The sequence below is a fragment of the Coffea arabica genome, chromosome 9c (genome assembly GCF_036785885.1).
Source record: "Coffea arabica cultivar ET-39 chromosome 9c, Coffea Arabica ET-39 HiFi, whole genome shotgun sequence".
Classification (NCBI taxonomy): Eukaryota; Viridiplantae; Streptophyta; class Magnoliopsida; order Gentianales; family Rubiaceae; genus Coffea; species Coffea arabica.
The window spans coordinates 2764584-2828754 of record NC_092326.1 but is presented as its reverse complement, the minus strand read 5'-3'; the positions used below and the strand labels follow the sequence as shown (position 1 = coordinate 2828754).

General features: G+C 35.8%; 3 protein-coding genes and 1 pseudogene across 4 annotated transcripts; 2 read left to right on the top strand and 2 right to left on the bottom strand.

The window, feature by feature from the left end:
* The first annotated feature begins 12173 nt into the window (after positions 1-12173).
* LOC113709125 (oxoglutarate-dependent flavonoid 7-O-demethylase 1-like) lies at positions 12174-23674 on the top strand. Its single transcript, XM_027231882.2, has 4 exons — positions 12174-12522; positions 12970-13217; positions 14943-15267; positions 23275-23674. The coding sequence occupies exons 1-4, from the start codon at positions 12265-12267 to the stop codon at positions 23515-23517; spliced, it is 1074 nt and encodes a 357-aa protein (XP_027087683.1). The 5' UTR covers positions 12174-12264; the 3' UTR covers positions 23518-23674.
* A 2475-nt stretch (positions 23675-26149) lies between these two features.
* Positions 26150-41583, top strand: LOC113708430 (oxoglutarate-dependent flavonoid 7-O-demethylase 1-like; annotated as a pseudogene).
* A 7887-nt stretch (positions 41584-49470) lies between these two features.
* On the bottom strand, positions 49471-59212 carry LOC113709130 (uncharacterized). The gene is made up of 5 exons (XM_072065296.1): positions 59085-59212; positions 58713-58784; positions 57718-57893; positions 55149-55466; positions 49471-49848 (listed from the first exon to the last, which is right to left on the bottom strand). Exons 2-4 carry the CDS (start codon positions 58714-58716, stop codon positions 55167-55169), a joined length of 480 nt encoding a protein of 159 aa, XP_071921397.1. The 5' UTR covers positions 58717-58784; positions 59085-59212; the 3' UTR covers positions 49471-49848; positions 55149-55166.
* A 923-nt stretch (positions 59213-60135) lies between these two features.
* LOC113709129 (ABC transporter B family member 9-like) lies at positions 60136-63737 on the bottom strand. 2 transcript variants are annotated; one of them, XM_072065295.1, is made up of 3 exons: positions 63400-63737; positions 61129-61183; positions 60136-60996 (listed from the first exon to the last, which is right to left on the bottom strand). In XM_072065295.1, exons 1-3 carry the CDS (start codon positions 63649-63651, stop codon positions 60986-60988), a joined length of 318 nt encoding a protein of 105 aa, XP_071921396.1. In that variant the 5' UTR covers positions 63652-63737; the 3' UTR covers positions 60136-60985. The 2 variants fall into 2 exon arrangements, with proteins under 2 accessions (XP_071921396.1, XP_027087687.1); XM_027231886.2 differs by having other exon boundaries at positions 60136-60992; positions 63400-63734.
* Between the last annotated feature and the right edge of the window lie 434 nt (positions 63738-64171).

Sequence of the window (64171 nt, the reverse complement as noted above, 5' to 3'; positions counted from 1 at the left end):
TGCTGGAATCTCTGGTTGTGCCTCTTTGATGGCCTGTCGAGAGTCCTTGGAAGACTTATATTTTGTGACAATGTATTTCGAGGAACTGCTAATAATTTTGTTCTTCTGCAAGGTGTATGAGGTAAGACCCGTCACAATCTTTATAGCCCCATCATGATGCACTGACTCATTGGCTGAGGTAACCTTCCCCTTCTTCGATGATTGTTGAGGGATCTTAACGGTGAATTTAAAGGGAGTTGAAGAGATACTATTTGACCGAGTCGACCACTAGGCGTCATAGTCTTTTATGATCAATGGATGCTTCCTGTGTGTGGGTATAGTTATCTGAGATCGCGTCTGCATGTAAACTGAAGAATCCCATAGTTGAATAGCCTCACCCAAAGTATAAGTATGAGTGATATCTTTCAAGTTGTTGGGAATATCCTGACAGAAACCAGATTGTCTGTTAAACCTGCAAGGATTATATTTCTCAATGATAAAAGTATTGTCCTTACGTAGAGTTAAATGGCAAGAGTGTTGACTAATGAAGTAGCTCGTAAGTCTTGATGATAAGGATCCATCGTCGATCAACACCTTTTCTTCGTTCTCAGTCCAGCACAACTTAGGAAGCATCAAAGGATTCATCTCTTTGAAAATTTCCTTAGCTTCTGATCGACCATAAAATATTGTCATTTTCTCACCGCTAAATCTCGTCATGCGCGCATGGTGACCACTCACTTGATTATTCTCGTGATATACGTCAAAGTATTGGCCAATCCAACCATAGACATTGAAAAGGTTACCCCGCATTCTCCAAGATTAGGGGCGTACACGATCTCCCTCAACCCGTGATATATGCTCGTAAGAACGGAAATTGCAAGGCAAAATTTTTTTCCTGTGGCCATTAAGCATGCAATCTTGAAGACACTTGGGCGAATACGATCGACCTTTTTGCTTGGCAAAAGGAACTTGCAAATCCAACACGCTATGAATGCTGCAATATAGGTTTTCTTTCTTAAAGACCCTGGGATACCTAGTGTGTCGAAAGGGACGTCGAAGTCCTTCGTATTAGCAAGGCCGTGAGGCTCTACGCTTCCAGAAGGGTTGTAAGTCATTTTCGATTTAGATGCGGTCTTTCTTCTATTTGCTCTGTTCGGTGGGGCCCTATACCTAGCATCTCCTTTGAACCAGAAACGGATCCAGTCTTTCATTCATACACATTGGTCATTCGTCCAAAGGTGGTAGTAAGCGGAAAAGAGGTGCCTGTAGCTCTCAGGGAGAAATGGCTTCCCTTCTTTGCCACGAGTGAGGAGCTCCTGCGCCGAAGGAACAACTTTATCAAAGAACGAGCCATCAATCGAAAGGCCACCAAGTCGATAAAGGTTCCAAAGTGTGATGAACAACTCCCCAACGGGCGTATGGAGTGTGTTCGTTGAGGGACACCAATATTTGAAGAAGGCTCGCAAGATATTTTCACAGCGGTCGTAGGAGTATCTTGACGCGTAGACAGCTTCAAATATGCCAGTGCGTGTGAGTACCTCTTTATACCTTCCAAGAATATCCTCGACCCACTCCCAATAATGGGAGGTGAAGCACGCCTCACAAAAAAAGGACGAAGGGATCTTCCATGTAGTTTTGCCAATATTGAATCCCACGAACGGAAGCGTGAATTTGGCTATTTTTGGGACTCCATTGTGGAGTGACGAGTTTAATACGACCACCTCCTCTTCCCTCGACATAGTGGAGAAAGTCAACGGTGCCACCACTTCCTTAGTCCACTTGCTAGTCCAATTTTCGAGATGAAAGTATCCTTCGAGGGGTATGAAGGATTCAGCGAGCGGGCCGATTGCTGGTTTGTAAACATATAGTGACAAGCTCTTTGATTGAGCTCCTCCCCGTTCATCCGTCAGTGAAATATGCGGCAGTGGCACGACATAGTCCTTAATTTGCATGATTGCTGGAATTTTGAAAAAGAAACTATTAGACGATGAAGGGAATTTCTTACAAAATTTTGATAATTAAATTACCTAATCGGTGGCTTTCTTCAAATCTCTGAAATTGTTTCAAGCTCCTTTTCGGGCACGAGGTGGGCTATCTACAGGAGAACAAGTTAGTAAAGTTGAAATATTGACATGGACTGGAGCAAAAAAAAAAATTAAAGTCGAAGTTCTAGCAAAAGGAAGGGAAAAAATTTTCTTTGCTCAATATCATAGTTGGTATTGTCCCAATAGATGAGCAAAAAAAAAACCAAAAAATAAAACAAAAAAAAATGGTACGAAAATTGAGATTAAATTTTCAACCATAAGGAGTAGCTCAGAGATAATATTTTGAGCCAACCTTCATTCTCAAGTAACATTTAAAAGGCATACATGATTTCGAATAATATTTAAAGGGCATCTCAAATAATATTTTGGGTCAATCGTCATTCGGTCAATTTTAGTCTTTCAGTCGAGACCCGAGCTTCATTCTCAAATAATATTTTGAGAAATTATTTGGTAAAATCGTGGGGGCTCTAAGCGTCTCAAGTTTCGTGTAGTAATTAAATATTGCAAGTAAAAAGGGTGAAGCCTCAAGTACCTGGTGAGCAAGAAGAAAAAAATTATTGGGGCGCAGCCGATGAATGATGATTGATGCTTGTGGCTTGGCAAAGTTCCCCCGAGGTTAATCTTCCCTTGGGAGAATTGCTGTTGAAAACTGGTGTCGGAAACAGACATGACAAAAGGGGCTATTAATGGGCAATTTAACGAAGGTACGAGCATTCGAAGAACAATCATGGATGAAGAGTAGCTGTGAATAATGCATGCAAATATAAAAGTATTAATCATGGTGATGTTGGCCAAAAGTGTCATCGCACTAGACACACAACGTCAAGGACGCGTCGAAACAAGCACACAAAGTCTGTTGCCGAAAGTTTCTTTTAATGATTAAGCGCTGGGAAAAAGCCTTGAGGCACCTAAATATCAAATAATCACATTAAGAGACGACAGGCTCAGCATGCAAATTTGAAGTATTAGTCACACTAGATGCAACAAAGTGCATACAAACTTCAAATATTAGTCATACTCAAAGTAGCAGAGTGAATTAAAATAAACACGCGAGTCATTAGTGTAGGAATGTGTGAATACCCGTGGACAATGGTTTGGGATAGTTGCTTTCAAATTGCAGTGGTGGCAGCGGCCAAATCTTGCAATAGCTTACGTCCGACAGCGTAGCAAGTTGAAGATGGCACGATAGGAGTAGTTTGCAAAGAATAGGTAGCAGCAGCTCGATGGTACCAGCGCGAAGAAAAAAAGAGAGAGTTGGCTCTTGTTTCGATTGTGAGTAAACTGATGCATCAATCCTGGTTATTTATAATTGATGTGCGCTGCACGTTCAAGAAGAATCGAGATTGAAGAAGGTTCTAATCTGAATCCGAATGGGTCTCTGCTCCTGTGGAAATTCGATAAACAAGCTTGGGATTGGTTCGTCCAGATGTAGTTCCCTTTTTAAAGTTGATCTCTTATCTATTGAGTAACCATCGAGATATTTCCCAAGTTCGCAGAGATCGAAGTTGGTAGAGTTCACAAAGGGAAAGAATTCTTATGCATAAGGTAGACTAACAGAAGGAAAGCTACTTGGAATCCGACTTACGGGACTTGCGAGACTTTCCTAATCATCTTGGAATTCATATGTTATTTGGAATCTAGCCTCGGGACCTACGGGATTTGCAGGACTTTCCTAATCATCATCAATATCAGATGCTACTTGAATTAATATGCTACTTGGAATCTAACTCACGGGATTTGCGAGACTTTCCATATTTGGACTATTAAAGCACTCATAATGTTTGCCATCCGGAACCGAAATCGAAGGAACTAAGAGGTCTTCGGAATTGCGTTGGTAACAGCAGAATTTGTAAGGGCAAAGAGTTTTAATTCAATGTGGAGTTATGTTTCAACAAAGTGATAGTATAATCTCTATGGGACTTCTATTGGAGTTGTTGGATTTAATTCAGTAATTTACCAAGGATGCAATTCCTAGCTTTAAGAGGTTATCCGAATCTTACAAAGGAAAGAATTCTTATACACATGATGTTTGAATTCCCATATGTAAAATAGAATGAAAAGAAAAAATCTATAGCTGAGGCCGTGAGCTTGAGGCGATGGCATGATATGGTGTTTAGCTAGAGAAAGTCTCGGATTCAACTTTGAAGTATCACATGAGCATGACACTGGCGTCCTAAGGAGCAAAGGAAAGCTTGGAAATTTGGACATATGAATATGAAGTCATTCGGTCTTGGAATTTGAAGTCACCAAAATTTGTCTGATGATGCACGTAGCGGTGGACTTGAAGCTTTAACATAATATGTTTTGACCTTGGGGTTGATAGCACTAAATGTTGCATGAATTGGTGGACCCCACATGACCACCTTATGAGCAAAGTTCACGAATTGATATACAAAGTGTAAAACTTTGAATAAAGCTACGGAATTGCAAAACTTTAAAACCATCCACGGGCTTTATTATAAGACCTCAATATGAGGTAATCCGGCCTCGGGAAATTGGGAGCGCTAGTGGTCTCAGAAATTGAGCTCAATAGGGGATGCTTTGGTGGTATTCCACGTAACTACCATATGTGATACAAGTAATTGATATGAAGTTTGCAAAGTTTGAAGTTTAGCCCGTTTATGGGTTTCACTTGAAAACTAATATGTCAATGGTGTTCAAATTGAAGCAAAAAAATATGTCGAAACTTGTCCGTTCAAAATTTGCTCTGATATCCAGCATTCACGCACAAGTTTCGAGGGGGCATTTGTAGACAATGGAATTTTAATTAAATTCTAAAATTACCATTGGTCTATAAAATATTTTTGTCCAATCAGATATTGCCATATGGCATGTACACTTGGAAAAATTGGTTATTAAATGGCCAATTATATTTTGCCATGTATCAAGGCGAGGTGTTCCAGATCAATTCAAATTATAGGGATATCTCCACCAACCAAATCATATCATGTCATATGTCTATTGGATAAATATCTAAATATTTATTTCTTATTAAAGGGATAATATTTAGAGTTATTTAATCCAAGTATATCTCTTATATACTGTAATAGTTTGGCCAGTCAAACGGCGCCACGTCACGCGTCCTCACGGGTTTGGGCAATTGAGGAATTGTTTATCTCTTTATTAATAAAAAATAAAATGAAAAGATAATATTTGATTGGTATAGTCCTAATATGACTGCACGTCTTGCAAGACAAGTAAAGTAGTACACAGGTTCTCAACCTTTACCTCTTGCTACAACTATAAATAGAGGTCTCTCAACCAAATTAAAGACACACAGAGAAATCCAGAGGTATCTCATATGCTCAAACATTGAAGCTCTAAGCCACGAGAGGTCCGGGTCTTCAAACTCTTCAAGTCTCCCATATATCAAGACTTGAGTTTCAAATATCTTCCAAACCCTTCAAGTCTTCCATATCAAGATTTGAAGGAACCGGTGGTGGATCCAAGAACAAGCTGCGAAGCCCTTGGATTGGTGTTTGAGGAGGAGAATCAAGGGAAACTCTCCACAAGTTCGAGAAAACCCTGGAGATTGTACTCACATATTTTCTTAAATTTATATCACATATTTGTTGTGTATTTTTCTTGTCGTTTTGCAGACTTGAAATTTTATCGCGTACACTCTAGTACTTATTTTAGGCACAATTATAAATCTTTGAATATATTGCTATTCCATAAGTTTGATTTTCGTTTATTTCATATTGTATTCACTGACATAACTTCGCTCCTTCGAATCTTACCCCATCAACATTGTGGAAATTTAGCCAGGTGAAACAGATTGGGAATGTTTTAAAAGACGAAAGTGTTAGGCTGATGGCCCCAATTCTAACTTCTAAGCGAACATCTCACTATTCCTTTTATTTTTTTCCCCTTAAAAGTTAAAACGTCAACTTCCAAGTGCATGGGATAAGAAACCTTAATCAATAGAAGAATTACAGAGTCAATGCCATGTCCACTTCTATCAACAGTTTGTCAAATTAGTTTCATTAACTCTAACATTTATCAAATAAATATCAATCTTATGTGGCAACATGGAAAAATCAAAAGGAAAACTATGTGTTGATATGGTATTAAATTCAAATTTTGGGTTTTTCTATTATGTCCTTAAAAGTATAGCACAGAATAAGCATATAAAATAGAAAGGGTGGACTCGTTATAAATTTCAATTATTATTATTTATATTTTGAATTATAAAATCTTGTACAAATAATTGAAAAGTAGATTCATCTTTTATCGTGTGTCCTGAATGGAACAATTCTAAAAGTTTTAAACCTTGTTACTTGACTATATCTCAATCATTAATGATGTTGCAAAGATTTGCTAATTAGACAATCATATACCAAGTATCACTCCGTTGCGTGATCTATCATCGAGGTGATTGACTGAGGCACGACAATTCGTCCTTGAGACTTCATCTTCATGGTTTCATTATTCAAAGCTAGAAATGAAACCATTCGATGCTATGGGTCACCTAACCATACGGCAGCATAGATGCCAACTTCACTTTCATTCTAAATTGGCCCTTCTAATGGCACGGGAATTAAGAGATGGAGAGGGGTCACGATTGGTAAGGATGCCCGCCCCGTAGGGATAGAAATGGGGCGGAGAGAAATGCGGAGTGGGAGTAAGGGTTGTGGGAATTTGTCTCAGTACTATCCCCACCTATAAATTAAATAAATTAATTAATACGTAACTATATTTGTCAACATCTCTGTACATATTATATATAGTAGAGGTGGTGGGGATTTGTATCGGTACTATCCCCACCTATATATATAGAGAGAGAGACACACACACATACACATTCAGACATATACATTATAATTTGAAAACTCATGATATCATGATTTGTGTGGTAAAATGATGATTTTGTTATTTTTAGTTTACTAAACTTTTTTTGTGTATTGCATGTTTGCAATAAGATAATAATAGTAGCATATATTACTTTAGTTATGCTAATAAATACAGAGAAATATTTTTAAAAGATTAAAGCATATTTTAAACTTAATTTCATGTTGAATATTAGTTAAAAGTTCAAAAGATTGATTTATACAATTATTTGTTGATATTATATATGAAAAATTATGAAAAATAGAAGTTTATTTTGAACCACCCATTGGGGCACCCTGGTTGGGTAGTGGGGCGGGGGAATAGCTTAGGGTAAGGGGAAGTTTTTAAAGCACAGGAGAGGAGACGGGAGAGGGTTCTCTAATTTCAAATCCATCTCGTTGTCATTCCTAATCACCAACACTTTAAAATCTAGAAATTTTAGTTTTCCCTCACATAAGGTTTGAAGTAAATGTTAACTTTTACCTCCAAAAAAATTCTACAAAATATTATTATAAAATTAAATGTTATTTGTATTTACTATTTTTCGATCAAAGTAATTGTTATGCTTCCTTCTACATAGGTAACATAGCAAGGCCAGTAAAATTTCAATAAAAAATTTAAGGATAATCTAAAATTTGGATAAACATCATGAAGTGAAGGTGATGAACCATTTTCAAAGACAATAGCTAATGGACTCTTAAAAGTCAATTTTGAAGTTTGGAACGATAAAACTTGCTTTCTTCATGTGCCCAAGATGAGTTTTTTCAGATTCTGATTATCAGATTTGGAATTTTTTCGATTTATTCGATAGATCTCACCATATTATCCTATTCTTTGATATCTGTGTATGTTTGATGATGTAATATCTATCATTAATGCAAATTTTAATGATATTATGATATTTTATATAAAAACGATGGAAGTAATTATACAGGGGTTTACCAAGTCAACATAATTTGTGGGCCCAAGGGATTTGACAAGATTTAATTTATATTGTATAGTATAGGTATTTTATAGGTATTTTAATAGGTACGGCTTGATTTGGATCCCTTTGAACTACATTCAAACTTATTAAATTTAGTTAGACCCAAATCTATACCCATAGGGGCCGTGTGATTTTTGGTATGACAATTGGCTGGGCAATGGGGTGCTGTACTTAAAGGCAACCGTACGGTCGACCTTATCGTTTGAGGATATTTGTGTGCAAGGACAGTGGGATGCCCCAAGGTTAGGTCAGGTGCTATCCCCAGAACTCATCTCCTCCATTGTTAAGCAGGTGGTTCCCAGTGGGGAACGAGAGGCAGAGGCGGTCTGGATGCCGACAACATCTGGGCAGTTCACACTATCTTCAGCATATCAAGAAGTTCGGCAAGTTCAGCAGAGGTCCTTTGTTTTCTCTCATCTTTGGCGCCCAAGTCTTCCTGTTAAAGTCTCATTTTTTATGTTGCGTTTGGTGAGGGGAAGATTGCCCCTGGACGAGGTGTTATGTAACTTAGGTTTTCAGTTGGCATCCAAGTGCTGTTGTTGTGACCCAGCAACGGTGGAGGCTGTTGAGCATGTTTTTTCTCTGGTGGTCTGGCGTTGGAGGTCTGGGGTTTTTTTTAATGGCATTTGTGGTATTGCTCCCCAGCCACCAAATCTAAGAGCATGTTTGCTGGGCTGGTGGCAAATTGCAACAACATCATCTAAGCGGCGATTTCTGTATGATGCATTACTCAGTTGGATCTATTGGCATATTTGAAAGGCGAGAAATAAAGCCGTGTTTGAGGGAGTTCGAGTGCAAGGCCGCGAGGTTTGCCAGGCGATATTTAAAGGATGTAAAGGCATCATTTGAGAATCAGTTCCACTAGCTGAGGGATGTGCGATCATTTCCTCAGTTGTATGACGCCATTGTCACATCTGCTCCGCCGAGCTATGGTTTCTTCATTGTGGGATGGAAGCCTAGTGTACCTGGACAACTGACGCTGAACACGGATGGGTGTTCCAAAGGGAATCCGGGGATGAGTGGTGGAGGCGGCGTGGTCAGAAACTCCAACAGTGAACTAGTGGTAGCATTCTCCGCTTTTCTAGGCAAGCAGTCGAGTCTACGGGCAGAGGTTCTGGCGTTGTTGGCAGGTCTTCGCCTGTGCGAAGCAAGGGGATTGGCTATCCCCTTGGTTTAGTTGGATTCAGCAGTTCTTGTGGGCATCCTTCGACGCCGGTTCCATTGCCCTTGGAATGTGCGGTTGGAGGTTGAGGAGATCTGGCAAAGGGTGGTGGGAGAGATTGGGGATTCACATTGTGTTCGAGAGGTGAACAAAGTCGCAGACGCCCCGGCCAATGTAGGGGTTACGCACAACCAGGACTCGCTTCGAGTCTATGAAAATCTTCAGGCACTTCCTATGTTAGCAAGAGGGCAACTTTGGCTGGATAAATGGGGAGTACCAGCTATTAGGAGAGTGAAGAAACACATGCGCGAGCTTACTTTGTCAAATGCTTAGAAAATTGTGGTTCATGATCCTTTGTATTTGGTTTGTTTATTATGAATAAAAAATAATATTTTTGCAAAAACAAAAAAAAAACAAAAAAAACCCCGTTATGGGTCTGAAAAAGTAAACTCAAACTCGAACCCTCATAGGTTTAGGTATTCAACGGGTATTCGTGAATACTTTTTTGAACATACATTGAAGAACCAAAGTACAAATATTTTGAAAATATATAGAGTTAAAAAATAACATAAATATCATCCAATTTTTATTTTCAAATAATAAAATCAACATTCATGATGTTGAACACAATATTATGAACTCAAAGAAAGAATTATTATCAACTAAAACTATTTGTTTTCAAAGTTTCATCCGTGTCTATATTCAATCTTTTATTTATTTGCTTTCATTTTTTCTCTTTTTCTTGAAAATGTTTGTATTAATTATAATGACATAGAATATTAGGTTATTTTCCGAATTTACTTGTACATACACACACATAGAATATTACATGGGTATTGGTAGGGTCTAATTTGGATTTGAATTTGGATCTAAATCATAGAAAACCATACTCCACCTAAATTCATGATTCTCTTACAGGATCTAGATTTGGTTAGGGTCTGGGTTTAATAAATTAAACCTAAACCCTATTCAGATATACTGGGTTTGGATTTGATTTAGATAAAATCTGATCCATTGACATACCTAATTCAGTTCCATAGGCTACCCTTAAAATAGTGCATTTAGGTGAAATATGGATGAAATTAATTGGAATAGCACCTTTTTAATTAGATAAGACATGTTTGTCAGCCTATAATCTAGTTCCGTAACTTCTTTTATAATCCAAAGCTAGAACGTTGCATTCGATTAATAATAAACAATAATGTTGATTAATGAAACATATGGTGGCATGAATAATTGAAGAGTGCACCTATCTTTTATTATGTTCCGTGAATAGAAGAATCTGAAAAGTTTTAAACCTCTTGTTACTTGACTTTCATCTCAACCATCAATGATGTTTTCAAAATTTGCTAATTGGACAATAACATACCAAGAATCATGTCGTTGCATGACCCATCTTCGAGTTCATTGATTGAGACACGACAATTTGTCCCAGAATTTTCATCTTCCTGGTTTCATCCAATGTTTTAAAACCCGGACCGTCAATTGAACCGGTGAGGTGAAAGGGTCGAGGTTCAACCGGTTGGACCGGTTCAACCTCGGTTCAATGAATTTTTTTAAAAATAATTTATATAAATATATATATGCACAAAATAAGACATGCAATGGACTAATTTAAAACTTTATATGATGAAAAGTTCACTATTTTTGAATAATTTGGATTTTCAAAAATAAAAATTTTAAATTATAAGTTAAAACAAATAAATTTCATCTCAATTTCAATTATATCTACAAAAAAAAAATCTTAAATCCAACCCAAAAATATCACAATATTTTGAAATTATACAAAATTCACATCTATGAGAATTTGACATTGTGAACTTAAATTTTAATTTACGTCTTTGAGATTTAAAGATTGTAATTTAAAAAAGAAAGTTTGGAGTTCGAAAGAAGTTAAGAGAATTGAAAATAGAAATGCAAACTTGATAAGAAACAAAAAATGAGATAAAAGTGAGTGGTTGTGGCATTAAATAATTTGGGTTAAAGAAAAATAATTCTTTTTTAACTTTTTTCAATTTAATGGGCAAAAACAAAATTAAAAGATAGAAGAAAACATCAATAAATTAAAACTAATGAGGTTTGATTAAAAATGGAGTGACAAAAGAAAAGATGAGAGAGAAAGAAAGAGTTGAAGATTAAAAAGAAAGAGTCATGAGAGGATGAGGTTTTGTAAGAAAAATGGAAAAATAAAATATAGATGTTTGTTTTATATAAATAAGTTATCAAAAAAAGCAAATTAAATGTGATGGTGCAATGGTTACTACATTGGTCTTCTATTGCAAAGGTTTTGAGTTCGAATCTTGATAGAAGCATTTTGCAAAAAGTTAAAAAAAAAAAAAAAGAGGAAAGCTCAAAAACCGGTTCAATCCGATTCAACACGGTTCACCGGTTTTCACGGTTTTGACCGGTTCTTTGGCAAAGTCAACCAAAGCATAGAATCGGACCGGTGCCATGGCCGGTTCGCGATTCAACCGGTCGAACCCGGCCGGTCTGGTCCGGTTTTCAAAACATTGGTTTCATCACTCAAAGCTGGAAATGGCATGAGAATTAAGAGGTCACCTCCTTTCGTAACGACTAAAACCATACGGCAGATAGATGTCAACTTTATTCACTTCTTTATTCGCTTTCCCCCTAAATTGGCCCATCCAGTGGCATGAGAATTAAGCGGTGGGTATATATATAGATGTCAACAGTATATATAGATGTCAACTATATATACAGTTTTTTTTTTTTAATCAAAGTAATTGTTATGCTTCCGTCTACGTAGCCAGGCTAGTATAATTTCAATAAATATTTGAGCATAATCTAAAATTTGGATAACATCATGTAGTGCAGGTGATGAACCATTTTCGAAGACAGTAGCTGATAGACCCTTAATCATAAGTCAATTTTAAAATTTCAATGCGATAAAACTTGTTTTTTTTTTCAATGTGACCAAGGAGGAGGTAATTATCAATGGGTCTACCAAATCAACGTAATTTGTAGGACCAAGAGATTTGACAAGGTTTAATTTGTACTATATGGTTCCATGGGTTACCTTTGAAACACGGCATTTAGCTGAGACATCATTGTCAAGCCTAGAACTAGTTCCGTATAGAACTTCTTATATTATCCAAACCTAGCACCTTGCGTTTCGACTGACTAATAATAAACAATGTTGGATTAATGAAACATCTGGTGCGAAAAAATATATATATTCTGAACTAGAGATTCAGTGGATAGATACAAGAATTAGAACTTTGAAGTTGAAAAGAACCACAATCATGGATCCCAAGACAAGAAAGCTTGGGGGATCTCTGAAAGTTCCTTTTGTCCAAGACTTGACTAAGGAAAATCCCTCTTCTGTTCCAACTCGTTACATACGGCCCGACAATGACCAATATCCAACCATCTCTAACGGTGGTTCTTTCCACCAAATACCAGTTGTGGATATGCAAAACTTGTTTAGTTCTGCTGAGGAGGTAAGTGATTTGGAGCTTCAGAAGCTGCATTCTGCTTGCAAGGAGTGGGGTTTTTTCCAGGTATATATACAAGGATTGAATGTCTGACAAACATATATTTGTGTGACAAGCTATTGTATATTTGAAATAACTTGATTATACAACTTTTTTACAAAAATAAATTACCAAGTATTGATGTTTGGATGTTTGAACCATCGATTTGATGTGAGATTTGAACTGTAACCAACATCGGAGAGGAACTTTAAATTCTTTTTGGTGGCCACTAGACCAAAACTCTATGGTTACCTTTTTCAAGGTTTGAGACTATCCCACTTTCTTTTTTTTTTTTGTTCTGAAAAAAAAAAAAACCATCTTCAAATGAAAGCAAAGTCCTATGAAAAATGAATCCGTTGAATGACTTAATCATCTTTGACCTGAATTTTACGAGTGCAAATCAGTTGAAAGTATACATTTGCTTATGTGCTGTTCCATCCAGACGCTATTACTTATGAGAAAAACTGTCAGCAGCGGATTAATCATGGAGTTAGCTCTTCATTGGTTGAGAAATTGAAATCAGAAGTTCAAGATTTTTTCAATCTGCCGATGGCTGAAAAGAGCAAATATGGTCAAGAACCAGGAGATGTAGAAGGATATGGGCAGGCCTTTGTCAAATCAGAGGAGCAAAAGCTTGACTGGGCTGACATGTTATACATGATCACTCAACCAGAAGATTTAAGGAAACCTCATTTATTCCCCAAGCTGCCTCTTCCTCTAAGGTATATATATTTGACCAACCATGCACAACACACACAAAACGGGGAATTTAAATCAAGTGTCATATCTTTAGTCTTGTAATTCTTTAACCATGCAGTTTTAGGATGAAAACTGTTTATGACATGAAACTAACATACGTAGTGTGCTAAAATTTTAGGCAAACTGTACTACTAGTTACTGAACTTTCTTGAATGAAAAAAAATTTAATGAAAATTTAATGGCTATTGATGCACTTTCCCATATGGTTTTGATTGAAGCAATTCAATGATGCCATTTAATTTAACGTTTTCATGTCTATCTAAATTTGAATGCTAATGCATCAGACAGGTGAGATTTTTTAGCAGGTAAAGTTGATTTTTCTGTAAAATTATCTACTGAGAAAGATAGTATAAAAGAATATGTTGATGTGATAATTTTTAAAGTTAACATTTCAGATTTATGTTTAGGGAAATATAAAGATCCAGGAACGGCTGAATACATGATGACGAAGGGTCAAGCAAAAAAATTAGCTGAAATGCCAATGAGAAATTAACCACCTTGCCGCCCTCCATCCACTATCTTCCAATCCAAATAAAAAGAGAAAAATATATTTAGAACAACAATATGAATAATTCAAAACATTAACCTATTGTCCATATGCTAGTAAGTCCACTAAGACTTAAGAAGCTTTCTTTTTCAATTTTTGTGAGATTGAGAAAAATAATGACCTGCCAACAATTTCCGTTTGTGTTTTGATCAAAGATTGATTTTTTTTTATAAAACATCATATTTTCATTAAATTTGCACTAATGGCAGAAATTATATTATCAAACATATACAAATATCAAATAACAGATCTGAAGAACAATAAAAATTACATTATAAATCTCCAAATTTAAAAATTGAGATAAAATAATTGTAACTCCACGGATATTTGTACATGCGTGTAATCATCAAATCTACTGATTAACTGCTTCAAGTCCATATATTATAGTGAGATCTACCAAATAGATCCAAGAAATTGTAGATCTGATAATCAAAACCTAAAAAACTCAAATGTAATAAAAGAAAAATGAAAAAATTATAAAAATCTCTCACTAGGAATCCTTAGAAGAGAATAAAACTCCACTAAAAAATTTAGGAGAGAAAAAAACTTTCACTAGACAACCCTAAGGAGAGAAGAAACTCTTACTAGAAAATTTTAAGAGATATGTTATTCACAAAAATGAAAAGAAACTATAGAGAGAGCCCCTCCCATGGGGAAAGATTAAAAAAATCTGATCTCTCTCTCACGGAAGAGTTGGAGAGTTTTAGTTAGAGAGTTTTTTTCAAAGAGAAGGAAGAGAGAAGGAGGATGGCCTAAGATATTTTAGGTCAAAATATTACTGATATTATAAAAGATGAAGTTGAACAATAAAAAATCACCAATTCACTGTGAAAATGGTTACAATGAGCTCAAATTTATTGAAATATCTTGATTCACTGTGTAATTTGAAAATAAAACAAATCAGTTACGATTTTAAGTTCATTATAATATACATCTAAATTTATACTTAAGACTTAGGTATGCTAAGTTCTCCTTGTAGCTTATTTGTATGTTAATCAATCCAATAACACTACAATACATGAAACTAACAATGAAGTTTGTGCGCAAAATTTACTTTTCTTTTCTTTTGTTATGATACTAAACGGATATTTATGGTAGTTACCCTTATATTCCTTCAAATGTTCTTGGTTCTGCTACATAGGGAAAGTCTTCATGAGTACTCTATAGAGCTCAAAAGTCTTGCCTCGAAGATTCTCAACCTAATAGCAAAAGCATTGGGAATGAAACATGAAGAAATTGAAGTGCTTTTTGAAGAAGGGTTGCAATCCATGAGGCTGACTTACTATCCTCCATGTCCTCAACCTGAGCTGGTCACAGGCCTCTGCCATCACTCTGATCCTGTTGGCCTCACCATTTTACTTCAAATCAACGATGTACAAGGTCTCCAAATCAAGGAAAATGAAGCTTGGGTTCCTGTTCTTCCACTTCCTAATGCTTTTATAGTCAACGTTGGTGATATCCTAGAGGTAAGGATTCGCATAAATATAAGGCTTTATTGTGAATTGCCCCATTAACAAGTACATGCTTTTCAATTTGCTCCATCGTTGTTTGTTCTAAGGGTCAGTCACACTCTGCTCTGCTAAGCTTTGGGGGTAGGCACACTTTTGACTTTACTATTACGAGCCTTAAAATTGTATAGTTGGCCCCTTGAAAACTAGTCAAAGATATGACTATTAACGTCATAAGAAAAAAAGTGAGTGTAAGGATGTTAATGCCCTTTCATTTCTGAAATGATTAATAATTTATTATTATTACCATTTTGTTGCTAAAAAATTTATATCTTCTCTATAGTATCTAATATACAAAAAATCAAATTAATAAAACAAAAAAAAAAGCTTTTTCAATTTAATATCCTTAAAGTCTTTTCAAATTCATATTGAATTAATGTTCTTTTATCTTATACATTGTTTTCAATTTATTGGACTTTAAATCTAATAGTAATAATAAATAATCTAGTAATAAAAAAAATAAAGCTTGTTACAATAAAAAATAATATAGTAATAACAATAAATAAAGTTGGCAAAATTTTGAAATCATACTATAATATTAAGCTTGTTACTACTTAACAGAGTAATATTTTATTCTTTTAGTTTAGGGATAATTTCATATACCTCCCCTGAGGTTTCTAACAGTCTCACTCCCCTCCCCTGTGGTTTCAAAAATACCACTAACCTGCCCTAAAACTAAATAGGCAGTCTCAAAGTAGATCCAATTCAAAAATACAAATAATAAAAAAAATGGGCAGCTGGAGAGAGGAACAACTATATACCACAAATGCCTTTATTATCTTGCATTAATGAGCTAATCTCATATGAAGAAAGTGGGTTGAGAAGAGGTTCAAGAAACTGGAAGAAAAAGAAAAATTGATGCTAGAGCTTTTGCAATAGGTAGAATTGGCACAAAACAAATTTGTTACTATTCGAAATTTTGTTAGTGAAAAACTTGAAAATATTGCTTTACAAGGGTAGTGTTCTGAGTCATATTAAATAACTTAATTTGATTCTGAATCAAATGGAGGTACGAGTAGATGGGGTTAATTTGACAGGGTAAAAGCTGGAATAAGTGCAGAAACTTGGGACTTTAAGAGAAGAATTTTAGAATTGGCAATCCAAAAGAAAGAGTTTGATTCTGTTCAAAACATCCTAGGCAGACTTGTCTCTGAAAGTTGATTAGGAAACTCAACTCTGCCAATGTGAGAAAGAAAATTAGGAAAAATGGTCTAAAAATTCAGCTGCTGTAGGGTTGTTCTTGTGAGGTACCTCCTCACTGGAGAAAATTGCAGAAATCCCGGACAAACGAGTTGCAATGCTGAAGGTGCTTTTAACAGCATTCATGATGATTATCCTGAACGAAATATTAGCAAACTTGCGAGGGTATTTAAGTCTCTTTGACCATGATAATATAAGAAATGAGACCTAAAATTCTGAAGGGAAGGTTAGCGGTATTTTTGAAACCACAGGGGAGGGGTGTGAGACTGTCAGAAACCTCAGGGGAGGTATCTGAAATTATCCCTTTAGTTTATGTAAATTGTTAGAAGAATATTTTTGTTATATTTTGTTTGTCAGATTAGTCAACTATGAATTACTTAACTAAATTTTTAATAACGACTAATATATATTATCTAAACTTAGAGGAGAATAAATAGAGATTAAATAAAAAAAATCACTTTCTTCACCAGTAAAAGGGCATTAATAGTAAACTATATATAATTTCATCAACAAAAGAGCAATATTGTCATAACACTCAATTTTCTTGACAAAGTTAAGATTTCAAACATTGACAAAGGTAAGATTTCAAACATTCACTAGATTTCTGGTGGTGTGAGGTGCATATTTTTAAGGTTTAAGGTGGTAAAGTATGAGTACCTCCAAATCCAAAGCTCAGGGGAACAAAGTGGTGAACAAGCTTTGTTTTGATTGGATCTGTCCTCTCCCTAGACTTCCAATATTTACATTTTTTTCCAACATTTACCTAATGTGCCACAACAATCCTATAAAAGCCCAAATTGTCATGCGGAATGCACTTACTCTCCGACTACAATTAGCTTATGTACCAAATTTTTAGTAACTTAGTCATCAGAATCTTTTGCTAAGCTGTGACTGATAAAGCTATCAGAACTTCCAGTGTCCATCAATACGTTCACTACTACACTTCTCATAACCTGTTGTAGAGTAATGGTCTTTCTTTTGAGCCCAGAAGACAAAGTATGAAATGACATGTCTACCACAACCCCAATATTACTAGTAACCTCATCTTGCTTCCCTTGGACATCTGCAAACTCAATTTCCTCCTCTTCGTCTTCTGCCATCAGATGCAGCTGCTTTACGTTGATGTCCTGCTCCAAATTTGTTTGCACACTTGAAACAAAAACTATCATTCCTCTGGTGTTGGATGGTGAAATTTTCCATATGATGTTAGGACTAGAATCCTGATTAGCAGATGCTCCTTTTTCAACTCGATAATGGGGGAGCCTATAGCTATTAGTTCCAATACCATGGCCAATTTTGATTTTATATACTTCAAATCTGGAGTCCACATTCTGCCTACCCCTAGTCTAATCTGGCTACGTCAAATGCTACTATTAAAATCTCAGGTTTGAACATCTTGACTGTGCCTAATTTCTTCTGTAGGCCCGCTAATGAAACTGGAGACAGAATATCGTTCACTAAGTCTTAGGGCAAATTACATTTTACCCCCCTGTAATTTAGCATTGTTTACATAACCCCCCTATAATTTTAAAACTATAAATAACCCCTTCATGGTTTAGATTAAAGTGTCAAAGTGACGGAAATTGTCATTCGTAACGAAACTTCTAAAATATCGAAATTACCCTTATAAATACATGACACGCTAACTCCCTTATAGTTTAATATTTTACCATATAACCCCCTTATGATTTTCAAAATATATACATAACCCCCCTTGGTTAATAAATAATTTTCAACTTTGCATAAGGGTATTTTTGATATTTTAGGTGACTCCGTTATGAATGATCATTCCTGTCACTTTGACACTTTAATCCAAACTATGAGGGGTTATATATAGTTTTTGAAACTATAGGGGGTTATGTAAAAATGCTAAAAGTGGAATTTGCCCTAAGTCTTATAACTCCTGAGGAGCATCAAAGTTTTCAACTGTTCAAACTTCTCTTGGTATTCTTCTAAATTACCAATCTATTGTGACTTATTGAAATGTTCCAAATTTCCTCTGTCAACAAATGTGTGCACGATAGTTCTTTAATTCCTTCCAAGACACACTAGCTAGGTTTTTCAATCTTGACCCCCAGGAAATAGTTATCTGTTATTCCCTCATGATACATTTCAATCACATTCATTCTATTTTCATCAAAAAAATTTGTAAAACAAGAATAATTTATGGCATTTTCTGACTCATTCCCTGAGATTATCCCCAAAGAACATAGGTAATTCAACCTTAAGAGTAACTGGGAAAAGGAATCCTATTCCAATTCTCCTTAGTAGTCGCTCCAGGCTCATTTGTGGACAGCAACTTCTGTTGCTTCTAGGAGGTGGGAATCCCGCAATTTTCTTCTTCGCAGATCACTTTCTGATTGTCTTTACAAGACATCACCTTCATCGAGGAGCTGAATTTCTGATACACATTATGAATCATGGACTCCATCTTCTTGCCATTACTTTCCCACTCATCTTTAAACTGTTGCTGGAAATTATTCATGGAGTCTAACTGCTGCTAAAAATTTCCTATGGAAGCCAGAGCCTTGTTCAACCTTGCTTCTATTTCTTGACCTGCTCCTTCAAAGACTTAAAACAAGTAGTTTCAGCCATGATCAGGGGGTATTCAAGCAGCTAGAGTCAACCGCTTCATACCAACAACTATCAGGGACTCAAACATTGGAGTACGAATTAAGTATTCATTTGGGAGAAAAATTAACTAGAGAAGGAAAGAATTAGTTCAGAATGAGGAATGATCAGAACGAGAGAAGAAGAAAGAGATGCAGAAGGAAATATTGACTATAAGAAAGGAATGACCACCAAATCCCTTTCCTAACTAGCTTCACTAACTGAAGGAAATTAAACCAAGCTATCTTAGTATTTAGTTTCCTAATTCTTCTAATTTTGGTTTCTTGTTTGTTTAGTTTTCATATTAGTTTAGGAATTAGTTTCCTTCATTTCTTTCTTGAGCCTGTTCTGTTTGTTTGTTTATTAATATTTCGCTGCCATGCTATTTCTTCAAGTGTGTGATTTGTTTTGATTATTTATCCTATGAGTTATTTTCCTACAAAGTATTAGAGGTCTGGACTTTGATTCTAGGGCTTGTTCATGAAATTGAAGTATGGATCAATGTTATTCATCACGTTATGATGTTTTGATGGTAAAAATGATTTTGAGATTTGGAGTTGGATGATGAAAAAAAATTTCAAGCTATTGGAATTTGGGATTTTGTCTAAAAGGGGTTCACGGAACCTGTAGAAGGTACGAATTATCAAGCAGTTAAAGAGTTAGAGAAGAATAAATAGTTGGATTGCAAGACATTCCACTATCTCAACACCCCAATCCAATAGCATGTAGCCAAAAAATTTATAGATGCAAATACAGCAACGGAGGCTTGGAAAAATTTTGATGAATTTCTATGGTCATGGTGGAGAAGAATTTTGTGATGAGGTAGGAGAAAATTTTTTTTGATGAGTCAAAGAAAGAAGAAATTGCAGAAATTATGGGTACACATGAAGATGAAAAATTTGTGGCCGAAAAAGAAACTGCACATGTGGTTGAGAAAGGAAGTGAAGTGGTTGGTGATATGGAAAATGTAACTAAAGATTGTGATAAGATAGAAATCTTTTATTTCATTGTGGTTGATGAATTTTTTTAAGCAAAAGATGCAATTGTTAGTGTGAAAAAATTAAAGGAAAAATATGGTGATGTTAAAAACATTGGAGGTGGCAACTATGATTTTCTGGTGTTGGGAAATTTTGTTGGTGACATGGAGTAATCAATGGAGTTTGGATGAGCATGTTTAACTTTTTTGACATTAGTGATCAAGGCAAGAAATTCTTCGAAAAGTCTAAGTTTTGACCACTATTACGTGTAAAGATGAAACCAAAAATCAATCATAAGTTGGAGTTAAATGTTGTGTCTACTGCAACTGAGTTTTTCATGTAAATTCAAGTCCGAAATGACATTGGAGGTGACCACAATAATGAGTTTGGTTTAAGGAAGGCAATAAAGAAAATTAAACCAAACTATCTTAGTATTTAGTTTTCTAATTATTCTAGTTTCTTGTTTCGGTGTCTTGTTTGTTTAGTTCCCATACTAGTTTAGGAGATTTCAATCAGTTCCAAATAAGTTTCGGTTTAAAATTGTATTTGTTTACGAAGTTTAGCAATGCATAAAAACTACTAGAGTAGTAGATTATTACTTGAAAAATTGAGTCGAGTTTTGAGAGTAAATTTGAGGGAAAGTCTCATAGTTTAGATTCGTAAGCAAAAAGTTACAATTTGATATTGCTATGATTGAGTTTTGAGTTAAATAAATAATTGAATATTTGTTTGTATAATTATGCTCCTTCTCTTCCCACATACTTTTATATGTGTTAAAATTGCTTTTGTTTCTTATTTGTGCCCTATTATCAAAAAAAAAAAAAAGTCTTCCTTACTTATCTAAATGGGGCCAATGGGTAGAAAAGGCCCATGGCCTAGGTTGGACACCTCTAGGGGTGTCAATGTGTCGGGTTTGGATCCGGACTCGACTCGGACCCGATAATTTTTTCCGAATATGGGTTGAGAAATAATTCCGATACCCGAATCTGTTTACTCTAACAAAAAATAGGTCGGATACGGAATATATGATTCCGACCCGGACTCGAACAATATATTACTAATTATAAAATATAAATATTTCTAAATACATTCTTTTACCAAATTAACAATTTAGTAACGACTTTGTAGATTGATTTATGGTTAGTTTTGGATTGACTATTGAGTTATTTGTGATTTAGTTTTGTAATTTGATTTGTTTATGTTTGGAGATTAGATTTGTAATTGGTTTTGGATTTAATTTTGAAATGTTTAAATTGGGCTTTTTTTTCCTAAGTAGACCTGGATCGGACCCACAACCCGTCAAATCCGATTCCGAAACTCTAAGATCAAGATCTGTCAAGTATATGAGTCGGATCCGAATTTACTACATAAAAACAGGTTGGATTCGAAATTTTCAATTTCAGTCAGAACCCGACCCGTTAACAGACCTAGCCACCTCCATTGCACTTGGGAGGGGTAGCTGCCTAAGGTCTGTCTAAGTGGCAGGGTCTATGTAATAATTTGTGATAGCGAGGGTTTCCATTCGCAAACAAAAAAAATAGAAGAGATAAAAAAAGAAACTCTTGCCAAGTCAGCATATTACATGTCTTTGGACTTAAGTCATTATTAAAATCACGAAATGATATCCAATGATTCATTCAACTTTTTTTTTTTTGGTTGAGGGTAACGACATTCAACTTGAATATCCGATCTATGTGGCAATTCGAAAAAGACAATTTCAGTTCCCAATCTTAGTTTAATATAGCCCAAAATGCAACGAACCCCTATTATGATATATTCCTGCTATAGTTGTCCAACCTCATCGAGTCCATGGACCAAATGAGCTAGGCCTTTGAAGTATCACTTCTAAGAGCATTTTCTCTTCGTGTGTTTTTCATCTGTGTTTTTAAACTCGGACCGGACCGGTTAATCTAACTGATCAAACCAGGAATCAACCAAGTGTTTGATCTGAGTTATCCTAAAAAATTGAATGGGTAGAAATTTGGTCAAATCAGGTCAAAAATCGGATTTGACCGAGTTTGGCTGGAAAAACTGGAAGAACCGGTTGGTGTCAATTTTTTTTTTTTTTGAAAAGATCAAAGTATTTTCAGTATTATGTTTTGACCCCTAAGTTGTTAAAAATTATTAATATACCTCAAATATTTCATATTTTATAATTGTTGTCCTATAGTTTGGTGCTATTTTTCAATCAAGTTCATAATTTTAATTCTAAACTTGTTAATGTTCATTAAATAATGTAAATTGCTACTTGATCATTCTAATTTCTTTGTATTTTCTTGTTAAATATATATGAATATATCTTTATTAATATTAACATGCGCTTAACTATTACATACAATATTTAAATTTTTAAATAATTTTTATTTATGACGTTATCCGGTTCAACCCCGATTGAACCCATTGACCCCTGATCCCTGAGTTCGACGTCCAAGTCTGAAAACATAGTTTTTCATGTGTTGACGTCCACATGATGGCATCTATTTGTGGGATTACATGGCGTTAAAAACAATTGAAGGCTTCCTATACTTATTGATCCAATTGAATTAGTGAGGAGAAAATATATTATTTGGTCTTGTGTGGACTGTGGAGCAAAATATTGAATTTTACCCTTTTATGCTTGCTCGCATGCGCATTCACACATACACACACACATATATATAAACACACTAGCCTCTCTCTTTTACCCTTTTATACCTGCTGGCAGGTATACATGCACATACACATGTTCGCATGTGTATGGAGTACGCAGAGAGAGAGATTGGTATATACTATTGCTTTGTATAAGGCATGAGAGTGGGAAGGGACAACTTTTAGCAAACGCAAAAGAATTGTTATGTTTCTAAAGATTGTAGCCTTTGTGTGTAGAATTAGTACTTGTGATTGCAGGGGATCGATCCCGTGACTTAAACTATTGAAGCCAGTTAAGTAACTATCCATTCGCTATTGTCACTCGGAAATTAGTTTACAATTATCCCTTTTTCCTCAAAACAAAATATTCCTGCATGAAAATCTTTTGAAAGGTACAAACAAGTGCATTATGTCATATACGAAGTATGGATACTAAACTATTGAACAACAGGTAATCCGTCTAGCTTATTTACAATAATAGTTAGACTTACAAACCTTTTGCTTTGGTATGAAAGCAATTCTTGATTATTTTGTGTCGTCAACTTGGCAGATTATAACCAATGGAGCTTACAAGAGTGTAGAGCATCGAGCAATTGTAAACTCACAAAAGGAAAGACTTTCAATTGGTACGTTTACTTTCCCAAAATTGAATGGTGATCTAGGTCCAGTACCAAGTCTCATCACTCCTGAAAATCCAGCAAAGTTTAGCAAAGTCCTCATGGTGGACTATTTGAAAAGACTATATTCCCGTGAATTAGATGGGAAATCATATATCGATACGATGCGAATTTAAGCGAAGATAATGTCTATTATGTTGCAGGTTGAAATGAAGGATGTGGTTATGTATATGCTCCTTAAAAAATTGTTGTTTGGTGGTTATCTGATCTTTGTTGGATAAAAAACAATTGTCAATTTGTTCGAGTCTCTCTAAGCAAGATCTTGTTTGCCTATTCGTTTTTTCTCTTTTAGATTCTTTTTCCTCTGTTAATTATCCAAAGACATATTAGTTCAATTTTCCAGTCCAATGGCTTCATTTCTTTGCACACAATAAAATACTTGTTGGTTTCCTCTTAGTCATTTTCCCGAGAAATGAGAGCCCTTTCCAATCTGATGCTATCTAACGGCCAATCAATTTTTTTTGAGCAAATAATGAGGATTTTATTTGATTACTGGGTTCAAACTTGTACGTGCAACGTGGTCGTATCTAGAGATACCTATGTAAACAAAGAAACTAGAAAAATAAAAATAAAAAGCTGCCAATTAAATTATAGAAATCGTGTTTGGGACAAGGGGTGGACATTTTCAAAGTCAACAGTCTATAGGTTGGTGACAAAATTCTGAAATTACGATTTAGATCAAGCCACAAATTTTTGGACCAGGGGCATGCACGGTATCACTAGCAACCGTTCGGAACAGTGTAAGAATTTTTGGATTGTAATTCAAAATAAACAGCTCATACATTCTTACAACAAACACGCAATTATTATGTATAGGATTCACATGAGCGGTAACAAAATATTACACTTCCATCGTGAAGATTTACAGTCTGTTCAATCTAAATTACAATCAATTTAAAAATCTTTACACCATTTCAGACAGTTGTCACTAACAACCTCCCGTCCTCCTGGTCCCAAAATTTTGATAGAGTAGTACCTAAATATTCGCGGTTGCACTGGCAACAAATCCTATGGTCCTGCCTGTCCCTCGCCGCCCCCCCCCCCCCCAACCCCCACACAAACAACAGCCGCCCATGCTTTGGACTCTAGCTTTGTTTCAGTAGTGACACTGACATGTCCTAGCACAATCTTCATCTGCTTGAGCGGATTCTGCCTCACCCAAATTTAATCTATAATGTGTGTGGGGTTCTTTGTAGCTTTAGCTGCGTATGCTGACTACGTTGGCCTTAGCTGCCTAGAGGTTTTAGAATATGGAAATATTGTCTGCATTCGAGAATTTCACGGTAGGAGAAAAATACTTCTTGATAAAGTAACTCAGAAAGGAAAAGTAAAAGATTCATTGGAATTCTCCAGTGCCATACATTTGCTTTGTAAGATGCAGTTTCATATGAGCGAAAAATATAGGATGATTTTGGTCCAAGAAAAAAAAGAGAAAACCAAAAAAGAAGCTCCTACGATTAAGTTATTAACCAAATTAACAGGTTCCAAATCAGGAAATTTAGCTATGTGCAGTTCACTTGCATCTGAACAGTTTGTTTCTAAATCTAATCCTTAACTAATCATTTGAGTTTTGCTGTTAAAATAGCCAGAAAAGAACTGAGCATACAAAAAATAAAATATAGCATTTACGATTGGAGCATTGGTAACATGCATGGACATACAATTCTACCGACACGAGATTCTAAGCAACCAAGTATAAAGTTGCACGTTATTTCTATTAGAACCCAATTTTCAATTTAAGTTAATCTTTCAATTTGGCAATCATCCCTCGTCGTACTACTATAGCTACAGTATTCAAACAACTAATCTATCAAACCTTTTCTTACATAGCAGCAATAAAATAAATGCAGACCTTGGCACAAATCCTTCCCCAAACTAGTTTTGCCCAAGTCATCTTCTTTCTTGAGCCACTAAGAAGCTTCATGGCAGTTTTTGTATGGAATACACCAGATAAACATTTCTCCCACACAATTTGATCCTCAAACCCCACCAAAGGTTCAAAACACGCAGGTATAGCTTCCTTTAGCCTCCTCAGTTCAGCTGTTTCTTTCCTGCCTACAGGCCATCTCCACTTACCATCCACTTTAATTTCTGATACAGAAGCATTTGGTTTGCATCCAAAACTGTAAAGTAAGTTGCCTATTAATTGTTTATATAATGGCCCAAGGGGATGCCATGTATCAAACCAGAAATTGGTGTTAGTCCCATTCCCCATAATATGTCTAATAAAAGGTTGAGCCAAATCTCTAATCTGCAAAATTTTCCTCCAAACCTAGGATGCTTCATTTGAAACCTTCACAGACCATAAAAATTTGTTCCTTAACGCCCAAACAGTTATATGTGCATGGAAGTATTTTGTTATTTTCCAAGACAATAAATGAACTGACTTTATATTTAAAACCTTCAACAACTTTTTCCCTATCTACCACAAGACTTGACCATAATTTTATCTAAATCGACACACATAAGATTAACTTAAAGTAATGACTAGGAATTAATGAAAATAAATATCGATAACTGTGGATGTACCATTGCCTATAGGTTCGATGATATACAACCACCTAACAAAACAAAGGGTTAAATAATCAAAGCCCCTAACTTTTAGTGTAATTTGCACTTTTTCCTTAACATCATCTTAATTTTTTGCACTTTGGCACTCCTGGTAATGGAATTACTAATTTTACCAGTGGTTCCATCTTTATTCAAAGGGGCTATATATATATATATATATATATATATATATATAGGTAGAGATTTACACAAACCACAAACATGGAATCTGGTATGATAAATTTGGGAAGCTCTCTAAAAGTACCCTATGTTCAGGAGTTGGCTAAGGAGAAATTTGCATCAGTTCCACCCTGATACATACGACCTGATCCAACCAAACTTCATGGGGTCTCCACAGAGGAAATCCCAGTAATTGACATGCAAAGGTTGCTTTCTGATGAATCAGTGAATCCAGAGCTTGAAAAGTTGCATTTTGCCTGCAAAGAATGGGGCTTCTTCCAGGTTTGTCATTTCGTATTTGTATATGTATATATTAGGTACTGTTGTTGACCTAATAATGGAGTCTGATTGTAATAGTATTTCCTCAAAATCTACTAGTCATTTCAATTTGGTTTTTACCACAACTTTAACTTACTTTCAAGGGAATAAAATAATTCTGAAATATTTATTATGTTAATAAATATGACTTTTCAGGACTGTAGGTAAATGATACATCTTGCCACAAGTTTTTTTTTTTCATATTGAAATGTTTCTTTTCTTGTAATTATCCAGAAATTTTATGTCAAAAGCAAGCATGCCTACCTTAATATATGAACTCATTTGGTTATCTCTAGCAGTAGTACATAATGCATGACTAGAATGTAATAGGAGTGATCTCCTTTTCTTTCCTGCTTTTCCTAGGATCTTCTTTGAATTGTTATACAAGGACAATCATCTAATTTAAATTGATATACATGCCTGCTGTTAAAATGGAGAAGTGTTATAATAGTCAGCACCAAATAATTAGTGACTGTACAATTTGTCACCAGGTGATTAATCATGGAGTGAGCTCTTCATTAGTGGACAAACTGAAACTAGAGATGCAAAAGTTTTTCAATTTGACGATTGAAGAGAAGAAGAGATTTGCCCAAGAACCGGGCAATGTAGAAGGATATGGACAGGCCTTTGTTGTATCTGAGGAACAAAAACTTGACTAGGCTGACATGTTTTACATGGTCACTTTGCCAACTCACTTGAGAAAACCTCATTTACTTCCCAACCTTCCTCTTCCATTCAGGTACAAGAAAATTTGCACACACACATTCATATCATTGTATTTAGGATGCATTTGATAAAATTGAAGTTTGAAAACTGAAATCTGAAATCTGAATCCATTAAGTTATTGAATTATTAAGTATTAAACCAAATACATTTGAGTGTATATCACATTCGGTGATAAGTGAAAAGTTTATCACTTATTTTTTATAGCAAGTTTTGCCTAAAAAATTTAATGACACTTAATTAATTCAGATATTCAATTTTTGGTTATCAAATGTATTCGAATATATTAAGATCTAAATACATTAAGTTTAAATGATGAATGTTGTCAAACACATGAGGACTATAGTAACATCACACACAGTATAACTTTTGAAAGTCATAAGCGTCTAAAATTCTCTACACTTGTCTAAAATTTTAAAATTTTGTAAAATTTTGTGGGTGAAAATACTTAAAAGCTAGGGATAAGATGATCATAGACTAGTAATAGGTTAAGAAAATAAGTGGTTAGTAGCAGTCTGTAACTTTGCAAATCACCGTACCTGTAATCTTTCTATTTTCTTTTACATAAATTGTCAACATCTTGATATATATAAAGAAACTGAAAGTCTAGAATCGAAATTGTAAAGAGATATAATGATGATTTTTATGATTTATAAACTGGATTTACAATAAGAGACATTATTTAAGTGTGGCGGTTTGATTCTTTCATGTATTTTAATTGATGGAAATATGAACATTTTGGTCCTTTATTATAGCAATGGTGGTTAATTTGGTTCTTTATATACTACCACTTGCTAATTTATTCCTTATGTCCTCTGCTCCTTTATTTCTACAGTGGCAATGTCGATTATCTTTGTAATACCAACATTACATGGAAGTTTATGAATTAAGGGTTGTAATTAGAGATTTGGAAAAATTAGGAGAGGGGAAATCAATAGATTACAAATACTACATTGATTTTATTTTATGAAAATCAGGGATTAATTGGTAGACAGAAGTACGCAATAAATCTTCATCACTGAAATAAAGGACTTGAACTATATAATTCCCTTCTTGTAAGGATCGAAGACAACCTAAGAGGGAGGGGTGAATTAGGTTATCTAAAAACAAGCCAAGATATGAGTTACCCCCTTTTTTTTTCGACCTAGTTTTCTTTTTCAAGAGGACCTCACTGAAAAGCAGTTGAAGGATTAGCACAAGTAATTTTTGAGTAAAACAGATAAGCAATATATATATATATATATATATATATATATATAGCAGGACAGTAAATGAAGGGATGGAATTGCAAACCAAACTTCAAACTTGACTAAGTTTGAATATCACTTTATATATATCAAGCTTCTTCAATATGATCAACTTTCAACCAATCTCTTGTGTACAAATGAAGGATCACTTCCTCCTTGCCTCAAGTCTCACCCGATCAAGCAAGGAAGTTTTACAATCGCACGGATAACCCTCACAAAGCTACACTATTGAAAAAATTGAATCACACTTGAAAAGCTAAATGGAGATTACACAACTAAGAGTACAAATCTTCTTTTTGGAGTATTCACACACTTGAATCACTCAAGATCTGATGCAGACTTAATGTGTAAAAGTTGTTTTGAGGAGTTGACTAATCCCAATTTATAGGAGACCAAAAAATTCTTCAATTAATGCTGTCAACGGATAGAAGGTAGCTGGAAGGTCAACTAGCCGTTGGTAGTGTCGGACGTCCGGTGCTCTGAATTTCTGCGTCCGAACGAAGACAGTGAGTTCAAGATGATTTCTTGCAATTCTTAGGACGTCCGGTCCCTCCACAGTATACGTCCGAAAGTAAACTTGTAAATCCTTCTTTATTTCTTTCGGACGTCCGATGCTCCAGTGTTTTGCGTCCGAAGAGCAGCAACGTTTGTCGGACGTCCGGTGCTCTGATTTTGTGTGTCCGAACAAGGTCAGTGATCATAGATGTTTTGACACATTGCCTTCGGACGTCCGAGTGTGAGTTCTTCATGCGTCCGAAGTTACTCAATGGTTGTCGGCGGTCCGATATGGTCCTTTTGTGTGTCCGACAGCAATTTTAGTAATTTGTCAAATCTTGATCCAGTTTTAGCTTTAAGTTTTTGGTCTGGTTTTTGTTCCAAATCCTGAAATAAACTCTTCAAAGTATGTTAGTAGCATCCAATTGTTTTGTAATCATCAAAAGTTATGAACTGAGATATACAATCTCCCCCTTTTTGATGATGACAAAACATTGGATGGATAAAAAAGAATTCAACTCCTCCTCAACTCGACTCCCCCTTCCTTATAGATTTCATGACCAGAGTATACGCAACTCCTCCTCACTTATATGATCCATATCCATTTTACAACTCCCCCTCACTTATACGATCCATATTCATTTTCTCCCCCTTTTTGTCATCATAAAGCAGCCATACCAATCAAATTTGTCAGCATTCAATAGACATTATCAATTTGACAAACCAGATCAATATATCAACATTATCAGCAAAGGATAAAGGCATTCATCCACAGCAAATGATAAAAGCATCCATTTATAAAAAAGAAACATTAGTTAACAGAATAATATCAGTTTTACAGACCAAAAGAGGATTATGATCCTCAATACATAGCATAGCAAAAGTTTTTCAATGCAAAAGATGAACTATTGTCCTAATGATGAAATGCAAAATCCTAGTAGCGCTTAAATGGTGATTTTCAATGATCCAGGCCTTCTCCTAGTTAGACGAAACTGCTCAAGATCCACTTCATCCTCAGTTTCATCATCATCATCTTCAGTTGTCTCCACAGTTACAGGAGCCTTGCCTTTATCTTTGGGCTGAGAGCTGGAAGCATGTGCCTCTGGAGTGGATTCAGTACCAGGAGTATGCTCTGTGGGCTGAGGTCTAGGCTCTTTTTGATGAGCACTTTCATTGAATTCAGGGATTGGAGGCACGAGGAGATTCCTTTTTTCAACAAAGGTGGACTGCTGGACAGGAGACATGGTCATCATGAGACCATCTTCAATGAGCAGAATATGTTGTTTGAGGTTCTCGAGCAAGGAGATGACCTCAGAATTGGAAGAGAATGACTTGCTAGCTGATTTTCTAGGGTGGATGGTGAATGGAGAGACATACATGGACTGATCACAAGGAGTTCTAGGAGTGACAGAGGTTTCGTGAAGATTTTTTCTTCTAGTTTCTGCAACAGTCTCCTTATAACACCAATGGCCCTAAAAAAATTTCAGATTCTTTCTTTCAAAATACGCTTGTGAGAAAACTGTTGAGGCACTGTCTTTGGGTGATTTTTCAGTAAAAGGAATTTTAAAATAGGCAAAGATAGGAGTCAGAAATTTTCCATAAGAGAGCTTCCTACGACTATCACTGCTAATCTTGAACAGAAATTTGCACATCACAAAACTAAAGTCAATTTTGACTTTTTCAACAAAACAGTAAAAGAGATAAAGTTCCATTTTGTTCGCATAAGTTCTGTGGCCATCAGTGGGCACCAACAGATTTGAAATGATGGTAAAAATTATCAAGTTCTAAGGGCTAAGATCTTCTAATCTTGCCTCAGCAGGAGTGTTGAAATGTGATTGAAAATAGGTCATGAGTTTAGCAATGTGAAAATGATGATAAGCGGAGGGATATTCTTCATATGAAAAGAAATTTGCAACTTTTCCTTTAAAACCAGATTCAATGCTTGTTTTCAGAATGGAATTCACAATGTCAGGAGTTAACGTGATGTCTACAGAGTTGACCTTAGAGATGAGTTCAGTGTGTGAGTTACCCTTTCTGAAATTTGCAAAGAACTGATAAAGCATATCAGGGTAAAAAGTATTGGGAATGGACAGAAGATGAATCCATTTTTGGAACTCAAAGAGCTTAATGATGGGTTCGAGGTCAAGCTTACGAAATTTAGGAGGGGAAATGGTCCTTTGAGTGATGAACCCTTTTTGTGAGACCAACTCAAATCTGTCTCTGGCCTCATCATCAATGAATTTTGGCAGAGGAGAAGGTTCCTTAGTAGGCTGAGTTACTGGTTCCTTTCCAGACCGTTTCCTTTTTGCAGTTTGCTTGGCAGATAACTCAGTACTCTGGACCTCAGGTCTTGTCCGTGGAGATTTTTTGGTGGATGGTTTAGGGGTGTGCTGAACTTCAACATTTTTCTCTACATTTGATTTATCAGTACTTCCCTTTTGGGCAGACCTTTTTCTTTTCCCAGGTGATTTCGAGACAATCACTTCAGCATTGGTGGGTTCCTTCATTTCTTCAGAGTGTTGCTCTTCCATCTTCTCATCAGATGGCTCAACAGTTGGAGCATCTTGCTTCTTTTGAGCAGTTTGCTTCACTTTTCCACCTCTATTTGCAGTTTTCTTTTTGGAAACTTTGGCAGATGGTTCCACAATTTCAATGTCCTCATCCCTAAGTCTAAAAGAGCGTCCGACCCCGTAGAACCACCTCTAATCCTAACCATGATGTAATGTAGTTGGATGTTGATGTAGGGAGTGGTACAAAGTGTATAATATAGATGAAGAGTGCAATGGTGATGCACGAACTAACCACAAGGAGTCAGATTTGAATGCTTAGGGTTTCTGATATAAATTAGGGAAATATGAGGCAGTTGGAAGTTGGAAGAGGTTATTATGTTCAGACAACGGGCAATAGGGGTGTAATGGTGTCGATTGGATCAATTTCTTGGAACTTCATTAGAGGAGAGAGTAATTTGAATTTTGAATTTTGAGAGAGAACTGAAGGGTTGCGTCCGAGACAAAGAAAGTAAATGAACTTAATGAGTTAGGTGGCTTCCTTATATGAAGCAATTTTTGAGTGTCGGACGGCCGAACGAAGTGACGCGTCTGACGCTATCGTCCGAACCAGAATTTTTCCAGAAAAGAATGAAGAACACTGTCGGACGTCCGTTTTAATCTATCGGACGTCCGATAGAAGTGACCAAAGAGGAACTTAGAGATTTTTTTTGAGATGCCCAGTTTTGTTCTCAGATACACAAATTGATCCAGTAGAAGGATTTTTGTGAGGATATCAGCAATTTGATCTTTAGAACAAACTTATTGAATACAAATTTCATCCTTGTGGACAAGATCGCGAATGAAGTGATACTTAATGTCTATATGCTTTGTTCTAGAATGTTAAATGGAATTTTTTATCAAATTAATGGCACTGGTGTTGTCACAAAACATAGGTACAGAATTATATATTAAACCAAAATCATTCAATGTATTTTTCATCCACAACAATTGAGCACAGCAAGCACCAGCAGCAACATATTTTGCTTCGGTTGTAGACAATGAAATGGCATTCTGTTTCTTGCTGAACCAGGACACTAAACAATTTCCAAGAAAATTACATATACCAGTTGTACTTTTTCTATCTACTTTACATCTACCAAAATCCACACAAGGGAAGTTCATGACACTTAGGATACCAAAAGCCAAAATTTACAGTTCCTTTTAAGTATCTAAAGATTATTTTTACTGCAGTTAAATGTGATTCCTTTGGACAAGATTGAAAACGAGCACACAAGCACACAACAAACATGATGTCAGGTCGACTAGCTGTTAAATAAAGCAATCTACCAATCATACCTCTATACTTCTTTTCATCAACTTTTGTACCTTCTTCATCTTTGTCAAGCTTGGCAGATGTGCACATGGGTGTTCCAATTTGCTTTGAGTCCTCCATTCCAAATCTTTTCAGCAGTTCCTTGGTGTATTTGGTTTGATTGATGAATGTTCCATCTTGGGTTTGTGTCACTTGGAGTCCAAGGAAGAAATTCGGTTCTCCCATCATGCTCATTTCAAACTCTTTTTGCATGATTTTGGAAAAGTCCTTGCACAGTCTCTCATTAGTAATACTAAATATAATATCATTCACATAAATTTGTACAATTGAAAGATCATGCAAACTTTGTTTAGTGAAAAGGGTAGTATCCACTATACCTCTTTTGAAACCATTTTCAATCAAAAAAATCACTCAAACGTTCATACCATACTCTTGAAGCTTGTTTTAAACGATATAGAGCTTTTGAGAGTTTAAAAACATGATTTGGATAATTTTTATTTTCAAAACTAGGAGGTTGATCAACATAAACTTCTTGATCTATAAAACCATTTAAGAAAGCACTTTTAACATCCATTTGAAATAACTTAAAGTTCTTGAAACATGCAAAAGTTAAAAACATTCTAATGGATTCTAGCCTAGCTACGAGTGCAAATGATTCATCAAAATCTATTCCTTCTTCTTAAGTGTATCCCTTAACTACCAATTTGGCCTTATTTCTAACTACCTCACTTTTATCATTCATTTTGTTTCTAAATACCCACTTAGTGCCAATGATAGGGTGATCTTGTGGTCTAGCTACTAATGTCCAAATTTTGTTTCTTTCAAATTGATTTAACTCCTCTTCCATGACTAAAATCCAGTTCTCATCTTTCAATGCATCAACAACATTTTTGGGCTCAAAATGTGAGACCAATGCAAAATTATCTATTAATTGTCTAGAGGAAGAACGTGTTCTGACCTTTTCAGATGGATCCCCAATGATAAGTTCCTTGGGATGATTTTGGACGAATTTCCAGGCTCTTGGAAGATCATTAGAAATTCCAGTGTCACTGTCATTGTTTTCTCTAGTAGGACTGTCTTGATTTTCATCTTCCTTTGAATTATTTTCTGATGGAGTTGTGCCTTGATTGCTGATTGTTAGCTTCTTTAATTCTTCTCAAACACCTGTATCATCATCTTCACTGCAACTCATGGAAGTGTCATCATTAGATTCATCAAAAGTGATATATATAACTTCTTCTATAATCAGAGTTTTACGATTATAAACTCTAAAGCCTCTCTTGTTTTCACAATATCTCAAGAAGATCCCCTCATCAAATTTTTTATCAAACTTACCAAGATGCTCCTTGATGTTTAGAATGAAACATTTGCAACCAAAAACTTTAAAATAACCAACTACAGGTTTTTTTATCAAACAACAGCTCATATGAAGTCTTGTTCAAGATTGGTCTTAAGAGAACTCTGTTCATGGTATAGCATGCAGTGTTTATAGTTTCAGACCAAAAGTACTTTGGTAAATTGCATTCACTGAGCATGGTTCTAGCAGCTTCTTGAAGAGTTCTATTTTTCCTCTCAACCACTCCATTTTGTTGAGGTACTCTAGCAATAGAAAACTCATGTGTAATGCCATTGCTGTCACAAAATTCTGAAAATCCACAAAAATGAAATTCTGTGCCATTGTCACTTCTTATTTTTATGATTTTCAAACCAATCAGATTTTGAACCTTGGCAAATAAGGAAGTAAAGTTTTTGAAAGCATCATCTTTATGTGCAAGAAATATCACCCAAGTGTATCTAAAATAGTCATCAACAACAACAAAACAGAATCTCTTGCCACCAAGGCTTGTGGTTTGAGTTGGACCAAAAAAATCAAGATGTAGGAGTTCTAAGGGTTTTGAGGTAGAAACATATTTTTTTGGTTTAAAAAATGTCTTGACTTGTTTTCCAAATTGGCAAGCATCACAGATGAGATCTTTACAAAAATTGAGTTTTGGAAGTCCTCTAACCAGGTGCTTTTTGGAAATTTCTTTTAGCAAATCCATATTGAAATGACAAAACTTTCTGTGCCACAACCAGGGATCCTTATTTGCTACTTTGAGACAAGTAAGGCTGGAAGCATCAACTTTTTCAAGAATCACCACATAAATGTTATTAACTCTTTTTCCTTTGAAAACAATATTAAATTTTGAGTCAAGAACAAGGCATTCATGTTTCTTAAATAACACGAGTAGGTTCCTATCACATAGTTGACTAATACTCAGCAAATTGTAACTCAGGTTGTCGACTAAAAAAACATTATGAACAAAAGTCTGACCATTCTTACTAACATCACCAATGCCAACAGTTTTGGCTTTATTATCGTCTCCAAAAGTAACCTTTCCACTTGTTTTTGGCTTGAGTTTGATGAACTGTGATGCATCGCCAGTCATATGTCTTGAGCGTCCACTATTTATGAACCATTTTGATTCTTTAACAGTGTTCACCAGGTTCACCTACGTAGTAGTCCACAATATAATGTTTGGTACCCATTACTTTTTGGGTCCATCATGGTTAGCATTATGTCTAATAATCCACATGCATCTCATTCCATTTCTCATATTTTTCTTAACATAACAGTTGCTATTCATGTGACCAAATTGACAACAAAAGTTGCATACTGTCATTGGATCAATCAAATGGACAGGTTTAATGAATCTGACTTGCCTTCTCCTGTGGATAGCAAACTCATTTCTATTTTGATTCAATCTTATCTGATGAATGTTAAAGTGAGGTTCAATGTCATTCTTTTGAAGGCGGTTATGTTTTATATGATGTAACAATTGACATAAATCATCCATCCTTCTTTTTAGGCTGCATTGTTCACTTCTGAGCATGTCACAGAAATTTTTCTTTTTGTTAAGTTTAGCAAGCACATCAGTTTCAATCCTTTTCAGATTCTCATTTTCATGCTTAAGACACTTGTTTTTTCGAAAAAGATTTGCATTATCTTGTATCAGAAAGCTAATTTTCTGCTTTAGTTCCTTGTTTCTAGCATAGGATTCTTTTAAGCTGTTATGCATTTTTTCTAGGAAAGAATTAATATCAACATCAGACTCACTATCACTATTAGTTTGAGAGTTACATTGGGTTACCTCTTCATCTCCAATGGTCATGAAAGCCACTTGGGCAGATTCCTCTTCTTCTTCTATTTCTCCTTTTAAATTGCAGTCATTCCAGGGAATCTGAAAATTGTTGAATTTTAGTTTTCATTCACTCTTCTCCTTTTTTTTCTTCATTGGACATTCATTTGCATAGTGATCAGGTTGGTCGCATTCAAAGCACTTATCAGTTTGCTTTTTATTGAATTCCAACTTTCCTTTATTTCTGAAGTTGTTGGACTGATTTGGAAAGGAATTGCTATGTCCTCATTTCCTGAATTTTCTCGTGTTGAGTATTCTTTTGAAACCTCGTGTGATGAGTGCAATGTCACTATCATCACCTTCCATGTCATTTTCATCCAGAAAGATTGTATCATCTTCTTCTTGTGAAGTCTTCAGAGCAATGCTCTTTCTAACTTTTGTGTCTTCTTCTTCCTGCACCTTAGACTTGAGTTTTAGCTTGTAAGAGGTTAGTGAATTTATAAGGGATTCAATAGATAAAGTGTTCAGATCTTTGGCTTCCTCAATGACAGTTACTTTGCTCTCCCAATCCTTTAATAGAGCATTCAGAATTTTTCTATTTTTCTCACCAAGAGAGTAATTTTTATCAAGAATTTCTAGATCCTTAATAAGATCATTGAATCTACAATACATCTTGTCGATGTTTTCGTGAAGTTCCATCTTAAAGGATTCATACTTTGTGACCAAAATGGATTTCTTCTGTTCTCTCACATTTTCACTACCTTCGTGTATTTCTCAAAGTTTGTCCCAAATTTCTTTTACAGATTTGCAGCCCTTGACTCTAACAGATTCGTTTGAGTCTAAAGCACTGTACAGTACATTTATCGCCTTGGCATTCAAAGTGAGATGAGTTCGATTTTCAGCAATTAGTTCCCTTCTTGTTTTTGGTCTCGGCCAGTTTGTCTCTGCATCAATAGTAGAAGCATCAAACGGACCTTCATTCACAATAAACCATAACTCAATATCGATAGATTGTAAGAAAATGATCATCCTCTCCTTCCAACTCACATAATTTGACCCATTGAACATAGAAGGTCTGGTGACAGGTTGTCCCTCAAAGAACATGGCATTGTTGGTTGTCATTTTTACTCTCAAACCGATTGAGTTTAATCTCAAGGAGACCAAGTTATGATACCAATTGTAAGGATCGAAGACAACCTAAGAGGGGGTGAATTAGGTTATCTAAAAACAAGCCAAGATATAAGTTATCCCTTTTTTTTTCGACCTAGTTTTCTTTTTCAAGAGGACCTCACTGAAAAGCAGTTGAAGGATTAGCACAAGTAATTTTTGAGTAAAACAGGTAAGCAATATATATATATAGCAAGACAGTAAATGAAGGGATGGAATTGCAAACCAAACTTCAAACTTGACTAAGTTTGAATATCACTTTATATATATCAAGCTTCTTCAATATGACCAACTTTCAACCAATCTCTTGTGTACAAATGAAAGATCACTTCCTCCTTGCCTCAAGTTTCACCCGATCAAGCAAGGAAGTTTTACAATCACACGGATAACCCTCACAAAACTACACTATTGAAAAAATTGAATCACACTTGAAAAGCTAAATGGAAACTACACAACTAAGAGTACAAATCTTCTTTTTGGAGTATTCACACACTTGAATCACTCAAGATCTGATGTAGACTTAATGTGTAAAAGTTGTTTTGAGGAGTTGACTAATCCCAATTTATAGGAGACCAAAAAATTCTTCAATTAATGCTGTCAACGGATAGAAGGTAGCTGGAAGGTCAACTAGCCGTTGGTAGTGTCGGACGTCCGGTGCTCTGAATTTCTGCGTCCGAACGAGGTCAGTGATCATAGATGTTTTGACACGTTGCCTTCGGACGTCCGAGTGTGAGTTCTTCATGCGTCCGAAGTTACTCAATGGTTGTCGGCGGTCCTATATGGTTCTTTTGTGCGTCCGACAGCAATTTCAGTAATTTGTCAAACCTTGATCCAGTTTTAGCTTCAAGTCTTTGGTCTGGTTTTTGTTCCAAATCCTGAAATAAACTCTTCAAAGTATGTTAGTAGCATCCAATTATTTTGTAATCATCAAAAGTTATGAACTGAGATATACACTTCTAATAAGCAAAGTAATAAAGGACTTGATGAGGTAATTAAGTACTTTGTCTTAAATCTTAAAGAACAGTAAATAAAGAAAGATGTAGACAATGGTTATGCAGCATCTTACTCACTGTTTGTGAATTTTGTTTTGTCGAAAAAAATAATGATATATGTCTCATTCAGTTGTTGAGGGGTAAAAAAGACAATAACCACTCAATTATTCTTTATTCTAGGTCACAATTTGTTTATAAAAAGTATTCCATTGATGACTAAAATGCTTTATTCAGAAAAAAAAATTGATAATGCTGGTAGGTAGCCCGCCAGAACTAAACATATAATTGAAACCGAGGAGGCAATAATAAAGCCAAATGTTGTTACATGAAAAATTGTAGCAGAGAATATCCGAGTGTACGTAATATATATATTTTTTATTATGTAGATGCATTTATTTGGAAGTCGTAGTGTCTTAGGGGCCGACGTACGACATGAAACATCAAATACTATCCTTTCAATAAAATTCCATGTGTAATGATCAAGACAGCTTATCAGCCACTCCTTCAAAGAAAGAAAGAAAAAAAAAAGACAGCTTATCAGCCACAAAGTGTCTTCTAATTTTTTACCTTGGAGTCATTCTTAATTGTTTTCCAACATTTCTCTTCTTTTAATCATATGGCTATTGGCCACCCAATGACTTAAAGTCTTGGTGGAGTGGGAGGTTAAAGGTTCAAATCTTACCCAACATCACTTTGCTACTATATGTGGTTTTCTCAAATCCATATGAGTGCGTACGTTTGATTCAATGGTGATTCAATTCCCATCGGTTTTTCAATGGATTCAATTGAGCCTTCCCCTAAAATAGATTAGAGAGAAATAGTTTGATTCGATGGTGATTCAATCCCCGTTGGTTCCCCAATAGATTCGTTGGGTCTCCCCTAGAATAGGTTAGAGTATGGATAGAGTAGATCATGACGATTGATAAAAAATAAATTATATCATCTCTCTCTCTCTCTCTCATACAGAAAAATATATCCTCTCTTGCTTTTCTTAAAGGGACAATTTCAGAAACCTCTCCTCAGGTTTCTGATAATTTCATTGAGCTCCTTCGAGGTTATAAAAATAACATTTACCTCCTTTGCCCACATAAAATGATAATATTAGTTTTAACATTTTAATAAAACTCTCTTGTTAGATATACTTTTACAAAGAATGGTATTAATAATTATTTTTCTTTTCTTTTTCTATTCTTATTTCCCCATTTTTATATTTTTGCCAATAAAACCATAAAATATAAACATTGATAGCATAAATGTTTTACTAGTGACATTTTTTATGACTTTGAATGTGATCTAATTTTTACTTGCTGATTGTTTTTGGTACCAAAAGCAACATTAACTCAAAAAAAAAGCCCAAAATTGCTACAAAGCTATGATAGTTCCACCGATCCAAAATTCTACAAACTCTGAAAGAATTATGACGGTATTTTCTTTTTCAAATTAAAAAATACATACCCTGGTAAATCACCATTAAAAGTAGTTTATCATAGTGATAGAACTATTGTCATCTTTGCTTATCAAATAATAACTATGGTGTTAAAAACTTCACACTCTTTTTGTATATTTGTGTTAAATATATTATGATTGTTCTGGAAAGTAATTCAAACGTTATAAGTTGAGGGTATTTTAGGATATTCATTAAAAATTTTGACCAAGTCTAAGGTTTGGTTACCAAAAGTGTCAAATTAGGGGAGGTAGGTGTAATTTTTTAAACCTTAAGAGAGCTCAATAAAATTGTTAAAAATCTTAGGGAAGGTTTATGAAATTATCCCTTTCTTAAATCTTACCTTCTTAATTGTCTTTATGCGGAAAATTAATAAGCCATGTCATCGTGAGATGATGATAAAACATCCATCCTTGCATGAATCAAAAATTAGTTAACATCTAAAGCATTGTGCATTGTTATTATATATTGGATATTCTTTACTTTTTATTTACATTTTTTTTTAACATTGTAGAGAAACTCTAGACCAGTACTCAAGGGAATTGAAAATCCTTGCCATCAAGGTCCTTGAGCAAATGGCAAAAGCATTAGGAATGAAGCTTGAAGATATGACAATGCTTTTTCAAGAAGGGCTGCAATCAATGAGGATGAACAATTATCCACCGTGTCCCCAACCTGAGCTAGTGATGGGCTTTTGCCCCCACTCTGATGCTGCTGGGCTTACCATAGTGCTTCAAGTCAATGAAGTGGAAGGCCTCCAAATCAAAAAGGCTGGAGCTTGGGTTCCTGTTGTACCACTTCCTAATGCATTCATGGTCAATGTTGGAGACATTTTAGAGGTAATCATGCTCAAAATCCTTTCTCCCAAGATGCAATGTGAATATGAACAATCTCTTCAAATTGCTTTTCTGTTTATACAATTACAACATCTATCTAGTTTTTGGCCTCCCTTATGAGATATTTTCAAATTGGTTTCTACAATTATGAACATATATGGAAATTAGAATGTCCTTCCCATATTTTAATAGGATTCAAGAGATAATCTTTCCGATTATGATTAGTATGCCTACACTAGGTTGATGTGTAAGACTAATTATCAACTTGCACCGCCCAGAAAATGAGGCAAGGTCAAAGTGTAGCTTTCATCCCAAAATTTAACTTTTGACAAATTTGTGCCTAAACTTCTAACTTTGGCTACTTTGTCAGAGTTAAACGAATGTTGTTTATTGGAAGAATATTGACTACTTTAATAGAACACGTATCTTTATAAAGTCAAAAAAAGCATAAAATATATGAATGAAAAGGTCATATATTGAAAAAACTCGAGCATAATAACTTCAAAATTAGTATTGTACATGCCCTTACACCCCCACCCTCCAAATTATTGCTTACCTGTGATGTACGAGTGGTAAAATTCAAGCTACTTTCCTTTCATCGTTTTGAAAAAAGTACTTGCTCACTCTTTTCCCTGACAAATTTGTTTTGATTTTCAGAAAGGAATTTACTTTTTGTCTTGATTTCAATGCTAATTACATGAGTTACTTACAAATCATGTCCTGGATCTATCAGGGTATTGCTTCTGAATTCTATCTCCAATGTTTTTGGGGCATAACAGTAGTTATAGGTGGACTCACAAGATTACCCTGTTAACCATATCCTATTATTGAGCCTAATTGAACTTTTATGAGAATGTATGCTACATAGTACACAGTTGGGAATAATGTGACGTTTTTAACTGAGATGTTGATTGTGACAAATGGGATTTACAAGAGTGTTGAGCATCGGGCAACTGTGAATTTGCACAACAAAAGGCTTTCCATTGCAACGTTCTTTTCCCCAAAACTGGATGGTGACATGGGTGCAGCGCCAAGTCTTATCACCCCTGAAAATCCGGCAATTTTCAGAAGAATTAGTATGATTGACTATTTAAAAGCGTTTTTTCCCGTGAACTAGATGGGAAATCATTCATTGACGCAATGAGGACCCAAATCGATGACTTTTAGGCTCTTAGTCCCTCTATGATTTTTCTCTTTGAAACTTATGTACACTGTTGATATGGTGTCCCCTCTTCATCGCCTCCCCCAACTTTCATTCACCACAATATGTATAATTGTTTAAGAATTAATCTTGTATACACTGTATATGCTATTAGATTCGAATGCATGACAACTAATATTAATTAAAATTTAAAATTCAAAATTTGAAACAAATAGTATCCATTCAGATTTAATACTGTATACATTATTAATGTATAGAAAATTAATCTATTTTTAAATATGAAAGAGAATGATGAGTGATTGTTTGTGCTATCAACGACGTATTAGAAGTCACTCTTTATGCCAGATCTTGATAAGGGGAACCAAAAAAAAACTCTTTGCTATTTTACCTTTTCCTCTAGTACTTATTTTAGGCACAATTATAAATCTTTGAATATATTGCTATTCCATAAGTACTCTTTGTATTAAATTCAAATTTGGGTTTTTCTATTATGTCCTTAAAAGTATAGCACAGAATAAGCATATAAAATAGAAAGGATGGACTCGCTATAAGCCTCCCACATGTGGAGCAATTGTCTCAAGAAGGTCCCCCTTTTTAGTACTTTTCAGTTCCACTTCTTGTAGATAGGTCCAAAGACCAAATATAAGTATATGTTAACAATTATAACAATATTTGGTAAGGACAAAAAGGAAAATTAACAATAAAATTACTAACAATTCACACCCTATTAATTCACCCCACACCCAAATCATGCTTGCCCTCAAGCATGAGAACAACTAGACCCAACAATGGTCAACTCTCACGTCATCTATTGCCAAGCTGTGTTTATACTAAAATCAAGATTCAGTGACCAAGTGTCACGACATAATCCTCCTGGTTAGCTCATGAAATCATAGACTCGTCCAATTCATGGCTAACTCATCAAGGAAATCAAAATATCAAGCTAGCAATAGTCAGCAATTGGTCCAATTGGCCACCAAAATCTCAACATTGAAGAACAAGGATCGGTTGGCCAACATGATCATAAGTTTACATATTTTTCACATCTGTTCTTTTTCTTTTCTTCCTTTCTTTTTTTTTTGTTTTCTTTGTTTTTCTTCTTTTTTGAACGAATAAATGCTTAGTCCCAAACCATTCAAGTCTTTTGACGTGAACTCTGATATTTTTAGATGAAAGAGCTCAGTTAGTCAACTTTCACCGTTTCAGGACCACCTACTCATAGATATCGCCACTGTTTTGATGCGAGAGTCAATACTTGTGGTGAAGACTCCCGGTTATTGGGTGACAATACTAGCGGAGTATAGCCATATGTTATTCACAACAAAACACCAAAATATTGGACAATTAAAGATCATAGCCTACTTCATTTCCGAAACATGGAGAACTAAGGTCAACAGGGGACCAATCCACACAACAGTTGCCAGCAAAATGTTTATATTGCCTAAACAAGTTAGCCACCATTCGCACAAAGTCATTGAACTCACAGTGTTCACCAAGACAATATGCTCTTACTTGCCACCGAAGCTAAATTTATAGAATAAAACACATCTAGCAATAAAAGAATGAGTTTGCCAGGCAATTGTTGATCACTAAGATAAGCAGTACCAAAAGCAGAAAACTAAAGAGACACCAGTCGAATCCCCCCTACACCTAAATCGCACATTGCCCTCAATGTAGCAAATAAACAGAAAAAGCAAGAAGAAGAGCAACGGAACTTCCCTGAAATCATGGGACCGTGTTGGGGTCACAGCGGTGGGTGAGGTGGAAATTGAGGTGTAAGACCCGTGTGGTGTATAAACGCTACCAAATTCTGCATAAACGCTGACAAAACTTGCCCACCACAAAATCTCAACAAATGTCTCCAATTGGACAGTCAATTACACAACTCAGCCAACTGAAATTAGCAAATGTCCCAAGAAACCAACAATTCTAGTAACAGCAGTTGAAAATTTGGACAACAACTTAATCACAAGGTTTTTAGCTTTCAATCAGGCAGCCAATGAAATAGAATCAACAAATGTAGTCAAAATACCCCAACTACTACCACTGGTGCACCTCACAGATAATGAAGCAACTCAAACGGCCAACTCAATCAACAAATAAAGCCACATTAGGCACCCAAGGTCTAGACAAATGTCCCAACAATGCAGCAATTTCAAAGCACCCGCAGGTTGCTCTCAGCCAGCGAGTCACAATCAACTTAAAAATCAACTAAATCTATGGCGACAATCAACGTAATAAAAGCCAGTGAGTCACAAGCAAGCAATCAGAGGCACACTGGAGCCAACCAAATCTCAACACAGACCCACAGAAGGCAATGATCGAATTAATTAGGCAAAAATGCAGCAGAGGAATCGCAAGTGAATTCAACACACAAATTCCAAAAGTGATGCTCTAAATACAAAGGGAAGATTTGAGAGGAGTAAAAACTGAATGTCTCTGAAGTACGAGGATGGCATGGATGGGTGGCAGTCACGCGTCAGAGGTGCGGGTGCCACCAAGGATGGTCCTATGGCCCAAGCGAGAAAGAGAAAGTGACGGTGGCGGCTCGCGGGTGGTGGGCATCCGTGGGTGGAGGAGATGCGGCACTAGGAGGGGAGAGGGGAGAAGGGAGATTCGAGCAATGAAGATGGAGGTTTGTGGTGTGGCTTGGGAAGGGGCGGCGGACAAAGGAAAGGGAAAAGGGAAATGGAGAAGAACAAAGAAAGAAAAGGGGAAGAAAGAAAAAAAAAGAAAGAAAGAAAAAGAAAAAAAATAGTTTTTTTTAACTAAAATTTTAAAATTTGAATTTTTTAAAAAAAAACAATACTGAAGGTTTAAAAAGAAAATAATTTTATTTTTCTAAATTTTTTTTTTCAGTTTTGGGTCGTCAAACACCGCATGGGCACGCCGAGATTGGTAAACGTCCACTGACCTTGGGAGTCACTTTTGCGTGCCCTCCTCGTGTGGGCACGCAAAGATTCCCTGTCCCGGTCACAATGAAGGAAAATATCAAGATTAATCAGTACCCAAGTGAGAAACGATATATTTAAAGAATTGAACAACAAAAACAACAATACCAATATTTGGGTTGTCTCCTAAAAAGCACCTCTCTTTAACGTCTTTGACTAGACGTTGAACACCACTCTTCAATCTGGATGTAATTCAATTTTCCTTGTAATTTGTGGTCTTTCTCCAGAATCCAAATAGTCATTGAGTGCAGCCTTCTTTCTTAATTTCCTACTCCTTTTCACCTCATAAATTACTTTCATCCCCTGATACTTGTTCGCAAAAATATTGAATTTACTCCTACAACCAAACTCAGAAAATTCTTGCACAGAGGGATTAGTAACATGAATAGCGAACACAGAGTGAGAGTTAGTAGGATGTTTCATTGTATTAAAAATATTAAAGTGGACTATTTCTCCCTCAAATTCCATTGTGAGAGTACCCTTACTAACATCAATCTTAGTTTGGGCAGTACTCAAGAATGGCCTTCTTAATATAATAGGTGATGGATTTGGGGCGCTTTCATCATCCATGTAAAGCACATAAAAATCAACAGAAAAAATTAATCCATCTACTTGCACTAAAACGCCCTCAACTACTCCATCCGGATAAGCAAATGTATGATCAGCCAATTAAATTATTATCCCTATTTCTTTTAAAGGTCCTAAATTTAGGGAATCATAGATTGATTTAGGCATCACATTAATTGAATCCCCTAAATCTAGCATGGCATTTTTAATCTTAGAATGTCCAATCTTACAAGAGAAAGTAAATATACCTGGATCTCCACATTTAGGTGGCAGTTTCCTTTGTAAAATCGCTGAAACATTCTCACCTACCACAATATGCTCATCCCCCCTCAACTTCTTCTTGTTGACGCACAAGTTTTTCAAGCATTTAGCGTATTTTGACACTTGTTTGATCACGTCCAACAAAGGAATATTGATTGTTACCTTTCAAAACACCTCTAGAATTTTCTCTTCCTTATCTTGCTTCTTCGGTTTCTCCAACCTACTAGGAAAAGGCGATGGGTTAGTCTTAATTGTAATGAATGGGTCCGAAAGTACCTTTGAATCATTGTTGCTTCTGCCCTCCACTTCAAGCTCTGTCTCAATTCGTTCCTCATTTTTATCCTTCGGAATCACGAGTTCAAGTCCCTGAATTTCCTTCCCGCTCCTTAAGGTCATTGCACTTACATTCTTCATATTCAATTCAGGTTGAGACGGCAATTTTTCATAAACTTGGGATTCCATACGGTTGATTGCTATTACCATCTGACTCTGCATCGCTTGCACCTGTCCTAGTTGATTCCTCATAATTTGTAGGTCAGAATCTGTCTTTTGTTGATTAGCAATTAATTGTTTCATCATCTCTTCCATAGACGGGCTTGAGTTTGAAGGGGATGGTGGCGGGCGAGATTGATACTGTTGTTGGTACCCTTGCTGTCTATTTGGCGCAAAATTCGACTGCCTATTTCCTCCATAACTGAAGTTAGAATGATCTCTCCAACTCGGATTGTACGTATTCGAGTATAGGTCGTATGACTGTCTTGGCGCGAGCACGTGACCAGCCATGTTCACTTGCTCCGCACTTTCTTCTTGAACTAGCGGACACATCTCCATAGAGTGACACAAAGCAGTGCATACTCCACATACTTTGGCTTGTGAGGCACTTCCCACAGTTAGTTGTCGCATGAAAGACGTCAATTCAGAGAGTTGCTGTTGGATAGAGGATATTTCTACCTCATTCACCTTACGTTTCGGGATGTCCTCTCTTGAACCAAACTGCTATGAATTCTCAGTCATCTCTTCAATCAACTCCCATGATTCTCGAGGAGTCTTGTTCATCAATGCCCCTCCACTTGCAGCATCAATTATATTTCTGTCTCTGAAAAGTAGCCCCTCATAGAAATATTGGATGAGCAGTTGCTAACTTATCTGATGCTGAGGGCATTTGATGCACAGCTTTTTAAACCTCTCCCAGTACTCATAGAGGGACCCGCCTGGGTGTTGTTTGATACCGCATATCTCCTTCCTTAGACTTGCAGCTTGAGACGCCGGAAAGTACTTGTTCAAAAAATTTTTCTTCAGTTGGTCCCACATGGTGATACTACCTGGTGGTAAGTAGTACAACCAGTCTTTCGCGGGTCCTTCAAAGAGAAGGGGAAGACCCTCATTTTTATCTGCTCTTCTGTAATTTCCGGGGGTTTCATACTGTTGCAAACGATATCAAACTTTTGCAAGTGCTTGTATGGCTCCTCACCTGGTAAGCTATGAAAATATGGTAAAATATGAATTAGGTCAAATTTTAACTCAAAAGATGTGTTATTATTTAAATACGGAAAAGTAATGCATAAGGGTTGCTGATTTAAATCTGGGGCAGCCAACTCCCTTAGTGTTTAGGCATTCGCCATGGTGACTTCCTCTTGGTCTGAATCACTCGAATAATCACCACGCAAATTTTTTGATTCAACCTCTGGATCAAGTCCCTGAGGCGCAATACTGGACTACTCCTCCCTGAGCTATCTAATCTTTTTCCTCATTCTACATGTGGTCTTCTGTACTTCAGGGTCGAAAATTAATTCGCTTGTGCGAAAAGAACGAGGCATAAACTAGAAAAGTACCAGAAAATTAAAACAAAAATGAACTTAAAAGGATACAAATAATTAACGCCAATCCCCAGCAACAGCGCCAAAAATTGACAGGTGCCGAACCTATGCAATAAAAATAAAAATACCTAACTACTACTAAAAACTGTCAATAATCAATTCTAGGTACTGGAGCAGGGACTCTAGGTGTGCAATACGTTACTTGATTCACCCTGTTCTCGAAAATTTTGTTTAATCTGATATACCAGAATTAATTAGTTGACAGACTTTACTAACAAGTAGACAGTGGCAAGCAGGGTCATCTCCTCAGGGACTGGGGATATTTGTCTCTTTGAAGTTCTAATTAATAATGGGGGGCTTTATCGGAGTGAAGATAAAAATAATTACGCAATTCAACTAAAAATAAATAATTAACTAGCACGAATTTAGACAGGAATTAAATCAAGAATAAATAAATTCTAGCCAAGGATACCACTACTCAGACACAGTCCATTCATCCGATCATTGATGCAGGGGAGGTTCACTTAATTTATTAATAGGTTAATTATAGTCGCCGACGAGCTCTAACGACTAATTTTTCCTTAGTTTATTGGTAACCAAGGTACGACCATTAATTATCCCTAATCAGAAAATACTCCTAGGTACGACTGTAGGAATTAATTTTTCAATTGCCTTAAGAATTAGAAAAACCTAACTTCAATCAATAACACGCTACGAGAGTTATTTAAATCAGATTGCACGTTCCCCTAGTGTGTAAAAACGCTAGTTGCCACTGATATTAATTGATTAAACAATTACGAATTTGGCAGGAGATTAATAAGTCACCTTGAATATCAAGGACTTGACATTCAATTAACAAAATAATCCCATGGAAGTTCAAATAGAAAACGCGCAAATATTAACAAATTAAGGAATGCATAAAAACTAGTTCGATCTCACAGATATTCGGGAATGCATCGTCACGTTGTTCCTTGACTAGATGAAAAGCTTAGTCACGCCGCATAAGTAAATCTCCACGCTAATTAATTGATTCGCAAGGCATCACGTTTTTCACTAAATAATCAAGAAGTAAGAGATGCTTCTCCAGTTGGGACTTTTGTCGAACCAAAAGTCGCGCATTCAAGGAAAATGGAAGAAAAACTATCCTATCTCTAAACAATGACCAACGCCTCTCTACGTGGTCCCCCGGATAAGGAGCAAAACCAAATAAAAATAAAGGGTCCAGCCTACTCAAGTTCCCTCTATCATGTTTCCTATTGCTAATCAACTTCCTAGTACAATGCAACTCTTTATCAGTAAAAGCATAGGAAATCCGTTTCTTCTCTCCATGTGGGCTAGGTTTGTGGAGCTTTTAGTAGCCTCCCACATGTAGAGCAATTGTCTCAAAAAGGTCCCCCTTTTTAGTACTTTTCAGTTCCATTTCCTGTAGATAGGTCCAAATACCAAATATAAGCATATGTTAACAATTATAACAATATTTGGTAAGGACAAAAAGGAAAATTAACAATAAAATTACTAACAATTAACACCCTATTACTTGATAAACTTTCTCTCGTAATACTCTCAGTGGATGACAACAGACCCTCAAAATTTTTCATTGTCTTAGTGATGTACTTTCTTGTTTCTCCATTCATCCATTTGGAATTCTCAACTTGATTTTTCCCTTGTGAGCTAACTAGTTTGGAATAGTGCCCATCTTGATTTCTGATTAATTCAGCATGAGTTCCTAAATAGAAGACATGAAAGAGTTAGTAATGTTATCGGATAAATATTTTGACATGTCACAATGACATAGTTACCTTGCTCCACAATTTTTCCCTGATGCATAACTGCAATACTGTCAACGTTTTCAACACTTGATAAACTGTGAGTAACGATTATTGCTGTTTGTCTTGATGCAATCTTGAAGATTTCATCATAGATTGCTTTTTCAGTTTTTGTGTCCAATGCACTCGTTATTTCATCGAGAAGGAAAATTGTAGGGTCCTTTAGAATTATCCTAGCAATAGCAATTCTCTGCTTTTGTCCACCAGAGAGTTGAGCTCCAAGGTTGCCTACCATGGTGTCTAGACCCTGATAAAAATCTTACTTGATATATTTCCATGTCCAGTGATATAAAATCAAATATCCAGTAACTTATATCAGCATTAAGAAGGATCTAGTCAAATCTTTTTTGTATTATTTTGTAATCTTTACACCAACAGAAGCTTGTTCACTCATCATGTATTTACAAAAAATTAAGGGAGGAATAAAGAAACAAAAGTGTTCACCAGTGGTAAGTCTTTGATGAAGGCTGCAGCAGAAGAAGGCTAAAGGGCTTTGTTGATTTCATCTTCTATGGCATTTTCCTTTGCATATGCTATGTTCTCTGTTATTGTTGTGGCAAATAATACTAGTTCCTGACTGACTAAGCCTATCTTTTCCCTTAGCCACTTGAGCTGTAATCTCTTAACACTGACACCGTCTATTAGTACTTCACCAGCTTCTGGATCGTAAAACCTTTCTAGTAAACTAATCACTGTTGACTTCCCACATCCGTTTTTCCCAACTAAGGCTACATGCTTACCACTTGAGATGTGTAAACATAGACCAGAGAATACTTCCACAGCTTGCCTTGCAGGATATCTGAAGTAGACATCTTTTAGATGAATTTCACCCTTGATGTTTTCCAGTACAATCCCAGTCGAATCAATAGCATTGATTTTTGGCTTTCTTTTGATTGTCTTGAACATGTTACTTTCAGCAGCTTTTCCTGATGATAATGCGTTTAAACACGACGAAGATTGTAACAATGCCCTAGTGCAAGAAGTCAGAAAAACTTGTTAGGGAGGTTATAATGTCCAATGGAAACAGTAGATACTGTTAGACTGTTAGATAAATTGCAAACCTCTCTCTTGCAGGTAGAATGTTTATTTTCACTGATTAGATAGGAGTAATTTGTGACAAAAAAATCCTACCTAAAAAATTGATTGGAATTTGCATGTAAAACTAATGAAATTTTACCATAAGAATAATGCTCAAATTCCATTCCACCATATACCAGTGCAACTATAAGGCTGATAACCTATCCACCTGTGTAACCTTTCGCCAGGATTAATTTAGATCCATACCAAATGGTTAGTCCATAACCACCAAAAAGAATAAAAGACACTGTTCCTAATCCTAGCCTTGAGACCAATCCTTGTCTGGCAGAAAACACGTTGACTTTTTCTAGTTTCTTGGCATACTTAGTGATGGCTTCATTTTCTGCTGTTAAGGATGAAACCTTGTGCAAGAATTTGAAAATAATAATGTCAATCTTCTTCTCTAGGATAACAACCTAATTCAAGATCATTTCAAAGAACTAAAATGGAAGAATATCAAGTAACATAAGGTTTTAATTGCTCCAATAGTCTCTTCCACCACACCTCTGGCTTCAGAATAAGCAACTTGAGTGTTAATGGACATTTTGGTAAGAATAATCACTGTAACCCCTCCAACAATGAGAAGAGAAGGAATCATTGAAACCAAGGACAGAGAAAGAAGCCATCCTCTAGCAAAGGCAATTAAAAGCCCGCCAAGAAAGGTGGACAAGTATTGGATAGACTTTCCTATCTAAAATAAATGTGTTAGAAAATTGGCTTAATTTCTTTTAGGTAGAATTTTTGTTTTATGTGGAAGTAACTAGTTTACTAATTGGTTTTAGTTACTTGAAGTAGTAACCAAGGAATATTCTATTTAGTTTAGGATTGGAAGTTATTTCCTATTATATGTAAGTTTAGGAATTAGAATTGATTTCCTATTGTTATTTGGGTTTTGGCCAAATAATGTTATCTATAAATAGGTGGATTGACATACTACACAGGAGACACACAAGGAGACACAAGGGGCATACAAAAGGGCAACATGTAGCCTTATATATGGTGTGGTGAGAGAGGGTGTCGCGCCCCATTTTTTGATAAAATAAATAAATGGTTTAAAAAATGTATTTTTTGATTCAATTTGTGATTGGAAAATGAATTGTTATTTAAAAGAAAAATGGGTCTAAATGGGGGTTTGAGAATGCGACGATTTGACCCAAAATTATAGTTTAAAAAGGGTTTTTGAAATAAAAAAATCGGAGTCGCCACTTGGTAATGAGTTAAGGTGTACCAAGTCACCTAAAAATGAATTTTTAAAGAAAAATAGGAAAAAGTAGTAAGAAACCCCTTTTAAACGACTCCTAGTCCACGTAAACCAACGAAAAAGGTTCGGGAGTCACATTTGACGAAGGGGAAGGCAAGGATAAAAATCCAAGGCACCCCTTCGACCTAGCCAAGGCTAGTTGCGTGATTTAATCAAATATTTTCTTGTTTTAACCAAAGAATTTATTACATTTGGATGTACTATATGAATGCAAACCCTAGACCTAGGGGTATTGGGGGAAATTTCTCTTCAAAGGTTGAATGGTGCCAATCACATTAATTGTGAAGCCCAATAATGACCCTTTGGAGAGGTCACGAATAATGTGAGTGGGATGCAAATGAATGAAATGCATGTATGCAATGTGAGGACATGAGTTTGAAAAAGTAATAAAAAATAATAAATATGTAAATGAAAATGTGCACGTGAGTGGGCAAGGTACGGTATGTAAAATGATAATATGAAGTGCATGTGTGCAAGTGATGATAAAAGTGTTCGTGTGCAAGTGAAGAAACATAAAGGTGCACGTGTGCAAAATGGGAGGAAAAATGAAAGTGTGATAAGAGCATAAAATAGTAGAGTGGATTTGAAAATGCATGAGCCTAGGGAATTCATGCATATTGGGTACGGGGAGACCTAAATCGTGACTCAATTTGCCCTTTTATAGAGGGAATACAAGCGTGCTAAGGCTTAGAAAAAGCCACACTCGTCTATATCCCATATTTAAGGGGACCCTCAAGCAAATGAACCCTATAACTAGCATGAAATGCAAAAATCCTAAAATGGAGGGAAAAGGGGTTCGAGGGGCATGCAAAATGATAAAACTAAAAAAAATGCATGACATGTAATGAACATGCAAACATGTACTAACGAGGGGAAATCCCTAAGGGTCTAGCGTTGGACTAGCCCATTCTATGAATTCCGACTAGCGTTGGACTAGCGGAAACGTATATTCATTCATCACATTCATTCATGGCCATGGAAAGCGAGTAGACATGCCAAACACTCGTAAACACATAGCACATAACATTTAGCATGCTCGACTAGATGCAAGGGCCTAATAAAGCAAATTAACATGTAGCAACAAAGGTAAGCAACCAAACTAATAAATCTATTACATTTGCTAGCTAGGCACACGTCTTCAATAGGTCTTCATCAAATGCTTCTCCAAGCCCTATCTATTACAAGCTAAGAGGTGTACACATACCCCATAAAGAACAACTTAAATAAAAGTAAAAATAAATGAAATAAATGCAAGGAATTAAGGAAAGGCAAGGAAAGCGAAATAGACATGCATATTCACATAACACGTAGGAGCACGTAGGGTCAAATGAAGTGCAAATAAGGGATAGAATGTACCTCCCTTGAATCGATGCTCTAATGAAGTGAAATTATTAAATTACCCTCCAAAATAATAAAAAGGTCAAGGTACCACTTTAATTATCGAATAATCACATGAAACAACCATTAAACACAAAAGTGGAAATTAAGCATGAAACGAAAATTAAATATGGAATAGATCATGCACGTGCAAGCAAAACTCGGTCTCAAATAAAAGGTCTCAAGAATCTAAAGTGGAGTGCTAAATTGAAATGCTTACGGTGGAATCCATCACAATCAAATGCAAAAATCACAAAAAGAGAAAAACTATCACAGAAATTATTTATTATGATTAAATAACAAAATTATCTAAGAAAAACTGAATCAAATGAAACCAAGACTATGAATTCTTCCAAGATTATTAAGCTTTCATGACATTGGGAATTATCCATTGAAATTTGTCCACAATTCACGTAAAAACATACCGAAGCGAATTATCATGTAAAAGGGATCCAATTGCAAACATTAATCAATCATGTGAGCCCAATTAGAACATTTAAGAACTTTAAAGGTTCAAGAATGATGAAAAGGTCAAGTCATGGTTCAGATTGCAAATACTTTAGGACTCAATTGCAAGAAATTAAAGCATAATTGGGTCACAGTGCAACAAAGGGGAACTTAGGGGATCAAAGTGCAATTTTTGAAGTTATTTTCATGCAAAAACCATGCAATCACGTAGAAGGCCTTCTGCAATTCTGGTTTCCTTTCCTATATGACATGCTGTATTTCATTATTAACCAAATGTATCACCAAACAAACATCAACAACCACAAAACATCACTCCTAATCATCAACCAATTCGAGTGACAGTTTCATTACAAGGCTAAAACAGAAAATCTGGATCGGTGGCTACCAGAGATACAAGAAATATCAACCAAAGAAAGGAGTAAAGTGCTGCAATTTTCCAGTTGCAGCTTTGCCGCCACTTTCCTTGATGCTTTAGATCAAAACATGCAACTTCGTCAATCATTTTGCACAAGATTTAACTAGCAAATTGGATGAATAAAACCCAGGTTCTTGTGGCCTGTTACATGAATCAAAGACATGAAAGCTAATGCAACTTCATGCTATCCACAAAGAAAAACAAATTTTTTCGACACTTTGCCCTTAAGATTTCAGCAGCCAAAACAAATTTCAAACGCAGCTTGCTCTGAAAACACAATTTTTGATCAAAATAATGTCATGAAACTAAGCAACAAGGCCCATAACTAAAATGCAATCCTGCAAGTTCTGGCAATGCTACATACAAAGAAAATTCAGAATTTTCTTGTTTTCTGCTGCACTTTTCATTCGACAACTTTTGCAGCTCCAAGAAACTTTTGGCTAGCAAGATTCAATTCCAGCTCAAGTATGTTTAGACACAAACACTCAAAACCAATCCAAGCCTCATAACAACCATTTTATCATTCAAACCAACCAAAAACATAGAAGAAAAATCATGCAAAGGCTGGAGAAGTCTAGGCAAAAGGTTCGGCATTTCATACATTCTTAGCATAAACCTCCTTTTCTTTCGCTGGTTTCTTAAGCGGCAAATTTCTGGGTTTCATGTCAAACAGAGGGAACCAAGCTCTAAGCAAGCATCAAACTCTATTCTAGCAATCAAAACGCAGGAATCCGACATCCAAACATGAATGAGAACCCAGAATTCGCAAAAGCAAACTGGAAAATTCTTTTCTTCTTCACTCGGCTACACTGGAAAAATTCTAGCAGCTTTAGTCAATCATTTATCCGGGTTTTCCTCGGCCAAATCACTGAGTTATGTGCTCAAAGGTAACATGCATAGCTACTAAATGAAGTTATTATCAATTCTAGTCCAAAACGGGGTCAGACACCAGCAACATTGATCCCAAAATTCCAGAATTAATTCAACTATTCGCAGATGACATGCGTGCAGCAGATTTTTGTTTCACTCAAATTTCTGGTTTACACACAGCCAATTAATCTCATGCAGGGCTTAATCATCCAGTATTTAATTAGCTAAACACACAACCAAGTGAGGATCAAGCACTTTCCAGTAAATTCATACTAAAATATCCATACAACTCCCAAAACAACTCCATCGGCAAACTGGAAAATTGATTAAGCAGTCCAGCAACTTCTAGTAGAAATTTCCAGCCATGCAATCGAAATCTTGGCCATAAGGTTCACATGCAACACCAAATAAAAGGCTATTTATCAAATTGGGTCCATAACTAAGTTCGAATGCCATCAAAAATCACCATCTTACTATGAATTCATCCAATTTCTCTCTCGGTTGTCATACATGTAAACAGATTTTATATTCCTTCAATTTTCTTGCTTAAACATGTTGATTAACTTCATGCAAAGCTCAATCATCCAGCTGCTAATTAGCTAAACATACAATTAAGCTCAGATCATCACAACTTAGTAAGTTAAAGCTGAAATTTCCAGCTCAAGCAATCGGACAGTTCCAATTCCTTCAAAAATCAGATTTTCTTGTAACTTAGTTCATCATCCAACCGTACAACCCCACATGCATGCTTATAAACAGCTTCATCAACCCATAAACAACTAGTTTAAGTCCAGAAATTTACCTCAGCTTAAGACTTAGCTCACACGACAAGCAGCTGCAAAATTTTCCTCCTCTCGGCTTTGCTCACGCACGCAGGGTTGGTTGGTCTGAGTTCAGTAGTTGCAGCTGTGGTGATTGTGGTTATATTGATCACGGATGGTTGAAGGTGAAGAATGACACCGCAGCTTTCGAGTGATGAAGTAAATGATGAAGCTTGCACGGTTATCTCCTCTCTCACGCACTCTCGGACAGAACAGGGAAGTTGCAGCTCACCACTCGCATGGCTCTCTCTCTGGTTCCCCTTGTCGATGATACCAAGGCAGGGAAATCTTGTTGTGAGCTGAGGTAGTGGAATGGAAAATGAGTGGCGGATCCGGGAGGTAGAGTGTTTGAGAGGATAAAAGGGAATGCAGTCCGGCAGAAATGGAATTGTGATTTTTGATTTTTCTTTTTTTTTTCTTTTTTTTTTTAAAATTAATTAATTAATTAATTAAACAACAAAAATGATAATAATAAAACAATAATAATTAATGATGAAAACAACTTAATTAACATTAGATAAAAATAAACTAAAAACAACAAAAAATGCAAATTTCCATTTTTCATTTTCATTTTTTCCTTTTCTTTTGTTTTCGAAATAACCTAACCAAAAAATAAATAAAGTCAAAAGATTGAATTTTAAAAAAAATAAACATATTTTGTGAACAATTTTCTTCCCTTTCCTTTTTTTTTCTTTTTCCAAGACAAAAATTGAATTTTAAAACAACTAAAACATATTTTCTTTTTTTTTTGAAATTCTACATTAAAAAGACTAAAAATAATTAAAAAAATAAAACAAGTAAACGACTAAAGAAAATAAAAAGAATAACTAGCATGAACAAAAATAAATAAATCGTACCAAAATTTGGTGTCTACAGAGGGTTCTTGAACAATGAGAGATGGTATACAAGGGTTGGATTTGGGTTCAAGTTGTATTCTTGTATAGGATTTTCCTCTCATAATAAAGAACGAGTTTCTATCCGTGGACGTAAGTTCAATGATGGAGCCAAACCGCGTTAAATATTATATGTCATTTATCTTTCATACTTATGGCTTGTTTCTCATTAAATTGTTATGCACTTGACATCTCAATAATTGTTTATTCCGCGTCTAGATCCTAACAAGTGGTATCAGAACTTCAAGTTGTGAGACTGGACAATAGAGCAAAGTTCGTGGTTAAATCCTAGTTAACTATTAAGATCAATTGGATTGGTAGTTATTACTAATTGAACAATTTAATGAGTGGTATCCTTGTTTCAATGACTTGATAAAAAGCATTGATGGTGAAGAATGGAAAGTCAAAAAGCATGGAGATACTTGACAGTGAATCTAGGTAGGTAATTCAAGGATCAAGGAAAAGGTAGAGTCCAATGTTGATTTTGGACGTGAATCGTTGGAGACTTTCTCACACCTCCAATGGTTGATACTTCATCCCAGTGATTTTTAGATTTCGATTATATTTTTTGAGTGGTGCGGCACGTGTTCCAAAGAAATAAGGAGATCTAATTTTCATGTGCTAGAAGACTCTGACAGTTACGAGTTTTTCGTTTTAGGTAGAATCTTGGAAACCACACGTGGCGAGACAGTCCTAAAGATGAGAAGAAGTATGATAATTTTACCACTTGGTTACTTCAATGGTTAGGGTTAGAGCTCACAAAAGAGGATCTCAGATTACAAGTGGTAGTGAGAAGAAATCCTACAAAGAGATATGGTGAATTGAGGCACCTTCTCACTAGTCAACTGGAAGTTGGATTCGGGGTAACTACACATGTTCGTTTTCCGGTTGAATCAATTTGGTGTCAGGACTGTATTGATTCGGGTGTGTAGTTCGGTACCATATTATTTGGTAGTTGAAGGCAAATGGTTGCTAAAAGAAATTTTCGCCAAGGTGGAGATTTGTTAAGAAATTGGCTTAATTTCTTTTAGGTAGAATTTTTGTTTTGTGTGGAAGTAACTAGTTTCCTAATTGGTTTTAGTTACTTGAAGTAGTAGCCAAGGAATATTCTATTTAGTTTAGGATTAGAAGTTATTTCCTATTCTATGTAAGTTTAGGAATTAGAATTGATTTCCTATTGTTATTTGACTTTTGGCCAAATAATGTTATCTATAAATAGGTGGGTTGGCATACCATACAAGAGACATACAAGAAGACACAAGGGGCATACAAAAGGGCAACATGTAACCTTATACATGGGGTGGTAAGAAAAGGTTCTTGAGAGATGAGAGATGGTATACAAACGTTGGGTTTGGATTCAAGTTGTATTCTTGTATAGGGTTTTTCTCTCATAATAAAGAACGAGTTTCTCTCCGTAGACGTAGGCTCAATGGTGGAGCCCAACCACATTAAATATTATATATGTGTCGTTTATCTTTCATACTTGTGACTTGTTTGTCTAAATTGTTATATACTTAATATCTCAATAGTTGTGTGTTGCACGCTTGGATCCTAATAAAATGAATTGTCAAGCAAGTCCAGGAATAAGAGGAGAAATTCAATATTTATATAACTTGAAATTGATTAGAACTTCTTGAGGGATAGAATGAATTATTACCTCTTCACTCATTGCATCTTGAATGGTTATAGCATTACTTGAAGCCATCCCAAGGGCTTGTCCCACTGTCATTTCGGTGTCAAAATATCCAATTTCTTGTCTTAACAATGTTTCAAAGTACAAGCCTTGTAATCTAGAAGCTTGTCTTTCTCCTGTGATGGTCCAGCATGAGACCCCTGCAACAAAATCAGCAAAGAATGCATATAGTTCATCTAGAGGTTAACAATATGTTCCTGCATTAATCGAAGTGATCAATGCTATGACCTGCCTTAATAGTGAAAAAAAGATGAAAATGGAAAAGTACTAGTGTGTTATTTTAGAGCGTGGTAAATTTAAAGATCATTAACTGTATATTAGACAACAAAGAAGATGGCAAAAGAAATTGTAGCCAAACAACACAAGTTACAAAAATCAGAAGTTGAAGTAAAACAAACATTAGAAACTGGATTTCGGCATAAAAATGGTTAATTGGTATTCTTTGCAAGATTTTCCCTGATTCCCTGCAAGTTAATACAGATTATTTGGCTCCTCTCTAAGTGAAGTAAACCATATTTAAGCACATTACCAAATCAAATTAATCTGATTTTCATGATTTTATCTGTATGTAATACTTGTACACGAAATGGGACTAAAATTTATGTTATGAATTAAAATTTGAAATCAAATTCCAGTCACGATGCATGTTTTTAATGAATATTTATTCCAATAGTACCGGATAGTACTATTTGTCTTCAATTGTTAATAAATTTTATGTCCTTTTTTTCAAAAACAATAGATTAAACACGTATTTAGATCGATTACTACGTATACTAGACCCTCTTCAGTGAACCTGTTAAAAAGGGCAGGCTTTGATTAACAACTGTCTAACCGATACAATTGATTAGGATTAGCGAGATCAAACCATCCAAATCCCTAGCTTCTAGTTCTATGTATTGCATTCCCATCATGCAAACTTATTAGTTAATAACAGAACTGAAAATTATAGTGACACCTACGCATTTGTGCAGCAATCCGTGCTCCAGCAGCCAAGTATAGTAGCTTGATAGATACCTGCAAATGCCAAATACCTGCAAATGCCACAAGAACTTAAACTTTAAAACAAACATCTTCAAATAGAAGCAACAACGATAGGCAAAAGATCTCAACCAGTACCACTGGTAAGTCGCATGAAAAAAATTAAAGCAAATGGCCAACTCAACAATGTAATCGATGCTAGAAAATACCCCCAAACGAAGCAGCAAATAAACGTAATTGCACCCTGGAAATTAAACTCAGAAATTGCCCAAATTACCACCTTCTTTAATCCCTCAAGAAACCCAGACGCAAATTTCAGAAATTTAAGCTAATTGGAGAATAAATTACAATACCTCCACCTGTCAGAAATCGACAAGTGGTGACGGCATAGCTAGACAGAAAGGTTCGCAGGGGAGGAGGAGCTATTGGCGCACGCGAATTGAGGTGAGGCGTACGAGGAGGAGCTGTGCCCTTGGGTGGCGGCTACTGGATGGAGAGCGGTAGGGAGAAAGGCGCGCGACGGAGCTCCTGGCGACGTGCGCGGAGGAGAATCTGGCCGTGGGAGTGCGGCTTGGCCGCGAGCTGGTGGTGAGCTGTCACGCTGGAGGAGATGGGCCGAAAGAGGGGCGCGACAGGTGGAACTGGTGGCAGACAGTAGTGGAGGTGGTAGAGCTCGTTGATGGCCGTGAAGCGGAGTGAGAGAGGGGCGGCGCCCGCCTTGGGCGCGCAGCGGGCAGCAGTGGCGAGGCGGAGCTAGCAACAGCCGCGCGAGCTGGAGCTTGGAGGGAGAGAGATGAACGCTAGAGAGAGGCGCGGCAGAGGTACGGAGGGCACGCGGGCTCGCGGCAGCTCCTGGTGGCGCGCGAGGGAGAGAGGAAAGCTGGGGTGGGCAACGGCGTTGGTGGAGAGTTGATGGCCGTGAAGAGGAGGAGGAGCTGCGTGGGTGAGCTGGAAGCGCGCTGGCTGCGCGCGAGAAGGAGATGAGGAGCGTGGGCAGCGGCGGCGGACGAACGAAGGAAAAGAAGGAAAAAGGGAAAAGCAGGGGAGCGGCGGAGAAGAAAAAGAAAAGGAAAGGGAAGAAAGAAAAAGAAAGTAAACAAGGAAAGAAAGAAGAAAAGAAGAAAAAGAAAAAAAGAGAAAAGTAAAAAATAAAATAGATTTTTTTTTCTTCTTCGTGTATTTTTTTTTTCAAAAATTATTCTAACATAAATTGTCCAAATTTGAAATTTGTCTTTTTAAAAATTTTTTTTCTTTTTATTACAAAATTTAAAAAAAATTTTTTAAGGTTTAAAAAGAAAATAATCTTTTCTTTTTCTTTTAATGAGAGTAATAATAATAATAATAATAAATAATAAAAAACAAATTTTTTTTGAGTTCATGTTTTGGGTCGTCGAACACCGCGTGGGCACGCCAAGATTACAAAACATCCATTGATCTCAGGAGATACAAACATCGCGTGGGCACACCAAGATTTCACTTCCTGGTCACAGTGGAGGAAATATTAACATTGATACTACCCAACGGGGAAACGACAAAACGAAAGAAATAAATAACTAAAAACAATAAAACCAATATTCGGGTTGCTTCCCAAAAGAGCGCCTTTCTTTAGTGTCTTTGGTTAGACATAACCCATAATTTGCTTAAACCAAGCAAATTGGGTCCTCAAATGCATCGTCTCCACCCGTTCAACTGGAGCCCCATCATAATATGGCTTGAGACGATGACCATTCATCACAAATTTCTTCTCCGTCCTTAAACTCTGGATCTCCACTGCACCATAATCAAAGACATTAGTTACAACGAAGGGACCGATTCAACGAGAATGTAACTTACCTGGAAATAACTTCAATTTCGAGTGGTACAGTAGAACTTTTTGCCCTTATTCAAACGTCTTCCTAGAGACCTGCTGGTCATGAAATATCTTATTTTTCTACTTATAAATCACAGCATTCTCGTAGGTTTCATTTCGAATCTCCTCCAATTCTTGTAACTGTAATTTCCTTTGAATTCTGCCCTCTTCGATGTCCATATTGCATTGCCTAACCGCCCAAAATGCTCTATGTTCGAACTCGACGGGGAGGTGACATGGCTTTCCAAATACCAAACGATAAGGAGGCATGTCGATTGGCATCTTATACGCCGTTCTATATGCCCATAAAGCATCTTCAAGTCTCATACTCCAATCCTTCCTATCGGGTCGAACCATCTTCTCTAAAATCAACTTGATCTCTCGGTTAAAAAGGGTAGGCTTTGATTAACAACTGTCTAACCAATACAATTGATTAGGATTAGCGAGATCAAACCATCCAAATCCTTAGCTTCTAGTTCTATGTATTGCATTCCCATCATGCAAACTTATTAGTTAATAACAGAACTGAAAACTATAGTGACACCTACGCATTTGTGCAGCAATCCCTGCTCCAGCAGCCAAGTATAGTAGCTTGATAGATACCTGCAAATGCCAAAGATGTAAACTTCATTAAATGCATGTATCGTGACTAGAACCTTGGATAAACACTTGTATCTTGACCTATTCGGTTTACTTGGTGAATGTTAGAAAAATAATAATTGAAGCTTTAGTATTTGTTTGTTTTGTTTAGATAGTGTTCCATGTGTCTTAATATGTATGGTTGGTTACATAGGTTTTGCTGTTATTAGTTTGGCTGTGAGCTTGATGTGATGTAGTCCTAATCATGAGCACAGCTACGTGCATCCAAGTGGATGCAAATGCCCGCACGTTACTTTGACAAAATTAGTTTTAAGGTTTAGAAAATTCAAAGATTCCAAAAATTAATTATTATTTGCCTTCGCCAAAATTTAACACATTTTTTTTAATCTATATTGATCCTCAAACAATTAAAAATTTATGATTGTTATCATTTACAAGAATTTCGGATATACTTAAAGTTCATTATGGAAATTATTTCAAGAATAAATTTTTTAAAGTTTTTAAATTCAAATAGAGAGAATGATTTTCATTTTTAAATTTAACAACGATATGAACTTCAAAACCCAGTAAATTTAGAAAAGAGAATATATAAGGGGACTTAAATATAGATAGTGTATAAAATGAAGTAATAATATAATTAAAATCAATGAATATTTTTGTTGTAATTAAAAATTATATATATAAACCCACAGAAATAAAAAAATTCAATAAAACAACAAAGAGGCAAAAGGGAATAACTTCACTATCACTCAATAAGGCTTTGATATATATATATATATAAGCCTTATTGAGTAAATAATGAAGTATTCCCTTTTGCCTCTTTGTGGGTTTGCTGAATTTTTTAAACTTGATTTTCATAAGAGGGGAAAGAGAAGTGAAAAAGGAAGCTCAATAGCATGCTTCATCAATTAAAACTAACTAAAAACTAAAGATTACTTGTGCACACAATTTTCGTGTATAGTTTTTGGTCAACTTACACGAGTTTTTGGGTCGTGATAGAGACATAATAATTCAACTTGTGACTGGACTAATGTCCTTGAGCAAATCTAGAGGCTGCGAAGGGGCTACTATCTTTCTCGACGCATTTCTTTAGACAAAGATTTTGTTTCTTTTCTTACTCAGATGTTTTTTTGTTAGCAAATATCATTATTTTAAGTTATGAATCTTTCAAATCATTCCAGCAGGAGATTCGGACTATTTTTTCCCTAATGAAATTCAACTTTCATGTAGCAATAAGAGAACAAAAATAAATAGAAAACGTTGAAGAAGGCAATGAATTAATCTTCCCTTAAGATGTACTTGTGGATAATCTTGCACATGGCTTCGGGAAGGGCGGGAGGATGGGATGAAGAGCCTTACAAGTTATAGTCTGTGTAGTTCAAATTGGTTCGAGCAATTCTCAGAGTTTTGGTTTAACGGTGAACTTAGTTGTACTAGTTAACAAATTCAATTTTATATCTAAGTTGTATGAATTTATACCAAAATTTATAAGAATTATATCAGCCACATTGAACTAGATAGAACCCAACTTGTGAGGCCTTGATTCAAAATAACGTTAGATTGGAGAGATAATGAACGAATATTTTCTCTTCCATGATTGATACAAAAACTTCAAGTAATACAGATAGAGATGTGGTCCTTAATAAAAACAAAAACAGAAACGGTACTTTGGCATATCTAAAATACGTGAAGGATTAATCTTACATATAGTACTTATTCCATTGTCAGAGTTTAGGTTTGGATATGTGATAGATGACCTCCATTTAAATGTAGAATTCTCTTTTTTCCATATGTGTTGCGTGTTCAAACCTGTTAGTGTAAACTAATCTTTACACCATCAATGCTAAAAGGATTACTTCATGAATTATATATGGCCACTTTGCTTATTATGTTTTCTAAAAATAGCATGACTAATAAAAATGTAGTTCAAAACATTGGTCATCATGTTTTGACTATATATAAAGTTTTGAAATGTTTAAGTGTAGTACTAAAAAGCAGCTCAAGAAATAAAAGTTAACACTCTTTTATCATTTTAAATAGACTGAACGTACAAATTAAGGAATAAGCAAGAATTAAAGCACAAGATAACTTGTTAAGAAAACGTTTTTTTCCCCATATTTCGTAACATTGATTTAATCAGGCCGCCAGTTACATGCAAATAAAATATCCGAAATCCAAATTTGTCAAAAAAAAAAACTAATTGAAAGCATCTAAATTACCCGCAATATATCTTGAGGCATATGCTGGTAATCTGCAGTGCTAAAAGTGTCAACAACACCACCGAATAGGAGTGCCATAACAGGTTGTGCTAGTCCATTTGCAATGGCGTAGATTGACCCAAAAACCATCAAGAATATGTCAACTCCATCAGCAAACTTGAAAAGGGTGAAGAGGGAAAAACCCTTTTCATTTGCTTTGCTAGATTTTTGTGTTTGTTTTGGAGTCGGAGAAGCTGTTGTGTTTTCCTGCATGGTTTGCTATTGAAAGAGAGGTGTTTGTTATCAACGAGAATATGGTGTAAGATTCTTGCCAGTGTCTGTTCTTATATAGTTGAAAAATTTAACATTGGCAGGAAAAGTCATAAACAAATTGCCAAATTTAAGTCCTAAGGAAATTGCCAACTTTAACACTAATTGGCAGGAAAAGTCATAACGAGAGAAGAAAGGTAGGGTTGAGACACTAGCCAGAAAAAAACAAGGATAGCCTTGATTGGCTCAAGGAAACATTTATCTATTCTTGGCCACAAAATTCTGAGAGAAGAGAGCCAAATGGTGTTTTGAAATTTGGGATCATTATAGATAGGGGTCCATCCATCAAGGTACTAAATGAAAACATGCATAACATGCCATAAAGGATCAGAAAAATTAGGAACCATTTCCGAACCACTTTTATCATTTATGCTATAAAACTGGTTCGAAAACCCTGACTGCATAACATACATATGTTTTTTCTTAATTTTTACAAGTTAGCTTCCAAATATTTTTTTTTTCA

Bases quoted from the DNA above. Each gene is read 5' to 3' on its own strand.
- LOC113709125 (XM_027231882.2), top strand. From the start codon at position 12,265: ATGGATCCCAAGACAAGAAAGCTTGGGGGATCTCTGAAAGTTCCTTTT. The intron at 12,523-12,969 runs GTATATATACAA...AACTGTCAGCAG, and splicing joins AGGAGTGGGGTTTTTTCCAG to CGGATTAATCATGGAGTTAG. The intron at 15,268-23,274 runs GTAAGGATTCGC...TCAACTTGGCAG, and splicing joins ACGTTGGTGATATCCTAGAG to ATTATAACCAATGGAGCTTA.
- LOC113709130 (XM_072065296.1), bottom strand. The intron at 55,467-57,717 runs GTAATAATTCAT...CCACTACCTCAG, and splicing joins AAGATGCAATGAGTGAAGAG to CTCACAACAAGATTTCCCTG.
- LOC113709129 (XM_027231886.2), bottom strand. From the start codon at position 63,651: ATGCAGGAAAACACAACAGCTTCTCCGACTCCAAAACAAACACAAAAA. The intron at 61,184-63,399 runs GTAATTTAGATG...TGGCATTTGCAG, and splicing joins TGCCTCAAGATATATTGCGG to GTATCTATCAAGCTACTATA. The intron at 60,993-61,128 runs GTAGGTGTCACT...TTGGTTAGACAG, and splicing joins AGGGATTGCTGCACAAATGC to TTGTTAATCAAAGCCTACCC.